This window comes from Artemia sp. Qi Xiang Cuo, chromosome 17 (genome assembly GCF_049724085.1).
Source record: "Artemia sp. Qi Xiang Cuo chromosome 17, ASM4972408v1, whole genome shotgun sequence".
NCBI classification, from domain to species: Eukaryota; Metazoa; Arthropoda; class Branchiopoda; order Anostraca; family Artemiidae; genus Artemia; species Artemia sp. Qi Xiang Cuo.
This window is the reverse complement of record NC_142810.1, coordinates 57,033,557-57,105,645: the sequence shown is the minus strand read 5'-3', so window position 1 is coordinate 57,105,645 and position 72,089 is coordinate 57,033,557. Positions and strand designations below refer to the sequence as shown.

General features: G+C 34.7%; 1 protein-coding gene across 1 annotated transcript; it reads left to right on the top strand.

The window, feature by feature from the left end:
* Nucleotides 1-38,786: 38,786 nt before the first annotated feature.
* Nucleotides 38,787-39,137, top strand: LOC148942396 (E3 ubiquitin-protein ligase Itchy-like). Its single transcript, XM_089103309.1, has one exon. It carries the CDS (start codon nt 38,787-38,789, stop codon nt 39,135-39,137), a length of 351 nt encoding a protein of 116 aa, XP_088959435.1.
* The last annotated feature ends 32,952 nt before the right edge of the window (nt 39,138-72,089 follow it).

The window sequence follows — 72,089 nt, the reverse complement described above, 5'->3', positions numbered from 1 at the left end:
TATTGATCACGACACGGCCAAATGATATTGTGGATATGCTTTTAAATATTAGTTTAGAAATTTAGGACTTTTTTCATAAGAAAGATGGTGCTCAAGGATGATTTACTCTCTCTCTCTCTCTATCCCAGACAATTTTTTGTTGTTGCTAGCTCAGTTTCATTGTGGCAGTGAGAGTGTCAACACATGAAAAAATGTTCCATACATGTCCGTTATGTATGTACACACTGGGCAGCTGGTCATCATGTGAGAATTGCACAATGATTGATGAGTATGATGAAAAGTGTAGATTATGCAACCTGTGTAAATTGCATAGAGGATATGCTGTACAAATTAAAGGTTGTAATTCCTGTCTTGAAGAGATGTGTGACTCTCACCCTAGAAGACACCTATGCTCCAATTGTCACTATGATAAATGTAATCAGTGGGAGAATACATATCCCGGTATGATTGGAAAGAACCCTAAACGTGATTATAGTTTATTGCTACGAGATTGGTATCGTCGTGGTTTTAGATTGTTCTGGGAGGAGGAACCGGGTCAGCAATTTAACTGTTGGAACAAAAAAAGAATACGGTTTCTACGTTATCATTGTGATGACAATGGATGTTATGATTATTAGCCTACTGATTTCTATTTGGCTGTGACGGAGTGTGATTTTACACTTGACGCCACTGTTTGTGAAGTTGCTTTAAATAAGCAAATTGGGACATATGAATTCTATAGAATGAATGAGAATAGTATCATTGACTATACAAAGAGATATGAAAAGAGTGAAGTTACACTCTACTGTAGAAAATATGACCCTGACATTGCAGTAAATCAGGATCAGTACACTTTGAATTCAGATAATCTACCTGCACTAGTTGTTGTCGACAAATACCTAGTAGAAGATGAAATCTAAAGAGTAGAAAAGTCGTTTTATCATGTATATAAATTTTTTTTTTTATTAATAAACAATTTCACATACATTTTTAGAAAATTTTATTCGTAGGGCACTAAAATCAATATTAAATACAATTGTAAGTATATTCTCCACTAGAAAGTCGTTCAATCGAGGTAAGTCAACTTAGATGTTGAGAAACTGCTTGTAGGTGTAACCACAACACCTGAACATGAAAAAGAGTAGTGCATGAAAGCTACATGTCTTAGTCGTTAAATCCTGTACTCTTCGTTGATTTTGAAGAATAGTTTTCCCACTGCTTTCAATGAAGTTTCTTATGTATGGAGTGTAGAATTTATACGATTGGCCAATAGGATCAAAAAATTCAATGTTCTTCGCTGTTTGAAAGATGCATAGCCAATGGCCAGTTTTAAAGTCGATGGACTGCTATTAACAATGATTAGGGTATTGTTAACACTTGGAATTTTTTCAATGAAGTCCGAAGGTATGCAATAGGACTTGTACTGGGACATGTATGGATCCAGACTAAATACATTGATTATTTGGTTTGTGTTCATGGTGCAAGGTCTAGTAGAACACTGCCGTCGGGTGCAATTTCCCAATAGGTTTTAAATTGACTAAGTGATATTAGCGTGATACTATCAGTCAGAGCATCGGCAAATGTACACTCTAAACGTTCATTCCCTGTTCGTACAATGCTCAGATTATGATTCCCTAAAAAGTCTAAAACTAATGCCCTATGATTTCTTGAAAATATTGAATCAACAATTCCCATTTAAAATAATTAAGAGTAATGATCTAGGGATTGCACGATCGATTTATACTAACTTGAATAAGATTTTTGTCAAACGACAGAGTGTACAGTGGACTACCATTCACTTTGCAAGCAAGGCTAGGTAGACCGAAAAAATTAAAATCATGGGAGGATTTAGTCCAGGATCCAACGGCACTGCCACTCTTCACAAAGGCCAAAGCAAATTTTGATGGGATTTCTCCATTGATGAATAATAAATCGCTATAGCTACGAGAGCCGGTGGCAATGTGACATTGATTGGTGATCGTATGGGGGACAAGAAGTTTAATTTTGTTACCATTGGCTCTTAGCTTTTCCACTGCCAATGCAACAGAGCTCATTACCTGTTGTTTTCGGACGTAGAGAATTGCCGATGTGATAATAACATTTGCATCGGGTGCTGCAGGAAGTGTTTTTCTCAAAATGAAATTCGATGGGGCCATCTGTAACTTTATGTCAATCTCGACATTGGGGGGTAGCCATTGGGATATATTGAATATCTCATGATTTAATATTCCAAATAGATGATATTCTTGGGCCACCGCAGTAGTCAACTCACCATCAGTATAAACACCTGACCATTATTCATAGCCCAATGATTGTCCTTTCAATTCCTTGTATGCCTTTGGCGTCATCATCGTAAATTGTATGTAGCTTGCATAGTTTGCTAGATTATTGCTATTGCTCACCAATGTTCCATTAATAAATACATTAATTTGTTTGAATAGATTGTGTAGAATACAGTTTTCATAGGAGAGACCATCGCCAGCATTTGGAGTTGTATTTTCTGACTTTTTCTTCACCATAACATTTAAATCAATTAATGTCGATGACAAATCAATGAAATAGTCTTCATTAGAAAATATTTGAAAGTGTATATTGTCCGAGAGGGGTTGTTGGGGGTGAAATTGTTCAGAGTAGCCATACTTGACACTGACATCAACATTTTCAGCATTACATAGATTCAGTGAGGAACTGACTCCTTGATTGATATGAGTCCTTGTGGGGGAGATCAGTCATCTTAAGAGAACAAATACTTCTTTGATATAACACTATATTTCTTTTTCTTCTTTGGCCTATTGGCCTTCATTGTTTTATACATTAAAGTCCTTGTTGATGTCCTTTGCTTCCTGCCTGGGTGAAGACTGATGAGTGAATGACGCGAACGCATCCTTTTCAATCCCTCCCCATTTGGTCGAGATTTTAGTTGCTCACCAACGGCTCTTGCTGAAGATCTAATATTTTCCTTAACACTCTCCTCGAAATTCTTGCCCGACCCCCAGTCCTGTAGTGTGGAGGCAGCAAAATTTGATGCAGCAGGTACAAGATATTTTCTGGCAAGGGGTAGTGCAGAACGAAATAACCTAGCAAACCAGCTACCAAGACCATAGCCAAACATTGTAGTACGGCCCTTGTAGTGGTCGAATTCATTGCCAAACAGATTTAGACTCGAGCCACAAGATTAAAGATCGCTATTGGGGTAAACAATTGGAATTCTCCTATTGCTCATTCTAGGTTATCGTGCTGTCGTTGACAATGGGTCGAAAATGACATGTAATCACTGCTAAAGCTTTGGCTATTGCTAGAGGATCGATCAAGTCACGTCTTACTATTAACTGACAAAGTTCTAAATACGAAGTGTTTACAGGAACATACTGAAAATGCCTTATATTATAGTGATGAACATGTTCATGGGATGTTTTTAGTTCAATAACACGTAGGAGGGGGACATTTTATTTACTGACTCTCGACGTTTACACAAAGGATGCATATAGAAATATGCAAGATTCCGAGGCGAAACCAGGTGGATAATCAGCAAAAATTACTTGATCCATCCCATAAACGGAGCCAGCATTTTTCCCATTGATCATATTCTGTTTAAAGCCAAGAACGTCTCTCAGACTATCACTGAGAATAATTATTTCAGTGTCATCAGGTGAACTAATGTAAATCCTATCATGTTCCAATGAATAAATAAATGGAATGTACCATTCCTACGATATGAGATTTTTCTATGGATTGTACGACACAAATCTCCCATATTATCATATTCAATATATTTCAATTTGGTCTGTGGGTATTAGCTACCTTTAAGTGTTTTAATCCATTCATAGTTGACAGAGTGTCCAATTAAATGGTATAACTTTTATATCACACACAAGATCCTTTCTCAGGATGTCGTAAGTATTTTTGAGAACACAGTCGACAAGGACCACTTCATACGCTCCGTTAAATTAGATAGCGGGGGATCATTTTGTCCAAAAATCACTTATCGTATTCAATTCGTTGTAGCGAGGATAGGAAACGCTTGACATTTAAGTTACATAAAAATCACGGGGAATTGTCAATATCTTCAACACTGATTAAAGAATCAAACTTAGAGTTGAATCCTAGCCACCGAACAAGTAACTGTTTCCTACCCTTGCGAGTACGAGTCTTTAATATCTTTTCAATTTGATAGATTTCACTATTATTTTTAACGTTTTGTAGTTCATAGTCATAAAAGCCGCCGAGAATCTCTTCATCTTTGGTATCACGCAGGCGATAAGTTATGGGTTCAGTGTCTAGGATTTTTGCCACTTTAAAAAGTTCGGTGGACCACAAGTAATTCCCCTTTTCAAAAACATTAGTTGTTCTATTAATTCTAACAGTATCACCAACATTGAATATATTTTTCTTCTTCTTGACAGTTGATTCATTGGAATATTGTTTAAGAAAAATTTCAATTGTATCATGATAAGAATGATGAACGTCCGTTGACGTAGAGTTGGACAATGATCGATGAGGTCGTTGATTATAAATCAACATGATTTTATCTAGATCATGAATAAAAGCCGATGTATTTTTCAATGTACAATATTTTGAAATTAAAAGGCGAATAGTTCTTATCAATCGTTCGGCCAATGCGGCCTTTATAGGACTGTAACTACGATAGCGCAGTGTACTATATTTCACTAATAATCTTGCAATATTGTGGTTAACAAATGCACTTTTACATTCCGTATGAATTTTTTTACATGACTCCAATTCGCGAATACATCCTATGGCATGAGCAGCTTCGACACCTATTTGCGTGCGCCCTAAAACGCTTTGGGCATGACGTCTATAAACACTATGTGATAAACGAAAGCACTTTAATGGAACATTGTAACAATTTTGAACCCCATTTAGAGTCAAAAGGTCTGCTTGCATTGTATGCAACGGGTAAAAGGCTTTAGTTTTTCGATACTGATTGGCACGAAGTCTATGATTTCTATGCAGAGTGTAACTTGATTCATTTTGTAGATAGTCTTGTACACTTTTAGTGTGAACACCAGTGACTTTGGAAAGAGTGGTGGGTGAACTTAAACTCCCCGCCTCCCCAATATCTTCATAAACACCTTTCAGAACTTCAACCATTTTGAATGTAAACATGTTGTGTAACGCCCGATACCCTTTTGTATGCTCGATGGTGATGGTGACATGATACGTTTTCGCTTTTTCCTCGTCACCATTTTCAATTTTTGTCCACTAGGTGTACTAGTATTTTCCAAGATTGATTTAAAATCGTCTTCTCCTTCTTCTTCTTCTTTTTCATGTTCATATTTTAATTGCGTCGTTGTTGTTGATGATGATGATGATGATGCATGTTCATTTATTTTTTTTAGAATTTGTGTATTGCTAATAAGACTTTTGGAGAAGTGTAATGTATTTAGAAAGTTGTATAGAAGAGCGTCAAATGATAATATTCCTTTACGATTTGTAACCCTATCATAGATTAAATCAAGTAGATTATAACTCTTGCCTTGAATTATAATCCCTTTCCCATTGCTCTCAACTTGAATATGATCTTGACCGCTTTCCATCAGATAAGGTAGGAGTCGTTTACTTTGTTCCCGATATGAGTGGGTTATTAGATTTACAATTTTCAATACAATTTAATCCTATTCCTCCTTCTTTAAATGTGTTCCAGCAGCAACAGCAGCAGCAGCAGCAGACTCTTGAGAAGATGATTCTTTTTTGGGATCAATACCAGCAGCAGTGGGCTTCGATCGATAGGACTTATGTTTGTCCGCTCGACGAAGTGCATCTTGAAGTAAAAACAGTTTTTTTATCATCCCCAATATTTTCATTGTCAAGGAATTTACTCAGATTGTTCTCAAAGTGTTCCACGGGTGAGAGAGCGAGTTCTATTGGAGTCAATTTACAGGGTTTTGCCATCTAGAGAAACTGTTTACAAGTCCTGCAATTATTGGCAGTAAAAGGGTGAAAAGGCTACCGCCCGCCTTAAGAAGTCGTTTTCTTTTAAAATTATTTCCTTTCTTTTTACAGGCCAATGTACGTACAATTGAGCGATGTTGCTTTGACTGTTGCTTAACTACTTATGGCGATTGAAAATTACCCTCGGTCAAATTTAAAAAAAGTTCAGATATTAGATTAATGAAATCGTTGTCAATACCATGTTTGAATATGGCTTTCCTAAGCGGATGTTTTGAAGTGCCTAGAACTGAAACCAGATATCTATTTTCATTTAGTTTCTTCAGTGCCATCATAGTAACTAATAGGTCTTTTGTTTGTTCTCAGTGATATATACTTTAACTTCACTGTCAAAAATATCATTGATTAAACGTAGATCCTCGGATGCATTTTGATTAAGATAAAACAGGATATAGCCTTAGGGTTCATTAGTTGCCTGATTGTATGCTGAGAGCATAAATTTAGGGGCACCTGGATATATTTGTTTAGTGAGAGTTATTAGTAAGCTTGAATGACGAACAACTCTGTAGATGATAAAGTAGGCGCAGTTCAAAGCAAGTGTTCATATACATTTGCTCTGATGAAATAGATTGTGTAGAACCAGAGCAATGGAAATCTGTTCATGATGAGAGCGAACAATGAACAATTGCAGCATTTCCTGGGACCATTGTTCAATAGATTCAGCCAGATCGTCAATGATCAGCCAAGAGTTTGGTTCAAAAATGCTGAAAACATCAAGTCCCGGTATGAATTGTATCTGCACCGAACCTGTGGTGGCAGCAATTGCTTTTATTTTGTCGTATGACTCCTGCCAAATACTGTAACAATAGTAGATTTTTTTCGGCTTTTCCACATTTTTAATTATTTTAGTTAAGAGTGTTGTTTTGCCCGACATTGACGGTCCACATAGAAACGATCTGAATGATGTTTTAAATTGATACATGTTCCCTTCAATAGTTCACCTGGACAACTAAGTGTAGACCATAGTTGTCTAATGACTAAATAATTTCCCTACTCTGTTGAAGAGCAATAAGAATAAGATGAAGACGAATAAAGAATCATATTTTCTTTTATTATATGCATAAAAAGTAACAATACTTAAAAAATACTACATTGAAAAAAAAGCACATTAAACATGAAAAAAAATATACTTTTTTTTTAATTTATTTATAATAAAAAAAAATACAACATTTACATAGGCACAGAGAGAGAGAAAAACACTTAAATAAATAAACTTTTTTGTTTATTTATAGAAAAAATACAACATTAGAATAAAGCACTTGAAATAATATCGCTTATTTACAAAAAAAAATCTGCTCTAAGTCAAAAAAGATAACTTTGATAGTGGCGGTGCGCCCCCCGCTGGCGGCTGGCCCCCCCGGGCCACGACCCCTCCCCCCCCCCCAAAGGCCGCGAGCCCCCCCCCCCCCCAAAGGTTTTAGGAAAAAATTTACTGGACTTTATTCAAACCGAGACTTTCCCTATGGATAACACATTCGGCCCGGTCTGAAGTTAAATAGTGACCAAAGAGGGAGGGTAGTCACACCGTCTTGACAAACATAGACCTTATCGGAAATGGTACTCATGGCAATTTCTCTACATTTACAGTAAAGTTCCTGTAGTTGAGGGAACGAATTGCCAGCAATTTAGCTCGTGGAATTGTGTTTTGAACAATACAATTCCTATAAATGTCCATGTTGAAATTCTCATCCATATAGCGCGTGGGTACTCCTTTGCAACGTTTCTTGATTTCCTCGTTGTGTGTCTGTATGAAGTACACCTTCGGACTTACAAACACACCACTGGAAATCATGTCGCTTCCCGTTTCTGATTTAAAAAATAAAAGCTGATTTGGTACCCGACGTTTCACTAGCTCTAGGTATAGCCCACTCCAGTTGGTGTAGTCAATCCGTGAGCTGATAATTTCAACGTGCGCCAAATCATCAATTAGATTTGGAGCTTTTACTTTTAAGAGTAGAGATTCCGTGTCCCCATCGTAGATCCCTACGTGCCCCTTCTCTACACATTGTATCCTAGCCACATTGTAGTAGAACTCTAACTAGAGCTTCCTAAAGACCCAGATGATCTCAATACCTGAGGAAATATTTTAATTCAGTTCTGTACGTCTTTTTTTCCTATTTAATAGCACACTGTCTGGGCCAACTATCGTGAAGGAAGTGTAGTTCGAATCGGCAATAATTCGAGCGCATTTCTCGGGGTCGGTCACGCCGTCACAACGATTCCTCTTGCGAACACCCTCACACATTTTACCGAAAGCCGAAATCAAAATGAGTTTATAAATTTCTTTTTCGGCTTTCGTTTGTGCTTCACAAAGTTTGTTGACTAAAGTGTCAACAAACGTTTTCATATATGGCTTTTGGCTAAACTGGAGCGCTCTGTGAACCTTTGTGACGTTGAAACCGTTGTTGCACATCCATTTTAAAGTCACATGATGTACAGCAATATTTTTTTGCGGCAGAAGGTCAGCAATAAGTTTTTGTTTTGAAGGTGACCAATGCATTCCGTCCTCCTCGACTAAACGCCTATTGCGAGGGCTTAAAGAGTCCTTAGTCACAGGCCTATTGATGCACGGGAAAACAAATCCTTTACTGAATCGTGAAGCTCGACTGGTATCTCCCCATCAATTTAAAAAAATCATCCAACCGGCCCATTCTCCTCAACACTGTCAATGTTGGGGAAACGAAGAGCTTGAGGGTCATTGAGCCATTTATAGTCACCACAAGGTAGCGCATAATGGGACAAGGCCGATGGGTAGAGAGAATTCATATAAAGGAGAACTGCATCTAATATTGTCCCCGTCATCTTCTCCAGTTGGATCAATTTCAAAGATAGGATCCCCGTGAAAATGAAAACTACCCCTCAGACCTATTGATGAACTGATGTTGATCATTGTCTGTGATTATCCCAATTTTTTCCACACTAATTCTTAGGAAAAAGTCCATCACTAGATGAGGAGATGAAAAATAATAGCCCAAATCAAGATTAAATTCACCATAGATTGTGTCCGTATTTTTACACATAATGTCTAACAGAGTTAACACATCACTCGACAAATACAGCTCGCAGTAGTCAAACCCATTTTTACACCCTCCCTCTGCCCACACTTTTTTAGCAAAACTGTATTCATTGGGGGTGCACCTACGATCATGTAGACTGTCGTAAAACGATTCAATCGGAGGAATAGTTTCCTCGGCGAATCTCGACATGGAAAAATAATAATCATAAGGATATATATCCTTGACCGTCAAAAAATCATATAGATCATTTGTAAATTGTTGCTTGAGAAGGGGTAAAGCATTGCAGCCGTTATCGTTTTTATGCATTTGAATTAATCCCCTCAATAATTTAGGAGAAATCTGTAAGAATCTCAAAAGCGAATTTTATGCGTGTACTCAATGTCGTCTTCAACAAATTTCCACATAAATTCCAAAACAAGCAACTTTTCCAATGATTTAGGAATAATATTGTAGGAAAAGCTGTCTATCACCCATGCATCATCCACTGTTCCATTTCTTTGAAGATGTGCCATTGCTGGTAGCACATACTTCAGATCGTAGTTAGAGTTATGTATAAAAACCGGAAGAAAGAGTTGCTGTTTAATTTTTAAATTACATGAATTGTGAGCCCACCCCTTTTTCCCGTTGAATTGGGGTCAATAAGGTGATTATGATCCTGGACAACGTCTTTTGGGGCAAGAACACCCCTACAGACCCAAAAAATCATCCCTTTTTCTAGTGCCAGTTACTCCTTATCTGACTATGTCATTGGGTAGTTGGTGTGACGCAATCTTAAAATGGCACTGTTTGTCGTTTTTATTAAGAATATCAATAACTTTTTCATACTACTCTTCTCACCCATAGCCAAAAAAACTCTTCCAACTGCATTTTATTATTGGAATTACGACGGGCATGCGCATAGGAACACGCAACTAGTTTGTGTTCCTTGACTATATTTGGCATTGATGGGTCTGACACCTCAACCAGTCTTGATTCACAGTCTAAAGATATTTTATTAGCTTGTAGCAGGGAATTTTGGAGATTTTTAAATTGTAAAGTATGTTTGCCTTCCGCTGGCATTTCAGTTCGTTGATTCCCATGAATTTTGCAATGCCCCATGTGATCCGAGAATGTTCGCTCAGATCCAAATGAGGAAAGGCACATGGGGCAATAGAGATATTCTCCTTTGTTCTTGCTTTGGGATAGGAGTCGACTTATTGCTGTAAGGGGGAAAAGATGACCATAGGAATTTACATCTTTGGGAGGCTCATAAATAACCCAGACCCAATTTTTAATATTTTCTCCCATCAATGTCGTAACTGCACACAAGACACCTTTTTTATTCGATTTCTTTTCCCCCTGTACGAATTCTTTGTCATACTTGAGCCCCCAACGGAAGATTTTCATTTGGTTTCTCGAATATGGTTATTTCTTTCAAGGACACCGGATACTTCCCCTCTAAACAGTCAAAATTTACTTTAGGGAAATTTTTTCCACCGTTACGTGCTCGTCCGTCGAGATTTTTCATTGATGAATCATTATTTAATGTCTTATGGGCTGCTGCTAAAAGCGCATATTTAAAACACTGCAATCCTATTTCAAATCTGAAGCCCTGAACTCCTCTCGTAGCCGAGAAATCTGGGTGGTAATTTATTTTTTTGCCCCTCCCACCCCATAAAATAAAGTTTTTTTTTAATCTCCTGAGATTCAGATCCATGTGTTCAATGTATAAAATTGTGGACCCACTTCCCCTCTCATTAAACGTGTCCAAAGTCAATATTAATTTATTTACCCAGTTAAAACAGCTATTCTCAAATTCATTTAGACCAGGGTAAAAAGTCTGGTTGCCAGTTGAAAAACGAAAATAAAAAATATCCCCAGATGTCCCCTTTTGTAAATAAACTCTTTGATTTACTGATGCTTTAGCCCCCCCTTAACCCCCCCAATTCTGAATCTGAATCTCAATTTGTGCTCGAATTCTGTCGATGTAGCTATGGAGAACATTCACGGGGTCTGTTAAAATAATGTCCCCGTCAATCGCGTTTTCCTCGGGAGGGTTAAAATCTACCCTATATGTTTGTAAGTGACTTAGAGCAGACTCTAACAAATAAAATTCACGTAATTCCTGGGACATGACACTATTTTCATGTCCTGCACCTATTTGCACAGGACTCAATTCACTAATTATAAAACTATCGTCAAAAATATCCCCGGAAAAATTAGATCCAACAATTTGCATTGTTGTATTACTACTACTACTACTATTACTAGCACTAGGTATATCATTAAGGGGAATGGTGGGGGATGACATAGAATTGTCAATAACACCATCCCCCGTCTGTTCAATTGCAATGGTTGGAGATGGCATAAAGTCCCCTAGGCTAGTTAGCATGTCTTCCAGTGTGTTTGGGACAATTGATCGAGCCAGACTGTTTTGTCCTGTGACGTAGTTTCTATATGAGGATCTGGTTCAGTTGCACTACTAACATCACCTAAATGCTCACGTATGAATATATCTACCCATTCTGGATCCTCTATCATATCAAATTCACAAGTTAAATCATCTACGCTAGCCATATCCCCAAAAACATCATTAAGAAAACCTCTATGCCATTCCATATTGTCTAGAACTAATGCTGATGGTTCGTCTCTAAACTCCATTGGTGGTGCTAGAATTGGTTCAGTAAATGCTGATGTTTCATCACCCAATGGCGGTGCTATTTCATTAATCTATGAAAAAAGGCCTTATTTTTTTTATGTGAAATAACCATTATTTTTATAAAGTTACTATGTCAATTTTTCATAGTCATTGTCCCACCACCTGAACAATTAAAAGAAAAAAGTTACTTTGGCATATGTCTTTCATAATGACAACTGAACATGTTAAAAATATATTTGGTTTAGTCAGGAAAATGAAGTCTTATTCTTAGAGGATAAGTTAGAACAAGAGAATGATATATAAAACTAATGGTTTTATTCGAAAAAAAATATTATTTTCAGAATGAAAATGTAAAATAGGGATCCGACTCTAGTGCCTGTCCCTCTTCATTGTAATTCTCAATAAAACTCGACCATCGTTCAACCGAGGCAGTATGTTCTATGAAGCATTGCTCTTCAGCCTTGGTTAATGGGCATGCATCCCATACATTGGTTGCTGGTGTGGGTGTAACTATCTCCCTTTTCTCAACAATCTGAATTTTCCTATGTCGCTTGGCGACGGATTTGATTGAAGGGCTGGACGCAGTAAACCTGGACTAAATAAATCATTGTAAGAGAAGAACTTTTTTTCTCCTTCCATATCAACAACTAAAGTGCTCCCCCCCTCCCCCCCCCAAAGCCCCCCCTGGAATTAAAGTGTCTTTGCGTAACGCCTCCATTTCGATTTTTCCCTGCACGAACAAGAAAGTAATAAATTTTGATTTTGCTCGTGATTACGCATAATACTGCCGTAAAATTTACCATGAGAACTCCGATGGCAACTCTTGCAACCACTATGATTATTAACTGAATAAGATAATGAAGAAACTAATTAGTGCAATTTGTGCTTCATTGATCATAACATTTGTTTTACTAAATTCATTGAGATTGAATTTTTACTAAATTCATGGAGATTGAATTTCTGGTTGTTAACGCATAATTACTGACAGAAATTTTGATTAATGAATATCAGCTTGCTTTTGATAGTAACCAATGTTTTTTGTTTCTTCGTTATTGAAAACTATTGAGAGTGGTTTTACTATTTCCACAGGAAACATTTTTTCTTTTAAAAGTAAAAGCTTTTCAAATTGTAAAAACAAATTAATACTTAAAGCTTTGTTAAATATCCCCCCCCTCCCGATGAAGAATCTTGACACGGCTTTTATTATTAAAGTAGCCTTCATTGTTATCCAAGTTTTTATTGTTTCAAACAATATTCAGTCCTTCAATCATTACCCAGAACCTGTCTGTTAAAAGAAACACAATCTAAAAATACACTGTGCACGATCTGACAGAAAAACTGATTTCCCTTTGTGGGATTCGGTTATGATTTGCTTGTTCTGAGTGAGAAAAACTACGATGCATGCATATATTAATTGTCTATCGGATATATAGAGATTGTTAGGGGGGTTAGGTATTTAATTTAATTTGTTCTACATGGCCTGCTTTCCATTTTTTTTTCTATAAAATTATCATTATGTTCTGGTATGTTTTATTAGGATTAATATAAATTCATTTCTTGGAATGTGTTTCGTTTAACAGACAAGTAACCACTATTCCATTTTGTCAGTGGTGCCGCGTTGAACTTTAGAAATAGGAGCTAATTAGTTAACACAAAAATTTAAACATTAAAAATCGGTTGAATGTCAAAGACAAATATTCAAAAAAAAGTTACTTATAGTTCTAATTGAACCATCCTTGTGTTTCAGACGTCGTTCATAAAGAATTAATTAAAAACACTTTTTCTACAAAATAAGTTTTTCAAAGAAAACTCAAACATTGATGAAGCTGACAGGCCTATAAAATTGTAACACCCAGAAGGTTCCTGTATCTCATTATCCAAATATATGCATGCTAATTCAGTTATATTGTGCAGCAAATTTTTACACGTCAATCGCAAAATAGCATTATTTACCGCAAGAATATAAGGAGTCGATTTACTACATTATTAAAATATTTTCAGAATATCTATTTAAACTTACGTCGAAAATCACAGCTAGCTCGCCAGAGTCCTCCTTCCCTTCGGAATGTGATGCGACGCGAATTACAGTTGGTCTGATTGCATTAAGTGATCTGATTAATCCTGTTTCGGCGTTATCCTAGGTTTCATGAAATTTTGTACGCTTTTGCTGCGATGGCTGATCAGCAGCATTCTAAAATAAAAATCATTTTCAGTCTTCAAACTATTTAGCTTATGAAACACAAAAAGTTGACAATTATAGATCTTTTTTTTATGCATAGCTTTTAAAACTTTATATACCTAAATTGCTAAAAATACTTAAAATCAAAGAAAAAAGGAAGAAAGAAGACTTCTAGTCATAACCTAAACCAAAAAAATATTAAGTATATGAAGGGGTTCGCCCTCTAGCCAATACATCGCCCCTTTACGGTAAAGTTTTTTTTTAGCCCTTTCAAAAGAGGTGTCTATTCTAACTAACCGACATTTATGATTCAAAAAAATGCGCTTCGAACAAAATTTGGACTTTAATGTATCAAGTGAGGCATTGACTAGGGGGAAATTCCTGAATGTATGTGATAAAAACATATAAATATATAAGTTTCGTTATATAAGTTAATTCGTAAGTTAATTCGTAACTCAATTTTGAGAAAAGCCATTTAGCCAACAAATTTGTAAACATGCTCTTAATCAAATAGTGAGAAAACATCCCTTTTCAGGTAGAAGAACGTAAAGGGATTTGATTATTTTACTGGTGAAACTACCCGCCCTATTTGAATATTAACCCCCTTTTCAAGTGGAAAGATGAAAAGCGATTTGATTATTTTATAGCGAAACTGACTGGCCCTGTTTTGAATATTTACTGAAATTTGAAGAAAAAAACAGGGACTTTTTAATTAGAATAGGAAGCTTTTTTGAAAGTGCTAACAGCTTTAGCGTAATGAGCATGATATTGAGGAGGGGGTGACCCTTCATATCCGGATTAAATCTGCCGAAACTAATATGCAAATTCTATTTTAATTTTTCATATACAATGAGCCAAAATCGAAGTGAACCTGCCTCTTTTTTGAATATTTACTAAAATTGAAACACTTGGACTGTTTAATTAACATAGGATGCTTTTTAAAAGAGCTAACAGTACGGTGAAAAAAAAGCGTAAGTAAGGAAGGTAAAGGAAATTCTTCCTTATCTTAATGGCGAGACAAAAATGGATTTCTTTTTTTATTATAATATGATAAAATTTTACTCACCAGAAGTCGCTTAGAAGATTCCATATCTCTATCAATGTAAATGATCGTAACATATAGATATCGATAGAACGAATGAAGTATTCAAACTGTATAAAATTATAATTTGAAACTTGAATTTATACAAAAAAAAATAGCTGAATATATTAACACCTAAACAAGACACACTGGTTTTCTGACACGGATTTACCCTAAAAGGCATGTATACTATATATATCATAAAGTAGAAATCTAGTCTACATAAATTATGTCAGAAACTTGTCCTTCATAACATATTACGCAATTCCCAACTAGCACAAGATGGACCAGAAGTATAATACCATGTGAGGGAGTTCTGAATCTCTTTGAAAAGGTGTATACGTCCCGGCAAATAACATAGAGATTGCTATATGTCCCGGCAAATTCAATAGATACTTACTACTGAAAAATCTATATTTTTTAATTGAAGTTAAAGAAAAACTCTTGTGTTTGATCTGTCAAAAGAGTATTTCCGTAGTAAAGGAAAATAACTTGAAGTGACATTATGATATTGGGCACAAAACTAAATTTGACTGTATTGGAGGCGAATATAAAAAAATCATTAACTTGAAATTGTCACTCAAAAATTAGCGGAAAATCTTTAATGTTGTGAAAGACAAAAGTAGGTAGGTAGGTACGTAAAAGCCTAAAACCTGCTGCGTTATTGGCGCTTTACTGAAAACTATATGCGTCTTGAACAGTATTGGGAAGTATAAACAACATCAAACTGAATATTTAATAAATAATGATATTAATTGGTGAAAGATCCATCAGTTCATGAATTTATTTCACTGTAATTGTATTTTATTTTCAATACTGTAAGAACTGGAAAAGAAAATATTTGTAATATTATCCGTTTTCAGTTAAGCGCCAATGACGCAGTAGGCTTTTGGTTTTTATTTACAGTTAGGAAAGGAGGCAGCATCCAAACACTTCTCTGTAGGGAAACTATATTCGTCTTTAACAACTTTAAAAAGAGCTAATAAATTAAACTGAATATGTTATGTATAATGATATTAATTTCTGAAAACTCATCAGTTCAAAATTTTACTATAATTTTAATGTTTATTTTCAATATTAAGTACAAAAGAAAAAATTAATTTGGTAATAAAATTGGTTTTCAGTAAAGCGCCAATGACGCAGTAGGTTTTAGAATTTTACAGTGAGAGAAAGAGGTCATACCCAAACTCTTGTTTGTGGTGATTTTTGTTCGTTTCAAGCTTGATTTGCATATTCAATTTACGTTTCACTCGTTTTGAGATTTATTCATTAATTTACATTAATTTTTATAGTATGGTTGTTTGCATTGATTGTTTATTTAATTTATGATCATTTTAAGTTTCATTTATACTTCAATAGGAAAAATATTTTTTTTTATTTTAAGCTTGATATTCATATTCAATCTAAGCATTACTCGCTTGAAGATCTATTTATTCATTTATATTGTTACTTGTTGCATGTTTTTGCTATGATTCCTTATTTAATTTCTGTTCGTTTTGGGTTTCATTTTTTCCTTAATAGTAATTTCTGGTCTTTTTTAGTTTGAATTTTAAAGGTATTTGTATCTGCTGAGCTTAAGTTTAAAATGGCCTTTACTTTTCTTTGAAAAACTTATTTTTAGGAATTTTTTTTGATTCATTTTTGTTCGTTTTTGATTGCAAAAAATTTCAAGTTTCTAAAAATTCCTTATTTCAAAATCAAACTTAAAAAAAATAATCAAATATTCATCAAAGTATCAAAACTGATATCAAAGTAACAATATCATAGTGAAAAAATGGGTTTGTGTCAACCTCGGAGTTTTTATTATGTGATGTTTGAACTATTTTTAACAAAATTGCTATCTCAAAATTTTTATCGGATGGGTTTGGGGAAAAAGGGCGTGGGGGAACTAGATTAAGCTTTGGTCTCTTTTGACTCTTTAAAAGTGAACTAGAACTTTCTATTTTCAATCAAATGAGCCATCTATGAAGTTTATACGAGTATCCCTTCTATAAGAACCATACATTACCTCAGAGTATAATTTACAACGCCTATCCCTGGGCCCTGGGGCGTTGTGTCGACCTTGGAGTTTTAATATTTGATGGTTGACCTACTTTTAACAAAATGATCACCTGAAATTTTTATCGAATGGGTTTATCCATCCGGTACGCCCAAAGAAGTTGAGGACGGGAGGGGCTAGTTGCCCTATGATCTTTTTCACTCTGAAAAAATGAACAACAACTTTTAATTTCCATTCAAATGAACCCTCTCTTAAGGTTTTACGAGCATACCTTCCATAAGAACCATATTTGCTCCCATATTTGCAGAGCAATACTTATAACGCCTTCCCCGGCCCTGGGGAGGGGGGGGGTTGACACAGGAATTTTTCTTATCTGATCTTTGAACTATTTTTAACGAAATAACCATAGGTAAAGGTGTTTTTATTATATGATCTTTCAACTATTTTTAACAAAATGGCTACCTCAAATTTTTTATCATATGTATTTGGGGAAAAACGGCTTGGGGGCCAGTTGCCCTCTGATCACTTTTGACTCTTAAAAAGGGCTCTAGTACTCTCGATTTCCAATCGAATGAGCCCCTTTGAAGTTTTTACGACGACCCCTTCTATACGAAGTGCCTCTGGGAAAAAAATAAATGGAGTGTGGGAGGAGGCTAGCTGCCCTCCAATCACTTTTGACTCTTAAAAAGTGAATTAGAATTTTTAATTTCCAATCAAATGAGTCCTCTATGAATTTTATACCATAAATCTCATAAAATACGAGCGTCTGGTAAAGCCATTTTGCTTTGTGGTGATTTTAGCACTGACTTTACTATTTCTAGTTTACCGTGGTCCCAGATCTTATTATCATCACTGCCGAAAGATCTAACTGTGGCAACGAATAGCGGAAATTATACTTATGTTCATAATTCAGGTAGCGTGGCAAATTTGGACTTTATAATTTCAGATCCTGAATCGTTAAAAAAGTCTCTTGTCAAGCTATCGGATGCAATTTTGATTAGTGATCATTCTTACCTTGAAGTGTCTGTTGTTTTAAACATTTTTTGTCATGTGCGTTGTAGTCCGAAATAGTTTCAGATACAGCTATGGGATAGGATAGACGTAAACATATACCAATGTGTATTAGATGATATTCTCAGTAGAATTAGAATTCCTTTTCACCTCCTATCACAGTCTCAAAAATTTCATTTGTTGGAATTAAATACCTAATATGCTGAAATAGTTCATGCTATGAAAGTTGCGGCTTCCTTTGCAGTTCCTGTTATTAGAGTCCGTAAAAATACAGAAAAAAAGGAAAGATCTGTTATACCTGGGTTCGGAAACTCATATCCCAGGGGTAGGAAGCATGAAATTAGGTGATATAGAATTTGTTTACTCAGGCAGAAAGGATGGGGTACATAGACAGGGAATAGGTCACGCTTTTTTAGGTCACGCTTGATCAGTCATAGGAAAAAGTCACAGGGTGATATTCAGGAAAAAGTCTTTGGCCTAGTCCTACCTGGGACTAAGTAAAGAACCAATTGTAATTTCTGACGCCAACTTTTCAAGAACAAAGAAAGTTATCCGGAATCCCTTTCAGTTTTCCTTACAGTTCTTACTTTATATCAATGTATAAGCACATGTCCAATTTTGGGGTCCTTCGGTACACATGTTAGTGACTCTACTGATGATGATGACAAACTGTGTCATCGAAATATTTAGAGTCTTTGTTTTATATTTTCATTTCACTGTCTAATAAAAGGACCTATCCCTATTTGGAATTCTTATTGATTTCGTCAAAGTAATTGCCATTTATGGAGCCTTCTATGAGGTTCCAAGTGGTGAAGAAGAGTTAAAAATTAAAAAAGGGCACATCATTGCTACCCATGCGAAAAAAATGATTTCACTTATTTTTAAAGCCAGGGGTTTGTCAGTTTCCTCTATAGGGTATCTGACTGTGACCATTCTTATTTCGTACTGTTTTGATTTGACGGCATTTAAGGAGTTTCAGGTTAATTTTTGAGATTATCATTAATCGGGTTTTAAAAGAAAATATGTTATTTGTAACACTAATTACCATTCCTCAATTAGCTGAAAATGGAAAATTTTCTCACTACCCAGTTTTTTCAACACGTGTTTTTTGTATACTACGGGGCAAAGTTTGATTTTCACTAGGGTGTAGCTTTGACTGCCGCCATGATCAAAGGTATTACCATTTCTCAATCAGCTTCAAATGGTTACTTTTTCCCTTTTAAGTGTTTCCATAACTATCAATATATCATTCATATGAAGGAGCTAGTAAGAAAAAAACCTATCTTTTGTACTATTTTTTCGTTTTAAGGAACAAACCATGGTGTCATCAATTTTATCCAACCTGAATAATAATATTAGTAGAGATGGGGGTCCGACTCCCACGAGAACTCCTTATATGGGCATAGCCTCCCTAGGGAGAAAGATTACGTAATGGGGTCAATGACCTCTTTTTCCAAGGTCGATTTATTTGATGTTTTTATGTGTAATAACTCCGGAACGAAGGTTGCACATGCGCATTGAATTCTAACGGGAACAATGTTATTGATCTAGGACTCGAGGGGGAAGTGAATTTCCGAGAACTTGATTGCGTAATCGATCGTGACCTAAATTTCCAAGTCAACAACAACAACAACGACCTTGACATTCGCTGAGAGCGTGCACTTACAACAACAACAACATCGACCTTGGAACACCTGTGCGGTCGACCTCAATTCACCTATCGTGAATCAATAATTCCCCTTAGAAACAACAAATTAATTCTCCTTTCTTGACAGATCAATCAATCAATGACATCATCTGTCAGACTTTAAAAATTTTTGCATAGAAACGATTCTCCAGGAATAGATCCAAGTCATTAATGTCTTGGCCTCGGAAACAACTCCTTTGGTCGAACTCCAAAAGATATTAATAACCAAAGGCCATGGAAACAATTCCCAAGAAACATCTTAGCGATGAATTGTTTTAGCGCGCGAAAAGGTTTCTTATTAATTTGAAATGTATTAGCGAAGAGATGCCAAAAACAAAAGGAACACGCTGAATTACGTTTAGGGATTATTTGGGCGAAACCGTTTTAGACAGGTTATGGAACTATTTCGGCGAAACAGATAGAGACATTTTAAAAGATGATTTTTGAAGAGATTTTAGAAGAGAATTTGAGTGTGGTCGTTATAATACACAAGTTTCATTTGAACAGTGTTGCGAGGTCCTCTAACCCAACCCCTAAGGGTTCCAATCCTCCTACCCCAACCCCGAAGGAAGCCCCCGGTCCTCAAAGGCCCCCCAAGCTCCCAAAGGGCCACCGGCGCCCCCAAAGGCCCACCCAGACCCCCAAAGGCCATCCCCGGGCCCCCCAAAGGCCCATCGAGCTCCCAAAGGACCACCGGGGTTCCAAAGGCCCTCCACCGGTCCCCAACTGCCCCTCCGGACCCCCAAAGGCCCTCCCTGTGCCCCAAAGGCCCTCCCTGTGCCCAAAAGGCCCTCCCCCGGCCCCCAAAGGTCCCCCAGACCAGAGAAGCGCCGCCGGGATGCGCCGTGGGCCAGGAAAGCGCCGCAGGATGTGCCGCAGGGATGCACCGTGGGTCAGGAAAGCGCCGCGGGGGATGCGCCGCAGGGAGGCACCGCCGGAAAGCGCCACAGGATGCGCTGCAGGGATGCACCGCAAAAAAAAGTAAACTAAAAAGTAAAAATTTCGAAATGTTATCCCCCAAACGCCCTCTTCAGACCCCCAAAGGTCCTCCCCTGGTCCTCAAAGGTCCCCCGGGCACCCAAAGGACCACCCGGCCCTCAAGGGCCCCCGGATCCCCAAAGGTCCTCCCCCGGGCCCCAAAGAGTCCCCTCTCCATTTTTTTAATACTTTTTTATGACTTTATTATATCTTTTCAGAACAAGTTCCAGAACCTATTTTCCAGATCCACTTTTCAGAACAACTTCAGAGCAAGTTACTTTCTTAATGTCCCTCCTAAACCCATTTTCTAACTTGAAGTACTTATCTTTTTTCACCCACAACTATACTTTACAGATTTGGATACCTCAACACCAAGAAATATTTTTCAAAAGTCATTTCAGAGCAAGTTACTTTCTTAATGAGCATCCTAAACCCATTTTCCAACTTGAAGTACTTATCTTTTTCGATCACAACTATACCTTAGAGCTTTTTAGTTACATCAAAAACAAGAAATACTTTTCAAAGACCATTTCAGAGCAAGTTACTTTCTTAATTTCACTCCTAAACCAATTTTCCAAGTTGAAGTACTTATCTTTTTCACTCAAAACTATACTTTAAAGCTTTTGGGATACCTCAACACCAAGAAATACTTTTCAAAGACCATTTCAGAGCAAGTTACTTTCTTAATGTCCATCCTAAACCTATTTTCCAACTTGAAGTACTTTACTTTTTCACCCACAACTATAATTTACAGCTTTTTGGATACCTCAGCACCAAGAAATAATTTTCAAGGACCATTTCAGAGCAAGTTGCTTTCTTAATGTCCCTTCTAAACCCATTTTCTAACTTGAAGTACTTATCTTTGTCACCCGCAACTATACTTTACAGCTTTTAGGTTACCTCAACACCAAGAAATACTTTTCAAAGACCATTTCAGAGCAAGTTACTTTCTTAATGTCCCTCCTAAACCCATTTTCCAACTTGAAGTACTTATCTTTTTCAACCGCAACTATACTTTACAGCTTTTTGGTTACCTCAAAACCAAGAAATACTTTTCAAAGACCATTTCAGAGCAAGTTGCTTTCTTAATGTCCCTCCTAAACCCATTTTCCGACTTGAAGTACTTATTTTTTTCAACCGCAACTGTAGTTTACAGCTTTTTTGGATACCTCAACACCAAGAAATACTTTTCAAAGACCATTTCAGAGCAAGTTACTTTCTTAATGTCCCTCCTAAACCCATTTTCCAACTTGTAGTACTTATCTTTTTCATAACAACTATACCTTACAGCTTTTTGGATACCTCAAAACCAAGAAATACATTTCAAGGACCATTTCAGAGCAAGTTACTTTCTTAATGTCCCTCCTAAACCCATTTTCCAACTTGAAGTACTTATCTTTTTCATCACAACTATACTTTACAGCTTTTTGGATACCTCAACACCAAGAAATACTTTTCAAAGACCATTTCAGAGAAAGTTACTTTCTTAATTTCCCTCCTAAACCAATTTTCCAACTTGAAATACTTATGTTTCACCCACAACTATACTTTACAGCTTTTTGGATACCTCAAAACCAAGAAATACTTTTCAACGACCATTTCAGAGCAAGTTACTTTCTTAATGTCCCTCCTAAATCCATTTTCCAACTTGAAGTACTTATCTTTTTCACCCACAACTATACTTTACAGCTTTTTGGATGCCTCAACACCAAGAAATACTTTTCAAAGACCATTTCAGAGCAAGTTACTTTCTTAATTTCACTCCTAAACCCATTTTCCAACTTGAAGTACTTATCTTTTTGATCACAACTATATCCTACAGCTTTTTGGTTACCTCAACACCAAGAAATACTTTTCAAAGACCATTTCAGAGTAAGTTACTTTCTTAATGTCTCTCCTAAACACATTTTCAAACTTTAAGTAATTATTTATGTCATCTTCAACTGTAGTTTACAACTTTTTTAATTCCTCAACAATAACAAATAATTTCCAAAGAAATATTCAGAGCAACTTACTTTCTTAATGTCCATTCCACTCCCATTTTGCAACTTAAAGCAATTATTGTTTTCTCTCACTTTCTAAGTGAAAAAGAAATTAGTTTTTAATCGATTCTTTTTTTCCAAATAATATAAAAATTTTCCCCTTCGGTTCAGATTTTTCTCAAGGGGATGAAAAAATTTAAAATAATGTTCCAAATTTTCTCAACAAAGTGAAGAAAAGTTTTTGATCTCTTCTGAATTTTACCATAGAACACGCTCCAATTCTAATTTCTCCAGAGAAAACAAAAATCTTCCAATTCAGTTCCTTATTTCACAAAGACATAAAGAAATTTAAAGTTCAATTCTAATTTTTCGATGGAAAATAGAAAAAGTAATACCAAACTTGTGAATATTTTCATGGAAGATGAAAAGTTCTTGTCCAATTTTAAATTTTCTCAACGATGTGAAGAAAAGTTCAAGTTCTCTTCTGAACTTTACCAAAGAACACACTTCAATGCTAATCTCTCCAGAGAAAACAAAAATCTTCCACTTAATTTCCTAATTTCACAAAGACATAAAGAAATTTAAAGTTCAATTATAAATTTTTCGGTGGAAGATTGAAAAAGTAATACCATAAATGTGAATATTTTCACGTAAGATAAAAAGTTCTAGTTCAATATTAAATTTACTCGACATAGTGAAGAAAAGTTCAAGTTCTCTACTGAATTTTACTAAAGAACACAATACAATTCTAATTTCACCAGAGAAAATAAAAATCTTCCACTTCAGTTCTTTATTTCACAATGACATAAAGAAATTTAAAGTTCAATTCTAAATTTTTCGGTGGAAGATAGAAAAAGTAATAGCATACTTGTGAATATTTTCCCGGAAGATAAAAAGCTCTAGTTCAATTTAAAATTTTCTCAACGAAGTGAAGAAAAGTTCAAGTTATCTTCTGTATTTTACCAAAGAACACACTTCAATTCTAATTTCTCCAGAGAAAATAAAAATCTTCCACGTCAGTTCTTGATTTCACCAAGACATAAAGAAATTTAAAGTTCAATTCCAAATTTTTCGGTGGAAGATAGAAAAAGTAATACCATACTTGTGAATATTTTCACGGAAGATAAAAAGTTCTAGTTCAATTTAAAATTTTATCAATGAAGTTAAGAAAAGTTCAAGTTCTCTTCTGAAGTTTACCAAAGAACACACTTCAATTCTAATTTCTCCAGAGAAAACAAAAATCTTCCACTTCAGTTCTTTATTTTACAAAGACATAAAGAAATTTAAAGTTCATTTCTAATTTTTCGGTGGAAGATAGAAAAAGTAATATCATACTTGTGAATATTTTCACGGAAGATAAAAAGTTCTAGTTCAATTTAAAATTTTGTCAACGAAGTCAAGGAAAGTTCAAGTTCTCTTCTGAACTTTACCAAAGAACACACTTCAATTCTAATTTCTCCAGAGAAAACAAAAATCTTCCACTTCAATTCTTTATTTCACAAAGACATAAAGAAATTTAAAGTTCAATTCTAAATTTTTCGGTGGGAGATAGAAAAATTAATACCATACTTGTGATTATTTTCTTGGAAGATAAAAAGTTCTAGTTCAATTTAAAATTTTCTCAATGAAGTCAAGGTAAGTTCAAGTTCTCTTCTGAACTTTGCCAAAGAACACAATTCAATTCTAATTTCTCCAGAGAAAACAAAAATCTTCCACTTCAATTCTTTATTTCACAAAGCCATAAAGAAATTTAAAGTTCAATTCTAAATTTTTCGGTGGGAGATAGAAAAATTAATACCATACTTGTGATTATTTTCATGGAAGATAAAAAGTTCTAGTTCAATTTAAAATTTTCTCAATGAAGTGAAGAAGAATTCATGTTCTCTTCTGAATTTTACCAATGAACACAATTCAATTCTAATTTCACCAGAGAAAATAAAAATCTTCCACTTCAATTCTTTATTTCACAAAAGACATAAAGGAATTTAAAGTTCAAATCTAAATTTTTCGGTGGAAGATAGAAAAAGTAATACCATACTTGTGAATATTTTCATGGAAGATAAAAAGTTCTAGTTTAATTTAAAATTTTCTCAACGAAGTGAAGAAAATTTCAAGTTCTCTTCTGAACTTTGCCAAAGAACACACTTCAATTCTAATTTCTCCAGAGAAAATAAAAATCTTCCACTTCAGTTTTAAGTTCCCCAAAGAAATAAAAGAAATTTAAACTTCTATTCTAAATTTTTAGATGGAAGATAGAAAAAGTAATACTATGACTGCGATTGTTTTCCATGAAGGTCAAAGTTTCATTATATTTATAATTTTTCTTAAATTCAGTTCTGATTTTTCTCAAAGAGATGAAAAATTTAAAGTTCTGTTCCAAATTTTTCTCAAGAAGATAGAATAAGTTATACATTGATTGTGAATATTCGACATGGAGATAAGGAGCATCACTTTAATTCTGAGTTTTCTCGAGGAAGTGCAAAATGTTCAAGTTCTCTTCTGAATTTTCTTAAAGAAGTGAAAAAAAAAGTTAGCTCAGTTCTAAATTTTTCATAGAAGACAGGAAAAGTTATACTTTGATCGTGAATATTCGAGTTCTATTCTGAATTTTACCAAAGAACACACTTCAATTCTAATTTCTCCAGAGAAAATAAAAATCTTCCACTTCAGTTTTAAGTTCCCCAAAGAAATAAAAGAAATTTAAACTTCTATTCTAAATTTTTAGATGGAAGATAGAAAAAGTAATACTATGACTGCGATTGTTTTCCATGAAGGTCAAAGTTTCACTTTATTTATAATTTTTCTTAAATTCAGTTCTGATTTTTCTCAAAGAGATGAAAAATTTAAAGTTCTGTTCCAAATTTTTCTCAAGAAGATAGAAAAAGTTATACATTGATTGTGAATATTCCACATGAAGATAAGGAGCATCACTTTAATTCTGAGTTTTCTCGAGGAAGTGCAAAATGTTCAAGTTCTCTTCTGAATTTTCTTAAAGAAGTGAAAAAGTTAGCTCAGTTCTAAATTTTTCATAGAAGACAGGAAAAGTTATACTTTGATCGTGAATATTCGAGTTCTATTCTGAATTTTACCAAAGAACACAATTCAATTCTAATTTCCCCAATAAAAAATTTAAAGTTCATTTCTAAATTTTTCGGAGGAAGATAGAAAGAGTATGGTTAGGTTTGGTTAGACTAGATTAAGTTAGGTTAGGTTAGGTTAGCCTACGTACGCTTCACTTAGGTTAGCTTAGGTTAGGTGAAAGACATGCAAAAAGTTAGGTGTATGATTAGGTCAGGTTAGGTTAGATTAAGCTAGGTTAGATTAGGTTAGGTTAGCCTACGTACGCTTCACTTAGGTTAGCTTAGGTTAGGTGAGAGACATGCAAAAAGTTAGGTGTATGATTAGGTTAGGTTAGGTTAGATTAAGTTAGGTTAGGTTAAGTTAGGTTAGGCTAGGTTAGCCTACGTACGCGCGCGTACGTAGGCTAACCTAGCCAAAACTAACTTAACCTAACCAAACTTAATCTAACCTAACCTAACCTAATCATACACCTAACTTTTTGCCTGTCTCTCACCTAACCTATGCTAACCTAAGTGAAGCGTACGTAGGCTAACCTAACCTATCCTAACCTATCATAATCTAACATAACATGACCTAATCATACACCTAAAATTTTGCATGTCTCTCACCTAACCTAAGCTAACCTAAGTGAAGCGTACGTAGGCTAACCTAACCTAACCTAACCTAATCTAGTCTAACCTAGCCTAACCATACTCTTTCTATCTTCCTCCTAAAAATTTAGAATTGAACTTTAATTTTTTTATTGTGGGAATTAGAATTGAAATGTGTTCTTTGGTAAAATTTAGAATAGAACTCGAATATTCACGAACAAAGTATAACTTTTCATGTCTTCTATGAAAAATTTAGAACTGAGCTAACTTTTTTCACTTATTTAAGAAAATTCAGAAGAGAACTTGAACATTTTGCACTTCTTCGAGAAAACTCAGAATTAAAGTGATGCTCCTTATCTTCATGTCGAATATTCACAATCAATATATAACTTTTTCTATCTTCTAGAGAAAAATTTGGAACAGAACTTTAAATTTTTCATCTCTTTGAGAAAAATCAGAACTGAATTTAAGAAAAATTATAAATAAAGTGAAACTTTGACCTTCATGGAAAACAATCGCAGTCATAGTATTACTTTTTCTATCTTCCATCTAAAAATTTAGAATAGAAATTTAAATTTCTTTTATTTCTTTGGGGAACTTAAAACTGAAGTGGAAGATTTTTGTTTTCTCTGGAGAAATTAGAATTGAAGTGTGTTCTTTGGTAAAATTCAGAATAGAACTCGAATATTCACGATCAAAGTATAACTTTTCAGGTCTTCTATGAAAAATTTAGAACTGAGCTAACTTTTTTCACTTCTTTAAGAAAATTCAGAAGAGAACTTGAACATTTTGCACTTCCTCGAGAAAACTCAGAATTAAAGTGATGCTCCTTATCTTCATATCGAATATTCACAATCAATGTATAACTTTTTCTATCTTCTAGAGAAAAATTTGGAACAGAACTTTAAATTTTTCATCTCTTTGAGAAAAATCAGAACTGAATTTAAGAAAAATTATAAATAAAGTGAAACTTTGACCTTCATGGAAAACAATCACAGTCATAGTATTACTTTTTCTATCTTCCATCTAAAAATTTAGAATAGAAGTTTAAATTTCTTTTATTTCTTTGGGGAACTTAAAACTGAAGTGGAAGATTGTTATTTTCTATGGAGAAATTAGAATTGAAGTGTGTTCTTTGGCAAATTTCAGAAGAGAACTTGAACTTTTCTTCACTTCGTTGAAAAAATTTTTATTTGAACTAGAACTTTTATCTTCCATGAAAATATTCACAAGTATGGTATTACTTTTTCTATCTTCCAACGAAAAATTTAGAATTGAACTTTAAATTTCTTTATGTCTTTTGTGAAATAAAGAACTGAAGTGGAATATTTTTATTTTCTCTGGTGAAATTAGAATTGAATTGTGTTCATTGGTAAAATTCAGAAGAGAACTTGAATTCTTCTTCACTTCATTGAGAAAATTTTAAATTGAACTAGAACTTTTTATCTTCCATGAAAATAATCACAAGTATGGTATTAATTTTTCTATCTCCCACCGAAAAATTTAGAATTGAACTTTAAATTTCTTTATGTCTTTGTGAAATAAAGAATTGAAGTTTAAGATTTTTGTTTTCTCTGGAGAAATTAGAATTGAATTGTGTTCTTTGGCAAAGTTCAGAAGAGAACTTGAACTTTCCTTGACTTCATTGAGAAAATTTGAAATTGAACTAGAACTTTTTATCTTCCAAGAAAATAATCACAAGTATGGTATTAATTTTTCTATCTCCAACCGAAAAATTTAGAATTGAACTTTAAATTTCTTTATGTCTTTGTGAAATAAAGAATTGAAGTGGAAGATTTATGTTTTCTCTGGAGAAATTAGAATTGAAGTGTGTTCTTTGGTAAAGTTCAGAAGAGAACTTGAACTTTCCTTGACTTCGATGACAAAATTTTAAATTGAACTAGAACTTTTTATCTTCCGTGAAAATATTCACAAGTATGATATTACTTTTTCTATCTTCCACCGAAAAATTAGAATTGAACTTTAAATTTCTTTATGTCTTTGTGAAATAAAGAACTGAAGTGGAAGATTTTTGTTTTCTCTGGAGAAATTAGAATTGAAGTGTGTTCTTTGGTAAACTTCAGAAGAGAACTTGAACTTTTCTTAACTTCATTGATAAAATTTTAAATTGAACTAGAACTTTTTATCTTCCGTGAAAATATTCACAAGTATGGTATTACTTTTTCTATCTTCCACCGAAAAATTTGGAATTGAACTTTAAATTTCTTTATGTCTTTGTGAAATAAAGAACTGAAGTGGAAGATTTTTGTTTTCTCTGGAGAAATTAGAATTGAAGTGTGTTCTTTGGTAAAGTTCATAAGAGAACTTGAACTTTTCTTCACTTCGTTGAGAAAATTTTAAATTGAACTAGAACTTTTTATCTTCCATGAAAATATTCACAAGTATGGTATTACTTTTTGTATCTTCCACCGAAAAATTTAGAATAGAACTTTAAATTTCTTTATGTCATTGTGAAATAAAGAACTGAAGTGGAATATTTTTATTTTCTCTGGTGAAATTAGAATTGAATTGTGTTCATTGGTAAAATTCAGAAGAGAACATGAATTCTTCTTCACTTCATTGAGAAAATTTTAAATTGAACTATAACTTTTTATCTTCCATGAAAATAATCACAAGTATGGTATTAATTTTTCTATCTCCCACCGAAAAATTTAGAATTGAACTTTAAATTTCTTTATGTCTTTGTGAAATAAAGAATTGAAGTGGAAGATTTTTGTTTTCTCTGGAGAAATTAGAATTGAATTGTGTTCTTTGGCAAAGTTCAGAAGAGAACTTGAACTTTCCTTGACTTCATTGAGAAAATTTGAAATTGAACTAGAACTTTTTATCTTCCAAGAAAATAATCACAAGTATGGTATTAATTTTTCTATCTCCCACCGAAAAATTTAGAATTGAACTTTAAATTTCTTTATGTCTTTGTGAAATAAAGAATTGAAGTGGAAGATTTTTATTTTCTCTGGATAAATTAGAATTGAAGTGTGTTCTTTGGTAAAATTCAGAAGAGAACTTGAACTTTTCTTGACTTCGTTTAGAAAATTTTAAATTGAACTAGAACTTTTTATCTTCCGTGAAAATATTCACAAGTATGATATCACTTTTTCTATCTTCTATCGAAAAATTAGAAATGAACTTTAGATTTCCTTATGTCTTTGTGAAATAAAGAACTGAAGTGGAAGATTTTTGTTTTCTCTGGAGAAATTAGAATTGAAGTGTGTTCTTTGGTAAACTTCAGAAGAGAACTTGAACTTTTCTTAACTTCATTGATAAAATTTTAAATTGAACTAGAACTTTTTATCTTCCGAGAAAATATTCACAAGTATGGTATTACTTTTTCTATCTTCCACCGAAAAATTTGGAATTGAACTTTAAATTTCTTTATGTCTTTGGGAAATAAAGAACTGAAGTGGAAGATTTTTGTTGTCTCTGGAGAAATTAGAATTGAAGTGTGTTCTTTGGTAAAGTTCAGAAGAGAACTTGAACTTTTCTTCACTTCGTTGAGAAAATTTTAAATTGAACTAGAACTTATTATCTTCCAGGAAAATATTCACAAGAATGGTATTACTTTTTCTATCTTCCACCGAAAAATTTAGAATTGAACTTTAAATTTCTTTATGTCATTGTGAAATAAAAAACTGAAGTGGAAGATTTTTGTTTTCTCTGGTGAAATTAGAATTGAATTGTGTTCTTTAGTAAAATTCAGTAGAGAACTTGAACTTTTCTTCACTATGTCGAGGAAATTGTAAATTGAACTAGAACTTTTTATCTTCCGTGAAAATATTCACAAGTATGGTATTACTTTTTCCATCTTCCACCGAAAAATTTAGAATTGAACTTTAAATTTCTTTATGTCTTTGTGAAATTAAGAACTTAAGTGGAAGATTTTTGTTTTCTCTGGAGAAATTAGCATTGAAGTGTGTTCTTTGGTAGAGTTCAGAAGAGAACTTGAACTTTTCTTCACTTCGTTGAGAAAATTTGAAATTGGACAAGAACTTTTCATCTTCCATGAAAATATTTACAAGTTTGGTATTACTTTTTCCATCTTCCATCGAAAAATTAGAATTGAACTTTAAATTTCTTTATGTCTTTGTGAAATATGGAACTGACTTGGAAGATTTTTGTTTTCTCTGGAGAAATTAGAATTGGAGCGTGTTCTATGGTAAAATTCAGAAGAGATCAAAAACTTTTCTTCACTTTGGTGAGAAAATTTGGAACATTATTTTAAATTTTTTCATTCCCTTGAGAAAAATCTGAACCGAAGTGGAAAATTTTTATATTATTTGGAAAAAAGAATTGATTAAAAACTAATTTCTTTTTAATTGAGAAAGTGGGTGAAAAAGATAATTACTTCAAGTTGCAAAATGGGTGTAGGAGGGACATTAAGAGAGTAACTTGCTCTGAAATGGTCTTTGAAAAGTATTTCTTAGTGTTGAGGTAACCAAAATGTTGTAAACTACAGTTGCGGATGAAAAAAATAAGTACTTCAAGTAGGAAAATGGGTTTAGGAGGGACATTAAGAAAGTAACTTGCTCTGAAATGATCTTTGAAAAGTATTTCTTGGTGTTGAGGTAACCAAAAAGCTGTAGGGTATAGTTGTGATGAAAAAGATAAGTACTTCAAGTTGGAAAATGTGTTTAGGAGTGACATTAAGAAAGTAACTTGCTCTGAAATGGTCTTTGAAAAGTATTTCTTGGTGTTGAGGCATCCAAAAAGCTGTAAAGTATAGTTGTGATGAAAAAGATAAGTACTTCAAGTTGGAAACTTGGTTTAGGAGGGTAATTAAGAAAGTAACTTGCTCTGAAATGGTCCTTGAAAAGTATTTCTTGGTGTTGAGGTATCCAAAAAGCTGTAAGGTATAGTTGTGATGAAAAAAGATAAGTACTTCAAGTTGGAAAATGGGTTTAGGAGGGACATTAAGAAAGTAACTTGCTCTGAAATGGTCTTTGAAAAGTATTTCTTAGTGTTGAGGTATCCAAAAAAGCTGTAAACTACAGTTGCGGTTGAAAAAAATAAGTACTTCAAGTCGGAAAATGGGTTTAGGAGGGACATTAAGAAAGCAACTTGCTCTGAAATGGTCATTGAAAAGTATTTCTTGGTGTTGAGGTATCCAAAAAGCTGTAAAGTATAGTTGCGGTTGAAAAAGATAAGTACTTCAAGTTGGAAAATGGGTTTAGGAGGGACATTAAGAAAGTAACTTGCTCTGAAATGGTCTTTGAAAAGTATTTCTTGGTGTTGAGGTATACAAAAAGCTGTAAAGTATAGTTGTGTGTGAAAAATATAAGTACTTCAAGTTGGAAAATGGGTTTAGGAGGGACATTAAGAAAGCAACTTGCTCTGAAATGGTCTTTGAAAAGTATTTCTTGGTGTTGAGGTAACCAAAAAGCTGTACGGTATAGTTGTGGGAGAAAAATAAAATTAAGTAATGTTTGTAAAAGGGCTTAGGAGTTTCGTTTATATTGTAATTTTCTCTTAAATTGTCTTTGAAAAGTATTTCTTGGCGTTGATGCGAACAAATGTCTTACCAGTCGAGCATAGGTCAAAATAGATGAGTAGCTAAAGTCGAAAAATCGGCTTAGGAGAGATATTAAGAAAGTAAAATGCTTTCAAATATTATTTTAAAATTATTTCTTGGTTTTGAGGTATCCAAAAAGCTGTAAAGTATAGTTGTGATCGAAAAAGATAAGTACTTCAAGTTGGAAAATGGGTTTAGGATGCTCATTAAGAAAGTAACTTGCTCTGAAATGACTTTTGAAAAATATTTCTTGGTGTTGAGGTATCCAAATCTGTAAAGTATAGTTGTGGGTGAAAAAAGATAAGTACTTCAAGTTAGAAAATGGGTTTAGGAGGGACATTAAGAAAGTAACTTGCTCTGAAGTTGTTCTGAAAAGTGGATCTGGAAAATAGGTTCTGGAACTTGTTCTGAAAAGATATAATAAAGTCATAAAAAAGTATTAAAAAAATGGAGAGGGGACTCATTGGGGCCCGGGGGAGGACCTCTGGGGATCCGGGGGCCCTTGAGGGCCGGGTGGTCCTTTGGGTGCCCGGGGGACCTGTGAGGACCAGGGGAGGACCTGTGGGGGTCTGAGGAGGGCATTTGGGGGATAACATTTCGAAATTTTTACTTTTTAGTTTACTTTTTTTTGCGGCGCATCCCTGCGGTGCATCCTGCGGCGCTTTCCTGCGGCGCATCCCCTGCGGCGCTTTCCTGACCCGGGGCTTTCCTGACCGGGGGCTTCCTTCGGGGTTGGGGTAGGAGGATTGGAACCCTTTGGGGTTGGGTTAGAGGACCTCGCAACACTGTTCAAATGAAACTTGTGTATTATAACGACCACATTCAAATTCTCTTCTAAAATCTCTTCAAAAATCATCTTTTAAAACGTCTCTATCTGTTTCGCCGAAATAGTTCCATAACCTGTCTAAAACAGTTTCGCCCAAATAATCCCTAAACGTAATTCAGCGTGTTCCTTTTGTTTTTGGCATCTCTTCGCTAATGCATTTCAAATTAATAAGAAACCTTTTCGCGCGCTAAAACAATTCATCGCTAAGATGTTTCTTGGGAATTGTTTCCATGGCCTTTGGTTATTAATATCTTTTGGAGTTCGACCAAAGGAGTTGTTTCCGAGGCCAAGACATTAATGACTTGGATCTATTCCTGGAGAATCGTTTCTATGCGAAAATTTTTAAAGTCTGACAGATGATGTCATTGATTGATTGATCTGTCAAGAAAGGAGAATTAATTTGTTGTTTCTAAGGGGAATTATTGATTCACGATAGGTGAATTGAGGTCGACCGCACAGGTGTTCCAAGGTCGATGTTGTTGTTGTTGTTGTAAGTGCACGCTCTCAGCGAATGTCAAGGTCGTTGTTGTTGTTGTTGACTTGGAAATTTAGGTCACGATCGATTACGCAATCAAGTTCTCGGAAATTCACTTCCCCCTTGAGTCCTAGATCAATAACATTGTTCCCGTTAGAATTCAATGCGCATGTGCAACCTTCGTTCCGGAGTTATTACACATAAAAACATCAAATAAATCGACCTTGGAAAAAGAGGTCATTGACCCCATTACGTAATCTTTCTCCCTAGGGAGGCTATGCCCATATAAGGAGTTCTCGTGGGAGTCGGACCCCCATCTCTACTAATATTGAATAATAAAAATAGATAATTTAAACAGTATTTTAATACAAAAGATATCTCAAGAGCTAAAAAAATATTACTTGAAAAGTCAGTTTCCCTTCTGCTTACCTTTCTTGTTTTCTCCTCCTTGCAAAAGCATCAATTCTTTCGTAGAATCTTCTATGGTTATCATTAAGTCATTTCTGGCTGTAACTTACCATACATTAAGTAATTCGTACGATATATCCTCTTGTAAAAATAGTTTTCAGAATTGGAAAAATTTAATTATTAATAAGGTTAGAAATAAGATATATAAGAGGACAAATAAGCATGATAATGATGTTGTTTTTATAATTCTAAGATAAAACAAGCAATTGATAATATAAAGAGGGATTTTGTAATTGTACCCATTGATAAAGCGAATAATAATTTTGCAATAATTTGTCAGAAGCTTTATTGTGATGTTTTAACAAAGGAGCTTAGTACAACAAATACATATAAAAAGGTTCAAGATGTTAATAATAGTCTATTGATTGGAATAGAGGATATATTTTTAAAAAAATTTAATATTAAGGTTAATGATAATGATAAAAATTTTCCGTTTTTATATTGGACGGCAAAATTTCATAAAAATCCCCCGAAACCACGCTTAATTGCGGGGGCAGCAAGGTGCCCGACCAGAGTTGCGGCTACTGACTTGTCGTGTATTTTAGGAGAAATCTAAAATAAGTTTGAGGCATATTGTTCGGGAATTAAAAAAATTTCTAAGTTTAATCCAGACTGGATTGTTAATAGTTCGCTGCAATTAGTAGACTCTCTTGCTTCATTTTCAGCCAAAAGAGTGGACTTGTTTGATTTCACGACATTATATACAAATTTACACATTAATTTATAATTTGTAAATTTACAAAAGATTATTAAGAAAGCTTTTCTTTTGTCTAATTTGCCGTTTTTAAAAATTGATGCGTATAATAAGAAGGCGAGATGGACTAATTATTTTAATAGTACAACGAGCTCAAGATGTTCTAGCCTAGATATGGTTTTTGATCTAATAGAATTTGTTCTATTTAATACTTATATAAAATTTAATGGCAATCTATATTATCAATGTAATGAAATTCCTATGGGGGGTAATACCAGTCCAGTTATAGTGGACCTATTTCTAAATTATTTATAAAATGATTGTATGACGGATAAAATGAATCCAAGTAATATAAAGTACTTTCTCTCAGATAATAAAATATATTTAGATGACCTTATGGTGATAAATTGTTCAAATTTTTTAGAGATTGCAATTAAAACATATCCACCAGACTTAAAGCTGGAATCCAGTAATGAAAATGGCAAATATGACCATTTTCTAGATTTAGAGATTAATTTGGTACCTAATAATACAATAAATTTTGAAATATATAATAAAACAGACGATTTTAATTTTGAAATAGTTAATTTTCTATTTCCAAAAAGTAATATTCATTCAAATATAACATATTCATCGTATTTTTCCCAACTATTTAGATATGCAAGAATTTGTACTAATTACATCGATTTTAGAAATAGATGTATGTTACTTAGCAAGAAGCTAATCATAAGAGGTTTTTCCGCCAATAAACTTGCTTGGCATTTTAAAAAGCTTTGTTTTAAGTATTATCAGCTTTTACATAAGTATAATAAAAGTTATCAAGATATCTTGAATGATATTTTACTGTAACTTGTTGACGGAATTGGTTTATCTTCCCGGTTGTTGAGGGTTGGATTGCGACGCTTGTGGTAAAGATTATGGTGGAATACTCGGAATTTAATTCTTAGAATTTGAGTGAAAGTGAAATTGTTCCGGGGGACTATTGTAATTTATTTTTTTGTATTTAAATTGGTTGAAGTTCGGCTGTCAGTGTTATTTGAATGTTGGTTAAGAACGTTTTAAAAAAAAATTCTGGGGTATATATTTCTATTTTTTGGATGTTTTCGATTTTGTTTATGTTTAGTTCATTGGTGGTATTGTATAGGGGTATGCCAGATTATTGCATGGCGCGCTCAAATTGCCTGGGTAACGAAATTTAAGCGCAAAAACCCAAACAGGCAATGCGTTTTCTTCTGACGAGCCCCGATATATGGTGATCACCTTGGGAATATAATGTTTTTTTATATTTAAGGTGCTATAGCTTGGTGTTGGAACATTGACGTATGCTTATTGATGCTGATTTTGCTCTATTTTGGACTTGAGTTTCGGACTGTCGGATTGGTTACACTGTTTTGTCCTGGGGAACTGGATGGATGAGTAGGGTCTAGACCTTGTTCAAGTGCTCATTTATTTCAGTTACTAAAGTAGGAAGACAGTTTTTTTTTTTTTTTTTTTTTTTTTTTTTTTTTTTTTTTTTTTTTGCCAGGTGATTACCGTAATATAAATATATAGTTTATATTTATATAGTATATATATTACCGTAATATAAATTTTATAGTATTTATTATTTATAGTATAATTATTTATTTGTACTTATTTATTTTTAGTATAATGCTTTTTTGTTAACAAAAAGCACGTAGTCATAGCAATATCCTTTGAAATAAACCCCAAATCATTTTTGAGTTATCAAGGATTGAAGTTATCAAGTATTTTGCAGTAGGTTGCATAGGTTGCATCAAGACATGGCTAATTGTAGACAGAGAAAAGCCAAGACAGATAGTCAAAGTAATTGAGAGGCAAATGTTTAAATGACTGGGGCACGGGTAAATGGCAGGAGTATGCATGACTCTCTTATTGGACAAATACTTGTTTGTTAGTTTTGCCTGCCTAGAGTCTCAGGCATGCTGACCAAGAATTTTCAATGTAAAAAACGTGTGAAATCATCATTGTATCTCATGTGAAAAAAATGATTGTCCTTGTTGCTCAAGATGCAGGACTGAGCCCATTTTTGTGGGGCTTCAAACCTTTTTGGGTATTCCCATAAGTTTATTTTCGCGGCAAATTTTTATCATTAAGATTAATTAAATAACAGTTACTGTTCCTATATTAGGTTCAAATGGCCATTCTGTTTCCTTTGAAATTTGCTTTCTTGAAACGTTGTTTCAAATATTCGGTTACAATTATCTAGGGTTCGTTCTTTATCAGGTTGTGTCTAAGAAGGTAGCCATGAAAAGGGCACTAGAACTGTCAATTTTCAATTAAATGAGCTCTCACTTATTCCAAGTGAAAATTTTAGTTTGAATGGGGTTGAAGTTCTGTTGCGACTCCTTCTATACGCAGTGTTCATGAGAAAAAAAGAAATCAGTACATAGAGTCTTTACTAAAATGCCCTCTGGTGGGAGCATTTCGACACTTTGGGCTACTGAACCTGTGAAACGGGGGCCCTTTAACATGGTTGTGCAAGTATCTAAAAGATAAATTCAACCAGATAATCATTTCCACTGGCCTTGGTACTTCAAACAAAGACATCTAATTCATGCACTAGCACTACATCATTTGTCACCAAAACATCATTTGTCATCATTTGTCATCTTTTTTGCTTATATGCGAACATTTTTGGTAATATGCTATCTAATTAAGTCTTTAAACTTCCTGTCGATTTGAAAAAAGCTAGCAATTGGGAAAAATAAAGCCTTATAATATGTTTTGTTATTATAATTTGTTTATAATATGTTTTGTTATTATATGTTTATATTATGTTTTGTTATTTACAAAAGAAACAAGACTTAGTAATTTACTTTAAAATTAAACTTATTTGTTATAGAAAGGCAGTGTGGTCTGGGAAAAGGATAGTTAGTTCAAGGTATTGCATAAAAAATGTGTCGTATAGATGGAGATGGAGATGAGAGCAATCAAGTAAACAACTATAAATTCAACATTTCTTTTGCAATTAGAGGACAGAGAAGGCTTTAACACCTTGATTGGAAATTTATTTTACACTTATGAAAATAAGAGTAGAAATTTAACATATCAAGACTTCGAATGTTTATTGATGTCTCGCAGAAAAAAACTCTAGTGAATGACCTGGAACTTAACTATTTTGTTTTGTACAAATTAGTTAGTTTTATTTTTAATACTTTAGAATTTCTATTGATGACGATTGCTGTATATGTCATCGACATATCTTGACTTTTGTACCTGTTTTCATTGTCTAAATAAATGGACTTATCCCCATTTGAACATTTGTTTTTTCGGCATACAGTAAAGAAACTGGCATGAAATCCAAACGCCATTTTAAAACGCTGCCAATAAGTAATATTAAATGTGCACAAAATATAAACCTTATTAAATTCTTCATAAAAAGTCCGGAGCGTATTCCGTTTATATTTAAAGATCCTAAATTGGATAATATATTTTTCTAATGTAAATTATTGTTGATTGAAATGTTAACACCTTCAAAGGGTAAGAAAAAGAGTTAAAAACTGTCCAAGGAACATAAAAGAACTACTCTGCAATATTTTAGGCATTATTTTATCCTGGTAAGTTTGTCAAAGTTACAAGTTAGCTTCCCCCGGCTGGACAAATAGCGCATCCAGTCAACATCTTATATCCATTTTTTATTTTTCAAAAAGAATATATGCTTCGTGACTATTTCAGTAAACTTAAATTGCAAAAATATTTCTCTTCATTCTGGTTAAAGTATTCTCAAAAACAAAAAAAAAATTATTTGCATTACAATTTTCTGCCAAGTTTTTCTCTTAATGAAGAATTTAGGCGTACAACCGGAGAAGTTATTTGTTTCTATTTGTTATATTAGTAATAATAATATGTCTCAAAGTAATAGAAGTGATGCAATTGTAGAATTGTATAGCTCGTTCTCGTATGAGGGCAGCTTTAAACCCGACAAGTCATCCCAGCAAAACGACCCAACTAACAAGAATACAGAAGTTGAGGAACAAGTGCTCTGAAGCTCATTTTTTAGGTCTATTTAAAATAAAAGTGTCAAGAAAAATTCTTTATCTCCAATCTCGACAAGAACTTTTGACTAACACAAATTATGAATTTAATAAGAAACTACATATTCAATTTTTAGGAGAGCACGCTTTTGACAGCGGTGGCCCATTGAATGAATGGTTTTTGGAATTTTCTAAATAGTTTTTTGACCCATCCAAATTGTGTTTTCGTTAGCCAACCTAGGATTAATTGAAATATATCCAACATTAGTTCTAGATCCAAAATTAAATCTAGATCCAAACGTCGGAAGATATTTCATCTGCGCAGGACGACTTTTAGCCCTTGCAATTTTCAATTCTCACTTTTTTTTACCCTAGATTCTCTGTTGCGTTTTACAAATTGCTCCTTGAACAAGGTGCTGAGGAAGTTTGTCTCGATGAGCTTAAAAACATGGATCCGGATTTCATTAAGTCGTTGATGTCTATGGATGTGGAAGAACTGGAGGAGCTTCATAATCGGGATCTAGATACCGTTAAGCCGATTACGACTAAAGAAGTCTTGTGTTGGATCACGGCCAGTAGTACCTTTATGGCCGCTATAGAAAACAAATGAAACTAATAAAACAAGGCTTTGAAGACGTGTTTCCGATTTCTTGGCTGAAAGGTCTTTCTGTTGAAGAATTAGAAGAGCTTATTTCAGGGATTTATGTTTTTGAGATTAGTAAGCTGAGAGCGAAAGCACGTTATGAAGGTTATGACAGAACATCTAAGCACATTAAATGGTTTTGGGGGTATATGTCACAGCTAAAAACTGAAGACCTTGAGAAACTGATGCAGTTTATATTTAGAACTTCAAAGTTTGGGTCTTGTTACCCTACTTTAGAGATACACAAAGTTAACTTACCTGACTGTCTGCCTTCAGCACATACATGCTTTAATATATTAAATCTTCATAATTAAAACAGCTTTAATCAGTTGAAAAGTACGATTGATTTCGCTATTAAGGAAACGGAGGGGTTTGGTTTTAGATAGGACAATAAAATGAAAAAAACCTTATAACTAGGGTTCTTAAAATATCCCCTGAAATTAAAATTTTAAAAACGAAATTGAAATTTTGATAACTTAAGAATTACTATCGAACTTCTTACTTTACTGTCTAGCGAAGACAAAAACATAAAACAGTATTCTTCTTGAAATTATACGTGAAACTACAAAAAAAAAGATGACAAAAAAAACAATCAAACTCCTTTCTTGTTAGTTTAAAGAGAAATAATAATTTAGAGAAAATTCACTTATTCATCCTTACATTGCGTACAGTTGTACTGTGTGGGCTAGTAATTTTGTTGTAAATTTTAAACGGATACAAATTGGGCAGAATAAAGCGCTGTGCCTGCTCGGTGAGTTTGAAAATGGTGAACGTACAATGAATTGTTATCGCCATTTTAATATTTTAAATGTTGGGCAGTTGATAGATTATCAGACCGGTATTTTCGTGTATCAGTGTTGAAATAAATTAGCACCTAGTTATTTTTGTGATGTTTTATCATCGAATTCTGCGTACAATTCTTACGATGCAAAGAATTCCGCGGACCTAGTACATGAGAGACGACACACTGCTAGGTCTAGTTTTATATTTAGGCATTTGGGTGTTTCGTTATGGAACAGTCTTCCGGAAAGCACTAGGATGGCTGAGAGTGTGTCCTCTTTTAAAAATAGGACACACCTCTTTTGAATTAAGAAAAGAATGTCTTAATGAATAAAGATGAGTGAGGGGGGAGGGGGGGTATTCTGTCTTCTATCTTGTGTAAGTAGTTTTTCACGGTTCCCATGATGTTTATTTCTTATTTATTAATAGGATTGCATTTTTCTTTCTTTTTTCTTGTTTTTTTTTCTTTGAATATATACGTAGTAAGTGAGTAAAATATTGAGTCCTGCACAAACAAATCTGTACAGATTTTCACGTGGTAGGTCTGTTTAATATGATTTTTTTGTGAATATTGGTCTTCAGTAAAAATGAATTTCTCTCTCAAATAAATACACTGACAGTCTAAGCCCCATAGAAATGAATTATGCATTACAAAAGTATGCACATCATCCCTACCAATTGGCTGCTTAGCACAATCAACAGGAAAAGAGGAGGACTAAGTAAAACTCTAGATCCTTAGAGAAAAGAAACTTTAGAACTTTGGAAAACTATATAACTGTAGATAAAAGAAAACATTTGGTTTCTTAAAATATCCTTGAAATTCAAATTTTAATTGAAAATTGGAAATTTTAATAGAAAAATTACTACTACTACTACTGCTAACAACTCACCGCAGCACCAAGCCACCTGAGTCCAACACAGTTACGCACGTTTCTTCTTTATCCCAATCTATTCAAAGCCTCCCTTTTTACACCCTCCCACGAAGTTCCCGTTTCTTTTATATCTTTCTTTATGACGTCCTCCCACCCCAGACAAAGACGACCTGCTTTCTCTTTAGCCTTAGACGGTTGGCCAAAAAGAATAAACTTCGGCAATATGCCATCCTTCATCCACACTACGTGCCCTAGCAACCTCAACCTTTCTTTCATTTTAGCCCTAGAGAGTGGTATTGAACCACATTTTTCGTACAGCCTATTGTTTGAAATACGGTCAGTTATCCGGGATGCTTAAAGAACAATCCTTAAGCATCCTTAAAGAAAATCCTCAAGGAAAATTGACAACTTAAAAACTATTATCAAACATCTTACCTCCGATCAGTGGAGAAAGATGCTTGCTGACAGCTGAAAAAAAACCCTACAACTGTATGCCTTTTAGAATTGTATGTGAAATACCAAGATGAAAATAAGTTATCTCATCAAACCCTTCTCGCTCATCCGTTATCTCATCCTTCTCGCTGATTTGAAGAGAAAAAAGTTTGCTGATTGCCTAAACCCCTTAGAAATGAGGTTTGCATTACTGGGAACATGTTCAAAGATTCCTAAGGTTTTAATTGTAAAAATCCAAAAACAAATCTCCTAATTAGAACATGCTCATTGACATTCTTATTTTTCTGGACGAAAGAGAGACAAGCTTGACGGTGGCTTAAAACACTTGAAAACTAAGTATATATTTCTGGTCAAATATTTTACCTGTAAATGAAACTGAGAATCTGAAATTTCAATATCCTCATAAAACCCTTTCTTTTCCTACTAGAAGAGAAAGGAGACACCCAAAACATGGCCGTAATTTCTTTGATACATAAGAAACAAATCCACGAGATAACGAGATTCTTTTTATATTTTGAAAATGGAATTTGGAGAACAAAATACTTTATAATTTGGAGAATTGAAGAAATTCCTAAGAATTAGACAAAAAGCACTCTCGTCAAAATTTTCAAAAAAGGCGACGCTGCAAAGTGCGAACAACGGAAAGGTATCAGCCTTGTCTCAATACCTAGTAAACTGTATTCGACTATGCTCCTCAACAGAATCCAGCCTACGTTGAACGAACATCTCCGGGAGGAGCAGCACGGACTCTGACCCAAACGATCATGCGCAGATCTTGCATTTACTCTCAGAATACTGCTAGAAGAACCGAATGAATGGCACAATAAGCTGTACTTGGTCTTTAATGACTTCGAAAAATCTTTTGACTTGGTAGATCTACAATTCCTTTTGGACATCCTCCGATACTACGGCTTCCTGATAAGCTCGTTCGAATCATCGAAGCTTTCTTCATAGACACAGAATTTTGTGTGAAGACAAGCGACGGAAGTATCAGTTACTTTCGCATCATGACAGGGGTGAAGCGAGGTTGTGTGTTATCATCACTGTTATTTATCCTCGTCATTGATTATTTTCCCCGGACCTCTGACAGCCGTGGAATTGGATATGTTGGTGATGATGATGTTGATTTTGCTGACGATATCAGCCTCCTAGAGTTCTGTAAACATACGCTCCAGAAATACCTTAGCCTAATCAGAGACTCTGCCCAACCTTTTGGCGTTAAGATAAATGCCAACAAACAAAAAATTATAGTTAATGCTGGATCTACACTCGACATATGATGCGATAACCTAACAATACAGCAAATCGTGGAGCTCAAGTACTTAGGAAGTTCCATCTCAAATTCAGGATCATGCTAGCGAGAAGGCAAGCTAAGAATCGGCCAGGATAATACATCCTTCAGGAACTGTCTTAAATTTGGCGCAGCCAGAAGTAGTCCTCCCCGACTCAAGTTTAGGATGTTCAACAACAACGTCCTCTCGACACTTTGCTATGGTTCTGAAACTTTGCACCTAGAAAAACAATTTCAAAAGATACGCTTTGCGTTTGAAAACATGTATTTAAGACGCATTCTAAATATCCACTGGTCCTACTGTACATCAGAGGACGTCTCAGCCACTGATAACAGAAGTGATCAAATATAGGAAGTCAAGATGTCTCTGACATGTGATCTGCGTGCCCGAAACTCAATTAATAAAGGTCGCCCTTCAGTGGCAGCCACGTGGTAATAGAAGAAAAGGACGCCCCAAAAACACCCTACGACGCAGCTACCAGGCTGACCCGAAAAATCTTAATGCTTCAATCCAACCCGAACGCGAGGATTTCTGGGTGGCCGCAGTGATGAGGGATGACTGATGACTCTTCCAGGATGTTCTAAGCACCTCTGGAGGCACAGGAGAATCTAAGGGCCGTGCCCCTTTTTATCAGAGAAATATTCTTTTTCTCTAATACATAGATTCACCTATAACATAATTTTATCTCACAGTTAAATTCTTGTAGAGGCTAATCTGTTAAAACTTCCCAACGTAAAAACTTCACGAGAAGGAAAAGATTGGTTTTGTATTGAAGTTCTATTTCACCTTTCCACGGGATAGCTAAATCCTGCTATTGAAAAATGTGAAATAGGTGAGATCACATTTTTTCTTGCCTGCTCTGCATGGTATTAAACTTATTTAAAACGTTAAATCCAAACCAATGTCGGTCCCAATGTCAGAATAATTAGCTAGATCCATCCTATATTCCTGTTCTCTGTGCCTAAAGATGTATTGTTTTGTAAACTATGGATGATAAGCTTTTCGGTGTAAACTTTACGTTTTGCAGGAATACTCAGCTAGTTCTATATAAATATGGTTCATATTCTGATGATACAAGGGCATTAACAGAATAAGAAGACTCTTGTCATTATTTATTGATTTTCTATTACAATGTATCTTTGAACATACAGTACATTTACAACATCCATGATTACATTTTAAATTTTTGTAAAATATTTAAACTTTTAAATTTAAATAAAAATAAAAAAGTAAAACTTTTGGGAATTTGTCTAATTTATCATCTTTTGTGTGTAATTTGTGAACTAATCAATCTAACCTCTTTTTCATCATAAATGCCACATCCCTGCCACTCCTTGCGTTGAATCTGATTTTGAATTTCAGATACCAGGCGAGGCGGAAAACCATTGTTTCATATTTAGCTACAAGTGAGGAGGAGTAAAGTCGAAAGTTTGATGATTAAATATTCAAAGGATAAGCTGTAGTTTGTGAACGAATCAATCTAAACTCTCTTTCAATATAACATAAGGTGACGCTTGCGTTCATATGGATTCTGTCATAACATAAGGCCACGTTGCAACGCCTTGCGTTCAACCTAACTTTAACCCTCTATTGGCAGGTTCAGGAGTATGGATTGCACTTGCCTGGGAATGTTATGGATAAACAAACTCCCATATAACATCTGAATTTCAGATGCTAGGCGAGGCGGGAAAACGTTTGTTTCAGCTGCATATACAAGTTCAGGGTAGTCATTTCAAAAGTTTGTAGAGTAAACATACAAAGTTGAATCTATCAATAATGAACGATAATTTCATTTCTTTTAATTACTTTAATTATTTCATAAGACTTTGTTATATGCTGATTATGACACAATAGACTGATTATGTTATATAATGATCAACTTTTTTTTGAATGAATGAAAATTGATTTTTTGGGATTATTAACGATCACAGGAATATTCTAGAAGAAAACTCTGATCAATGGTAGCTGAAAATCTGTATATACAAGGGTGATATCCATTATTTTTAGCGAAAAAATCCACTCAGTCAATGAAAACAAACAGAAAATTGTAGTATTTTTCAGACTGAAAACGGTTGTATCTTCTGTGAGCAAGGGTGTATTTTAAGCTAGTCATTTTATCCAGGTTTTTATTTTATTTTTAAATTTAGTCTTGATGTATTTCGTCGACGCGATAAAACAGAATTTTCTTAAATACGAGAGACATTGCCGTCCCCCTCAAACACTTTCTAGGCTAAAATTTTAAATTTTTATAACTGCTTCGATAAAAAAAAAAAAATAATAAACTACTGTTTGTCGTTAAAAATTGCCATTTTTGTAATACGAGATTATCTTCAGTCATCACACTCCATGCCACATTATTAATATAGGCTGACTTCTAATGCCATAGAAGTAAGCCATACTGACTTCTAAAGTCAGTATGGGTAGTTCCATGTTTTAGGTCCTCGAGCCTTCCGAAAGTTAGACAACTAGACTTTGATAATTTCTTCCAGTTTTCAAACTGAAAACTAGAGCATAATAATCGCGCTCGTTTAGTAAGTAATTGCACTTAATTGCAAGTGCCAGGAGCCTGGGCTTTTCTCGGGCCCCGGCACTTGGCACGTGACTGCCTTGTATGTATTATTATTATTATTATTATTTATTGGAAAACCCGCCATACAAAAAAGGGAAAAGACGGAGCAATGAACGGAAAAAAGAAGAATAAATACACATAAACTTAGCAGTTATACATGTGGTTTCTTAATGAAGAACACTGGAGCTAAGATCTAAATCAGCTCTTAGAACAAATTACAAAACGAGAAAGAATTACTAACAAACATAAGCATTATTGCATCAAGCCGCAATGGTAAAAAAAAATTAGACCAAATAATCATTAGTGAATTAAAAATATACAGTAGATAATCATATCAACTAGTGTAAATATGACAAGAAATTGGAGTCGTGCGAAAATCAGTTCACCAGTCAATTTAAAATTGCAACAATGACACTAAGCCCGAAAATAAACACATAAAAAAAAAACACAAAATAAATACATCTTAACTACTGGGCCAGTACTGACGGTCAAGGATGGTTCAACTTCGTTAAACGGGAATTATAAGCAATAATTTGCTTTTCCATAGCTACAATGGGGTCAGCAATGCTGAATTTTCTAATTAGATAAGAATTGCGGGTCCAAGAGGGAAAACGTAAAAGATATTTTGCGAGCCAGAAGAAAACTGAACGAATTTTTCACTTGTCAGTATTTGTGAGCATATTCCAAAACGGCGATACGTACAGATAATTTGGTAGAGCGACAGAGTTAAAAAGTTTCAAAAGAAGATGGCGGTTGAAGTGTAACTTATTAGTTACAAAAGAAGCATATGATAACCCAACTCTACGTTCAATGTGAGCAATTAATAGTTGTCGCGTGTGCATTATTGGCAAACCAATGGGAAGACCAAGGTAAGGGGTATGATCTACTGGCTTAATCCTACTATTTCCGAGAGGAATATCCCTAGGTGACGCTTGCTTCCAGTTGAGGGATACAACTTCAGACTTACTGAAGACCTAGTTTTGCAAACTCAGATTGTAGCGTTGCAAAAATCTCGCTAATGCGCTGGATAGTGCGGCTGAAATTCAGAATGTCATCTGCATAACATACGAGAGATAAATCAAGACCGGCAAAGATGAATGATGTGGGAACAGCTGACTGTGCATCAAGAACTCCTTTATTGAAGAGTGAAGGAGAAGAAACAGCACCTTGTCAGGTACCTGTTTTGACATTGACAAAAAAATTAGGGGTGGATGCGTAGAGTTGAGAGCCGTCAACTTTAGCTAATGGGTGAAGTATTAGGCAAACTTTAAGACGATAATACATGTTTCGAAGGGCTCTGACATATGAAGGGCTCACTCCATGTTTTGCTGCATGGAGTAGCATAGTGGCGTGAATGAGAGAGTCGAACGCCTTACGAACATCATGCCCAGCCAACACGAGAGTTTTGCCTGATGCATCAGCATCGATCAGTGCGTTCGTGAAATCCGACAAAGCGTGGGCACAACCGAGACGTGGCTTGAATCCAAATTGGTAAGGTGGAACATAGCATTTTGCGTTCAGATGGTCAATGAACAGAAGTTCAAAAAGCTTACAGAAGGTAGTAGCCACTGTTATAGGGCGGAAGGACGAGCACTGGGTAGCGAGTTCACCTTTCTTTGGAATTGGAGTGAGATCTCCGATTGAGACAGAAGAAGGTACAACACCTTGGGTAACAATCATCTGCATCAAAAGAGCAATCTGGTTTACCAGCAGCTCACTTCCATGCAGAATATGAAGAGCGCTCATTTTATCGGTGCCAGAAGATTTCTTACGCTTTAGGCGTTGGATTGTTACTGATTGTTACATAGTTACTGAGCCTTTCAGCTATGCTGAAGAACATGGCTATCTCAAAATTTTTATTCTGTATATTTGGGGAAATGATGGGCGGGGGGCTAGTTGCCCTCCAATCACTTTTTACTCTGAGAAAGGGCACTAGAAATTTCAAATTCCTATTGAATTAGCTCCATTCAAAATTTTCAAAAAAACTTCTTCTATACAAAGTGCCTTGGTGAAAAAAATACATTGGGCTTAACCGCATGCTTCTTCTTCTTCTTATAACGTTTCTTGAAATTAAGTACTTTTTTCAAATAATACAAACGCTTCAGTTATATTTCTTTCTTCCTAGAATTGTTGTAAATTTTCCTAACAAATAGGAATATTGATGAAGAATTGAAGCGTAATGTTAAAAAAATAAAAGCCTGTGGCTTGGTGAAAAAAATACATTGGGCTTAACCGCACGCTTCTTCTTCTTCTTATAACGCTTCTTGAAATTAAGTACTTTTTTCAAATAATACAAACACTTTAGTTATATTTCTTTCTTCCTAGAATTGTTGTAAATTTTCCTAACAAATAGGAACATTGATGAAGAATTGAAGCGTAATATTCAAAAAATAAAAGCATGTGCAATAAAGCAGGATAACTAGTTTCTATCCTAAAAACTTTATATATATATATATATATATATATATATATATATATATATATATATATATATATATATATATATATATATATATATATATATATATATATATATATATATATATATATATATATATATATATATATATATATATATATATATATATATATATATATATATATATATATATATATATATATATATATATATATATATATATATATATATATATATATATATATATATATATATATATATATATATATATATATATATATATATATATATATATATATATATATATATATATATATATATATATATATATATATATATATATATATATATATATATATATATATATATATATATATAGATAGATAGATAGATAGATAGATAGATAGATATATATATAGATAGATAGATAGATAGATAGATAGATAGATAGATAGATAGATAGATAGATAGATAGATAGATAGATAGATAGATAGATAGATAGATAGATAGATAGATAGATAGATAGATAGATAGATAGATAGATAGATAGATAGATAGATAGATAGATAGATAGATAGATAGATAGAAATAAAGAAATAAAGAAATAAAGAAAAAAAAAAAAAAAAAAATATATATATATATATATATATATATATATATATATATATATATATATATATATATATATATATATATATATATATATATATATATATATATATATATATGCAGGTCGCAGGGGGCGACCTGCTTTCCGTTTAGCCATAGATGGTTGGCCGAAAAGAACAATCTTCGGTAATCTGTCATCCCTCATCCGCACAACGTGCCCTAACCACCTCAACCTTTCTTTCATTATAGACCTAGAGAGCGGTATTGAACCAAATTTTTCATATTGCCTATTGTTTGAAATACGGTCAGTCATCCGGGTACCCAGAACAATCCTTAAGCAATTTCTCTGGAAAACATCTAGCAAATCTTCATCTGCTTTTCGGAGTGTTCATGCTTCAGAGCCATATTTGACCACTGTCATCACTGTAGCTTCTAATATTCTAATCTTGGTTTGCAGAGTTATCTTCGTATTCTTCCAGACTTTTTTTAACTGTGAAAAAAACGCCCTGAGCCTTGACTATTCTACTTTTAACATCTTCACTGCTCCCACCATCTTTACTAATAATACTACTAAGGTAAGTGAAAGCTGCCCACCTGATCAATCTATTCATTACCCAACGTCACCTTTTCATCTTCACTTATTCCTAGCCTTAGTGACTTAGTCTTCTTAAGATTAATTTTCAAACCTATACTAGCACCCTGAACTCGCAAAATCCTCTAAAACTTCATTCATTTTAATCACACTTTCATCTAGGATGCTTAAATCATTAGCATAATCCAAGTCAAGGAGATTATTTCCTCCCCATTTGATTCCGTTGTCTCCCATTGCCTTTCCTATGCTCCTTAAGACAAAGTCAATGAGAATGATCCATATAAAGAGGGAAAGGATAGAAACCAGCGTAAATCTAGATTTAAAACAAAACCAACTGCTAATCTCATTTCCTACCATAACCGCAGCATTGTTATTCTCATACATAGCACTAATCATTTTAATGTATTTGTCTGGTACACCATAGAAGGATAAAACCTTTACTAAAGCTCCTCTATCAACAGAATCGAACGCTTGCTCATAATCTATAAAAGTGAGGACCAAAGGTGTTTGACAACCCAGGCACTTCTCAATTATTAACCTATGAGTAAAAATTGGTCGACACATCCTCTACCTTTTCTAAAACCGCACTGCTCTTCTCTTAAAACTTTGTTTATGGTATCTCTCAGTCTAAGAATTATCATAATACTAAGCAAGTTGCTACTTACAGAGACCAGACTAATGCCTTGATAATTACCACACTCACTTTTATCACCTTTCTTATAAAGTGGCTTAATTAAGGTTTTCCTAAAATCGTTAGGTACTTCCCCTTTTTCAAAAATCATGTTCATAATCTCAATAGCTTATTTCTAACCTCAGTAGTACCATATTTAAGAAACTCATTTACCACCCTATCAGCACCTGGAGCCTTATTATTTTTTAATACTTTTATTACTGTTGCTAATTCCTCCTCACAAAACAAATCTTCCTTCACATCCAAAGTACCACGTACTTTTTCATTTTCCTCTATATTTTTTCATGCAACTCGATCTTGGTTAAGCAAGTTCTCAAAATGTTCGGCCCATCTCGCTTTAGCTTTTTCCTTATCGCTAATTGCCACTCCATTCCTATCTTTAACTGGGACAAGTCCAGATTGACTACTACCTCTCAATTTGTTAACGTGCCAGTACAATATTTTACTATTATGCCGTCTGGCTGTATCTTCCAGATCCTCGGCAATTTTATCCATGGCCTCCACTTCACACCTCCTTAATCCATATTTCAATGCTTTCTCCACTTTCTTTACATTTCTTTTGTTTTCATGCGATCTATCACTCAGACAATTCTTGTACAAGTCCTTTCTCCTTTCTACTAAACATAAAGCTTTTTCACTAATATTCTTAGCAGTAGTCCTAACTTTCTTTCCTAAGACACCTTCAGGAACTTCACAAATTGTTTTTCTAAAATTATTCCAACCATCTTCCACATTGTCAAATTTTAAACTTTCAAGTTTAGTATTCAACTGTTCCTGGAAAGTTTCTCTCAAATTCTCATCCTGGAGTCTACCAGCATCATAACGTCCCGGGAGGTAATTACCCTCCCGAAATTTCAGCTTTAAATTAACCCTTGACACTACTAGATGGTGATCTTTACTTTTAACATCAATAACAGCACTCCTATATACCCTAGTATCTTGTGTTGATCCTGCCAGTCTTCAGTTTACTATAACATAATCAATAAGGTTTGCTGTCTTACCATCACGTGAATACCATGTATCCATTATTGTTTTCTTTTCCTACACCAAATTTACCTAAGCTGGGATACTATCTATCCCTATTTCTACCAACCTGGGCGTTAAAATCTCCCAGTAATAACATCATATTTCTACCTGGGACCTTGTCTATTTGCTCCTGTAACTGTAAGTAAAATTCATCTGAGTCACTAGTATCTCCGTCAGTCGGTTCTACAGTGGCGTATACTTCTATAACTGATACCGTGAACTTTCTAGTCATAAAATGAGCAATTAGTATTCTATTATTAATACCTTCCCAGCCTAAACAAAACTTAGCAGCTTCCTTATTCATCAAGAGCTCTACTCCCTGTCTATGTACCCCATCCTTCCTGCCTGAGTAAACAAATTCTATATCACCTAATTTCATGCTTCTTACCCCTCGGATATGAGTTTCTTGAAACTCCTAATAAGTCCAGTTCGAAACGTCTGAATTCGTCAGTCAAAATTTTGATACGATAGTCATTTTTTAACGTTGTAACATTCCAAGTTCCAATTTTCATGTTCTTTAAATCATTGAAATTATTTTGGCCTCAGGAAAAGCAATGATCCCGGATACCATTGCAGGACGGGGATCACATATCTTCTCAAGTCTACACCGAAGTGCTTAAGCCGGCTTAGAACCGGACATATATATATATATATATATATATATATATATATATATATATATATATATATATATATATATATATATATATATATATATATATATATATATATATATATATATATATATATATATATATATATATATATATATATATATATGTGTGTGTGTGTGTGTGTATGTGTGTATATATATATATATATATATATATATATATACGTATATATATATTTCAAATACAGAGAAAATCATTTGGCTTATAAAAAACACAAAAAAAACTACCAATTAGGTGTGGAAACAAAATCTTACAATATATTACTTTTTTTTCCTTTTATCTAAAATTTTGATTCATTCTTCTTTTTAACTTATATTTGTTTTCATCTTTGGGCATAACTTCTACTGGTTCCAAGTCACACTAATTGTATACATGCATATCAATGGCGATTTAGGCCTCTAGTGCCAAGGGTAAATTCTTGATTAGCAACCCCCCCCCCCTTCCCGGTCTCCCAAAAGTTTTATGGCCAAATGTTGAAAAAAATTGCATTTGTTAACAAGATTTTGCCAACTGCGGCCTCTACTTTATTTTAGTAAAAATAAAATTTCAAATGTTACAAAATGATTATAACCTTTAGTAGTGACAGACGCAGGGGAGGGGTGAGGGGGGTGCGCGCCCCCTAACATAGTCTAAATTATTGTAATATACTTAATAAACGCAAGTTTGCCTTAATTAAACTTGTTCCTAACGCAATTTTATGGGATATACCTATTTTGCGCCCCCCCCCCCTAAAAAAAATCCTGGATCCGCCACTGACCTTTAGATAGTTTATTTGAAATTTTGCGTCCCTTAACATTTCTGTGTCTTGGTAAGTGCCCCTCTGTCTCTCCCTTGAAACTGCCTCCGACTAATTTATGATAGTTTCAAGACTTATATTCATTCTTTAGACTTCAGGGTAAAATGACATTTTTTCGATTTTCTTAGAATTTCTTAGAATTTCTTAGAATAAAATTTTCTTAGATTTTCTTAGAATATGTCTGCGCATAATTAATCCATATTCCATTTAATCCAGTGATCTTCTAAAACGATGCATTCTGTACAGAAATGTAAATTAAATAACTCTGTTGAAAAACTAAACATATATTATCTGTACTAGCCTGCAGGGGTGTCGTTTGGGAGGGGCAAGGGGGGCAGTTGCCCCTCCAATAAAGTGACGAAAAACATCATTATATAGCCCATGCTACTTGAATATTAGGATATGGACCCCTCTTGCCCCCCCCCCCCCCCAATGAAAATACTGTAGATTCGCCCCTTCTAGCCTGTATATACTAGCATATATTGTATTATATTTTCACATCTAATAATACATCTTTTGAAGAATACTACCTCCCTACTAATAATACTTTAAACCTGTTATTCCCAAGGTGGGGTGCAGGCCCCAGCGTCGGGACATGGCATTATTTTGGTGGGTCGGGAATTTATTTTAGTGGGCCATCGGCCGGACGTGCACACTTTGATTTACTGTACCTCATAGTCTAAAGTTTGAAAAAAAACATTTTCCATGTGAATAATATAGTATAATATAATCACATATGTGAATAATATAATCACATTCGTATGCATTTAAAGAGCCAAAAAGATATATGATAATATTGTTATTATTTATTTTGATATTATTGTTTTTTATTATTTATGATATTTATTATGATATATTTATTATGATATATTTATTGATATATATATATATATATATTTATTATGATATATTTATTATGTTATTATTTATTATGATAATAGTGTTATTATTTATTTTGATATTATTGTTTATTATTATTTATGATATTTATTATGATATATTTATTGATATATATATATTTATTATGATATATTTATTATGATATATTTATTGATATATATATATATATATTTGTTATGATATATTTATTATGTTTTAAATTTATTATGATATATTTATTATGTTATTATTTATTATGATAATATTGTTATTTGTTATTTTGTTAGGTTGTTATTATGTGTCAAACATGTTTTTAAGAGTTTGGTTAATTAATTTTACAACATAATTAATGTTTTGATTTTTGTTCTTGAGTTTGAGATATTCATTGAGAAATATTTTAACTCTTTGTAATGTGTACCTTTCCACTAAGTATATGGTCAGCTGAAAAGGAAAAATTTAATGCAATCTATAAATAAAATAATGAAATAAAACATTGTATAGCTGAACTATAAGTGAAAAAAGCTTAAACTCGTAAAACAAAACCATGCCTATTTCAAGCGGAAATATAAGAACAGTCATGGGCGTAGGTAGGATTAGGCAGCATATTGTCTAGGGGGGGGGGGGCAGTCGCTAGTGTGATGGAGTTTTATCAACTGCTTTTTCCATAACATCTGCTTTTTCAGCCATATTTGATGTAAATTTGAAGGTCTAGGGGGGGGGCAGCTGGCCCCCTTCCCTACGCCCATGAGAATAGTTATTATTAGATGTATTAATTCATACTTAACTAGAATGTCCCTGATACTCACAAGACAATAAAGTTTGTGCATTTTGGTTTTGAATTGATTTAAAAAGTAAAGGTTAGAAACCAGAGTGATTTCCATAAATATTCCCTTGACTTCTTTCGTTAGACTGGCAAACAAATGAAAATGACCGTTCAAGTCAAGAGGACACATTATTCAAAAGTCTCAAAGAGTTGATGTCACGCCAAATTTGGAGAATAGAAATCCAATGAAAATGTCATATTCAGCTTACTCTGTAGAACGGAAAATTGATATCTTCATCCCATAATGTATTCTACTAATGATAGGAAATATCAAAGGGCTAACTTTTCCAAGCTTCTTGTGTCGAACTTAAGGGGATAAAATGAAAAAATATAGAGTATTTCTAGGGGTGGTCTTGTTTGACTAAAAAGATGGGTTCTCACGAAAATTGTACCGTTGGTATGTGGATCAATGCCCCTAGGGATCTAAGCTTAGAATAACAGTTTTTAAATTTTTTTAGAGCCCAACGTTAAAACTAAAGTCGGTGCTTCGGTACTTGGGAAATATGCCTAAAGTACATTTTAAGTACGGCCCATGCCTAGTACGGCCTTAAAGTACGGCCCATACGACCCATAGGGCCGTATCTGAAGTACGGCCCAAATGTACCTAGAGTCGGGACAGCAACTTGTTATTTTCGGTGCGCACGAAATTTGGGGCTAGGTTTATCCCCCCTCCTGCAGAAAATCCCTTCACAAGTGAAATTGAGTAGTCAATGAGAAAGCGTGACAAATAAAAACTTTAAAGGAAAGAAGGAATTTTGGAATATGCCACATATATTCCTCCAATAATATTAATTTTTGCGCTTTTATTTATTTCAATTGTTTTTTCTTGTTGTGGGTGGCTAAGTTATCATAGCGTGGTAATAACAGGTAAAAAAAAATGAAACTATGAAATTGGTGGCAATTGTAGAAGAATTGCCTTATGATGGAATTGCGCAGCGATGTCACGTGACTAAGAAATGCGAGCAATCACTTCCCTTGGACTCCGTCACGTACCGACAAGAAGCATTACAAGCCAAAATTTTTTAGGGGGAGCAATGGATTTTACCAACTGGCTGGTGATTTTTACACAATAATTTGGGTGATATTACCATTACTTAATTTTTTTCTTTACCGACTGAGAGTGATCTTCTTTCATTGAATTTATGTCATGTATTTTCATCAGCCCCTTTGTCCTAATAAAAAATTTTGATCAAGCAAAATAGTGGCAATTCGCGAATATAGTGGCGCAAAGTAGTTCGCGCCACTATTTTACTTACTCATGCTTTTCAATCTGGTAGGAAACATTGTGGAATGAGCTTCCTTCCTCCCCCATACTTAACGCCTTTGCCGACAACAATAGTGCGTTATATTAGTACATCCTTTGCGATAGAGAACGCGTCTAATAGGTATATATCAGAATGTTTTCTCGTCTGAAGTACTTCAAGTGCCTTTTTTTCAATTAAGTATCTTGTTGACTTGATGATTTTTAAAACCTTGATGACTTTTTGAAAGTTTTCTAAAACTCATCAAGATCCATCAACCAAAAAAAGTATTGTTTTGGTAGATAAAGATCTTGATTCATTTTAATCTGCCGTTAATGCAGTCCAATCTAGTCTGTCAGACGTAGGTCTTTCCTTAGAGGCTTCTAAAACGGAATTTATGGTATTTCATCCAAATTCTAGAGTAGGTGAGTCTCATTTAGTCGGGTTATCCTCAATTGCATTTTTGGATGCGTTAAATTATCTGGGACTACCTTTTGCTGCATCTATGAAGAATACGTGAACTCTTATTATTCAAGCTATTAAGGTAAAATTTCGAAAGACGTATGGTATGCTTGCCGAAATAAAAGGGCAGTTTGACAAGATTTGCCTAGGAAGGCTCTATTATGCATTGTTTACGCCCCATATATTTTTATCACGCCGGTTCGGAAATTTTTTAATAAAACTGGAATCTTGGGGGATCTTGTGTTTATGGAAAAACGTTTGATTCTAGATGATGATTTTCTAGAGCTGTCTATTCAAAGGAAGATATTTTCTCAGGGAATGCTTGTCGATACAATGAAAACTGATTCTCGGTCATTAGACTATTGCATGAAGCTTTTACGTCGTGGACCAACATCACTTACACAATTTATTGACAGATTAATCACGTCACAGCAAAATGATATTTTGGATATGCTTTTAAACACTAGCTTAGAAATTTAGGACTTTTCTCTCATGAGAAAGATGGAGTTCAAGGATGATTTACTCCTCTCTCTCTTTCTCTCTATCCCACTCAATTTGTTGATAGTAGCTAAGTTTCATTTTAGCGGTGAGAGTGCCAAAACATGAAAAAAATGTTCCATACATGTTCGTTATGCATATACACACTGGGCAGCTGGTCATCATGTGAGAATTGTACAATGATTGATGAGTAAGATGAAAAGTGCAGATTATGCAACCCGTGTAAATTGTTTAGAGGATATGCTGTACAAATTAAAGGTTGTAATTTCTGTCTTGAAGAGGTGTGTGACTCTCATTCTAGAGGACACCTATTATCTAATTGCCACTATGATAAATGTAATCAGTGGGAGAATACATATCCTAGTAATGATTGGAAAGAATCCTAAGCGTGATTTTAGTTTATTGCTAAGAGATTGGTATCGTCGTGGTTTTAGATTGTTCTGTGAGGAGGAGCCGGGTCAGCGTTTCAACTGTTGGAACAACAAAAGAATTTGGTTTCTACGTCATCGTTGTGACGACAATGGCTACTATGATTATAAGCCCACTTATTTTTATTTGGCTGTGACAGAATGTGATTCGCCACTTGAGGACACTGTATATGACATTGCTACAAATAAGCAAATTGAAACATGTGAATTCTACAAAATGCAAGAAAATAGTATCATTCACTATACAAAGAGATATTAAAGAGTTAGGTTACATTCTACTATAGAAAACGTGACCCTGACATTGGAGCACATCAGGATCAGTATACCGTGAATCCAGATAATCTACCTGCATTAGTTGTTATCGACAAGTACCTATACGCAGTAAAGATGAAATCTAAAGAGTAGAAAAGTCGTGTTTATCATGTATATACATTTTTCATTTATTAATAAATAATTTCACATGCATTTTTAGAACATTTTATTCGTAGGGCACTAAAATGAATATTAAACACGCTTGTAAGTATATTTTCCACTAGAAAGTCGTTCAATCGAGGAAAATCAACGTACATGTCGAAAAACTGCTTGTAGGTACAGCCGCGACATCTGAACATGAAAAAGAGTAGAGCATGAAAGTCACATGTCTTAGTCGTTAAATCCTGTACTCTCCTTTGATTTTGAATAATAGTTTTCCCACTGCTCTCAATAAAGTTGCCGATGTATGGTGTGTAGAATTTATACGATAGGCCAAGAGGATCAAAAAATTTAATATTCTTCGCTGTTTGAAAGAGGCATAGCCAATGGCCTGTCTTCAAAGTCGATTGACTGCTATTAACAATGATTAGGGTATTGTTAACACTTGGAATTTTGTCAATGAAGTCCGATGGTATGCAATACGACTTGTACTGGGACATATATGGATCCATACTAAATACGTTGATTATTTGATTTGTGTTCATGGTGCTAGGGTCTATTAGAACACTGCCGTTGGGTGTGATTTCCCAATAGGTTTCAAATTGACTCAATGATATTAGCGGGATACTCTCAGTCAAAGCATCGGCAAATGTACACTCAAAACGTACATTCCCTCTTCGCACTATGCTCATATCCTGGGTCCCGACAAGTCCAAATAAATTACGCCATGATTTTTTGAAAACATTGAATCGGTTATTCCATTTTCAAATAGTTGAGAGTCATGATCTAAGGATTGCATGGTCAACTCGTAAAGAGTTCTATAGGATTTTTGTCAAATGATAGAGTGTACAGTGGAATACCATTCACTTTACACACAAGGCTAGATAGACCGAAAAAAATAAAATCATGGGGGGATTCAGTCCAGGATCCAATGGCACTACCACTCTTCACAAAGGCCAAAGCAAGTTTTGATGCGATTTCCCCATTGATAAATGATGAATCGGTATAGCTACAAGACCCGGTGGCAATGTGACGTTGATTGGTGATTGTATGGGGGACAAGAAGTTTAATGTTGTTGTCATTGGCTCTTAGCTTTTCCACTGCAAATGCAACAGAGCTCATAACCTGTTGTTTTGGGACATGAAGAATTGCCGACGTGATAATTACATTTGCATCGTGTCCCGCAGGAAGTGTTTTTCTCAAAATGAAATTTGACGGGGCTAGTTGCAACTTTATGTCAATCTTAACATTGGGGGGTAGCCATTGGGATATATTGAATATCTCATGATTTAATTTTCCAACTAGATTATTTTCCTGGGTCACTGCAGTAGTCAACTCACCGTCAGTATCAACACCTGATCGATATTCATAGCCCACTCCTTATATGCCTTTGGTGTCATCATCATAAATTGTATGTAGCTTGCATAGTTGGATAAGTTATTGCTGGTGCTCACCAATGTTCCATTAATAAATACATTAATTTGTTTGATCAGGTTGTGTAGAATACAGTTTTCGTAGGATAGACCATCAGCAGCAGTTGGAGTTGTGTTATCTGACTTTTTCTTCAACGCAACATTTAGATCAATAAATGTTGATGACAAATCAATGAAATACTCTTCATTGGAAAATATTTGAAAGTGTATATTTTCCGAGAGGGGTTGCTGGGGATGAAATTGTTCATAGTAGCCAAAGTTGACACTGACATAAACATTTTCTTCATTGAACAGATTCAATGAGGAACTGATTGATGGATGCGATTCCTTGTGGGGGAGATAAGTCATCTTAAGAGAAGAAATCCTTCTTTGATCTAACAATATTTGTCTTTTTCTGCTTATTGGTCTTCGTTGTTTTATTCCGCAAAGCCCTTGTTGATGTCCTTCGCTTCCCGCCTGGGTTGAGACTGATGAGTGAATGACGCGCACGCATCCTTTTCAATCCCTTCTCATTTTGATGAGATTTTAATTTCTCACCAACGGCTCTTGCTGAAGATCTAATATTTTCCTTAACACCCTCCTTGAAATTCTTACCCGACCCCTGTCCTGTAGTGTTGAGGCAACAAAATTTGATGCAGCATGTACAAGATATTTTCTGGCAAGGGGTAGTGCAGAACAAAATAGCCTAGCAAACCAGCTACCAAGACCATAGCCATACATTATAGTACGCCCCTTGAAGTAGTCCAATCCATTGCCTATTTGACGTGGACTCAGAGCACCAACGAAGCAATTGATATCGGGACAGTTAAAAGGAATCCTTCTATTGTTCATTTTAGGTGCTGTCGCCGATGATGGGTCGAAAATGACATGTAATCACGGCTAAACCTTTTGTTATTGCTAGAGGGTCACCCAATTCACTTCTTAGGTGTTAACTGACAGAGCTTCAAATACGAAGTGTTTACAGGAACATACTGAGGATGCTTTATATTATATTGATGAACAAGTTCAGGAGTTGTTTTTCGTTCAAGAACACGTAGGAAGGGGAATTTTGAATTACCATCTCTCGACATTTCCAAAAAGGGTGTATAGAGATATATGCAAGAGTCAAAGGCGAAACCGGATAGATAATCAGCAAGAATAACTTGATCCATCCCGTAAACGGTGCCAGCGTTTTTCCCATTGATCATATTCACTTTTTTTACACCATTTTTAATTTGAATGCAACAACAACATGTATATTTACCAAAAAAAAATCTGTTCTAAGTAAAAAAAAAAGATACAGTTTGTGGCGGCGCCCCCCGTTTGCGGCCGGCCGGGTGCCCCCCTGGCCGCGAGCCCCCCCCCCCCCCCCGGGCCGCGAGTTCAAGTTGATAGCAATGGGAAAGGGATTATAATTCAGGGCAAGAGCTATAATCTACTTGATTTAATCTATGATATGGTTACAAAACGTAAAGGAATTTTATCATTCAACGCTCATCTATACAGCTTTCTAAAACATTAAACTTTTCCAAAATCTTTATTTGCAAAATACGAATTCTAAAAAAATTAAATGATCCTTCTCCCTCAACACCATTAAAGTATGAACATGAAGAAGAAGAAGATTTTAAATCAATCATGGAAAATATTAGCACACCTAGTGGAAACTTGACAATGGTGAGGAGGAGCAGCCGACCACTGATAGCTAGACAAAAGTGAAGAAGTATCAAGTCAAAGTCCCCACAACCAACGCCAAGCACTAATATACAAAAGGGTAGCGGACGTTAGACAACACGTTTACGTTCAAAATGGTAGAAGTTCTGAAACGTGTTAATAAAAATATTGGTGAAGTGGGAAATTTAAGTTCCCCCACCACTCTTTCCAAAGTCACTGGTGTTCACGCTAAAAGTGCAAAAGACTATCTACAAAATGAAACAAGTTACACTCTGCATATAAATCATAGGCTTCGTGATAATCATTATCGAAAAACTAAAGCCTTTTTCCCATTGCATATAATACAAGCAAATCTCTTAACTCTAGATGAGATTCAAAGACGTCACAATACACCGTAAAAGTACAATCTAATTGAAATCAATGTTTTTAGTCGCTATGCATATGCCATTCTATTGCGCTCGAAGAGAGGTGTTGAAGTTGCTCAGGCCGTTGAAAGTATTCTCGAACTGGCTTCGTATAAAAAAATTCAAACGGATCGCGGTTGTGAATTTGTTAATCCCCATTTTGCAAAAGTACTAGCGAAATATAATACACTGCTGTATCATAGTCATAGCCCTATAAAGGCTGCATTGGCCGAACGATTGATAAGAACTATTCGACGTTTCATTTTACGATATTGTACATTGAAAAATATATCTCTTTTTATTCATGATTTAGATAAAATCATGTTGATTTATAATCAACGACCTCAACGATCATTGTCCAATTCAACCCCAGCGGAAGTTCATCATTCTGATCATGATACAATTGACACCTTTCTTAAACAATATTCCAATGAAACGACTGTCAAGAAAAAAAAATTAATCTTTTTGATACTGTTCGAATTAATAGAACAACTTCTATTTTATCGTATGACTCCTGCCAAATACTGTAGCAATAGTAGATTTGTTTGGCTTTTCCACAAACATTTTATCGCAATTTTTAATTATTTTAGTTAAGAGTGTCGTTTTGCCTGACATTGATGGACTGCACAGAAACGATCTGGATTGTGTTTTAAATTGATACATGTTCCCTTCAACAGTTCACCTACAACTAACTGTAGACTATAGTTGTCTAATGATTAAATAATTTCCCTACTAGTCTGTTCAAGAATAATGAGAAGAAGAACAAAATCAATAAAGAATCATATTTCTTGTATTATTAACATAAAAAAACACTTTACAAATAATACTTTACAGAAAAAAAACAAGAAAAATTAACTTAAGATTTTTTTAAAATTTATTTATAATAAGAAAAACATAAACATTTATTTTAAAAAAAATGAACGAGAAAAAGCACTTTAATAAATATACTTTATTCATTTATAAAAAAAATACAACATTTGATGAAAAAATACACTTAGAATAATATCACTTTTTTACACCATTTTTAATTTTAATGCAACAACAACATGTATATTTACAAAAAAATATCTGCTCTAAGTAAAAAAAAGATACCGTTGGTGGCGGCGCCCCCGTTGGTGGCCGGCCGGGTGCCCCCCCGGGCCGTGAGCGCCCCCTCCCCCCCCCCCCAAGACGTGATCCCCCTCCCCCCCCCCCGGGCCTAGAGTTCAAGTGGGAAGTGGGAAGTTTAAGGTCCCCCACCAGTCTTTCCAAAGCCACTGGTGTTCCCACTAAAAGTCTACAAGACTATCTACAAAATAAAACAAATTACACTCTGCATAGAAATCACAGGCTTCGTGCTAATCATTATTGAAAAACTGAATCCTTTTTCCCACTCCATATAATGTAAGCAGATCTCTTAACTCTAGATGTGGTTCAAATATGTCACAATACACCGTACAAGTACATTCTACTTGCAATTAGTGTTTTTGTCGCTATGCATATGCCATTCCATTGCGCTCGAAGAGAGGTGTTGAAGTTGCTCAGGCCGTTGAAAGTATTCTCGAACAGGATTCGTATAAAATAATTCAAAGGGATCGCGGTAGTGAATTTGTTAATCCTCCGGTTGCAAAAGTACTAGTAAAATATAATACAATGCTCTATCAGAGTCGAAGCCCTATAAAATCTGCATTGGCTGAACAATTGATAAGAGATATTCGGATTTTAATTACAAGATGTTGTTCATTGAAAAATACATCCGCCTTTATTCATAATTAGGTAAAATCATGTTGATTTATAATCAACGACCTCCTCGATCATTGTCCAATTCAACCCCAACGGAAGTTCATCATTCTGATCATGATACAATTGACACCTTTCTTAAACAATATTCCAATGAAACGACTGTCATGAAAAAAAAATGTAATGTTGGTGATACTGTTCGAATTAATAGAACAACTAATGTTTTTGAAAAGGGTAATTACTTGTGGTCCACAGAACTTTTTAAAGTGGCAAAAATCCTAGACACTAAACCCATAACTTATCGTCTGCGAGATGCCAAAGATGAAAAGATTCGCGGTGGTTTTTATGACTATAATCTACAAAAAGTTAAAAATAATAGTGAAATCTATCATATTGAAAAGATATTAAAGACTCGTACTCACAGGGGTAAGAAATAGTTACTTGTTCGGTGGCTAGGATACAACTCTGATTTTGATTTTTTGGATCAGTGTTGAAGATATTGACAATGCCCAATGATTTCTATGTAACATTTATGTCCAACGTTTCCGATCCTCTCTAAAGGATCCTCTCTTGAATAAAACAAGGGATTTTTGGACGAAACTCTCCCCCGCCATCAAATTCGATAACGGAAAGTATGAAGTGGCTCTTGTCGATTGTATTCTCAAATATACCTATGACATCCTGAGAAAGGATTGTGTGTATGATATAAAAGTTATACCATTCGATTGGTCACTCTTTGTCGAGTATGAATAAGTTTGAAGCACTTAAATCTAGCGAATATCCACATGTTAAATTGAAATATATAGAATATGATGGTATGACAGATTTGTGTCGTACAATCAATAGAAAAATCTCATATCCTAGGAATGGTACATTCCATTTTAATTATCCAATGGAACACGAGAGGATTTACATTACCTCACCTGTTGACACTGAAATTATTATTCTCAATGATAATCTGAGAGACGTTCTTGGCTTTAACAGAATATGATCAATGGGAAAAACGCTGGCACTGTTTACGGGATGGATTAAGTTATTTTTGCTGATTATCCACCTGGTTTCGCTTTGGACTCTTGCATATTTCTCTATGCACCTTTTGTGGAAACGTCAAGAGTTGGAAATTCAAATGTCCCCCTCCTACGTGTTCTTGAACGAAAAACAACCCATGAACTTGTTCATCACTATAATATAAAGCATTTTCAGTATGTTCCTGTAAACACTTCGTATTTGGAACTCTGTCAGTTAACAGTAAGAAGTGAAATGGGCGATCCTTTAGTAATTACAAAAGGCTTAGCAGTGATTAAATGTTATTTTCAACCCATCGTCGGCGATAGCGCCTAAAATGAACTATTGAAGAATTCCATTTGTCTGTCCTGATATCGATTACTATGCTGGTGCTCTGAGTCCACATCAAATTGGCAATTAATTGGACTACTACAAGGGGCGTACTACAATGTCTGGCTATGGTCTTGGTAGCTGGTTTGCTAGGCTATTTCGTTCTACACTACCCCTTGCCAGAAAATATCTTGTACCTGCTGCATCAAATTTTGGTGCCTCAACACTACAGGACTGGGGGTCAGGCACAGTTTATATAATTATCCTGTAAGCTTATCGCAGATCATTTCTGGTCTTCGTTCTTGGTGTAAACAAAAAGCTCCTCCCACTTCTTTCTTCATTTATGGATCAGTGTGTTTGCGTCTATCAATGAGAAATTGTTACAACGTGCATTATTCGTAATAGTGGGTTTCCACTTGTTTCCGATTGTTTCGCGTCTGACTTGTCTACCCGTGAAAAGATCTGATGCCGCTTATGTTTCTATCTGCAAAAACGTTCTCCAGAGCACTCACACCCCGGTCTGGGTTTTTATAATGGGTGAGATAAGGAATGATCATACTGGATAATTATAGAAACTGTGGGGTCAGGTAAGAATTTCAAGGAGAGTGTTAAGGAAAATTTTAGATCTTCAGCAAGAGCCGTTGGTGAGCAATTAAAATCTCAGCAAAATGGGAAGGGATTGGGAAGGATGCATGCGCGTCATTCAATCATCAGTCTCCACCCAGGCGTGAAGCGAAGGACATCAACAAGGACTTTGAGGAATAAAACAACGAAGACCAATAAGCAGAAAAAGACAAATATTGTTAGATCAAAGAAGGATTTCTTCTCTTAAGATGACTTATCTCCCCCACAAGGAGTCGCATCCATCAGTCAGTTAATCATTGAATCTGTTCAATGCTGAAAATGTTGATGTCAGTGTCAAGTATGGCTACTATGAACAATTTCATCCCCAGCGACCCCTCTCGGAAAATATACACTTTCAAATATTTTCCAATGAAAACTATTTCATTGATTTGTCATCAACATTAATTGATTTAAATGTTCCGGTGAAGAAAAAGTCAGATAACACAACTCAACTGCTGCTGATGGTCTATCCTACGAAAACTGTATTCTACACAACCTGTTCAAACAAATTAATGTATTTATTAATGGTACATTGGTGAGCACTAGCAATAACTTATCCAACTATGCAAGCTACATACAATTTATGATGCTGACACCAAAGGCATATAAGGAGTGGGCTAAGAATTTCGATCGGGTGTTGATACTAACGGTGAGTTAACAGCTGCGGTGACCCAGGAGCATCATTTGCTTGGAAAATCCAATACTGAGATATTAAATATATCCTAATGATTACCCCCCACAGTCAAGATTAATATAACGTTATAATTGGCTCCATCGAATTTTCTATTGAGAAAAACCTCTGCAATATCACCCGATGCAAATATCATTATGACATCGGCAATTCTTCATGTCCGAAAATAACAGGTTATGAGCTCTGTTGCATTGGCAGTGGAAAAGCTAAGAGCCAATGGCAACAACATTAAACTTCTTGTCCGCCATACAATCACCAATCAACGTCAGATTACCACCGGGTCTCGTAGCTATACCGATTCATCATTTATCAATGAGGAAATCCCATCAAAACTTGCTTTGGCCTTTGTGAAGAGTGGCAGTGCCGTTGGATCCTGGACTGAATCCCCTCATGATTTTAATTTTTTTGGTCTATCTAGCCTTGTGTGCAGAGTGAACGGTATTCCACTGTACACTCTATCATTTGACAAAAAATCCTATAGAACTCTGTATGAGTTGACCATGCAATCCCTAGATCATGACTCCCAACTATTTGAAAATGGAATAACCGCTTTAGTGTTTTCAAAAAATCACGGCTTAATTGTTTTGGACTTGTCGGGGGCCCAGGATATGAACATAGTGCAAACAGGCAATGTACGTTTAGAGTGTACATTTGCCGATGCTTTGACTGAGAGTATCACGATAATATCATTGAGTCAATTTGAAACCTATTGGGAAATCACACCCGACGGCAGTGTTCTACGAGGCCTAGCACCTTGAACACAAATCAAATAATCAAAGTATTTAATACGGTTCCATACATGTCTTAGTACAAATTCTATAGCATACCATTGAACTTCATTGAAAAAATTCCAAGTGTTAACAATACCCTAATCATTGTTAATAGCAGTCCATCGACTTTGAAGACCGGCCATTGGCTAGGCATCTTTCAAAGAGCAATGGATATTGAATTTTTTGATCCTCTTGGCCTATCGTATAAATTCTACACTCCATACATCAGCAACTTTATTGAGAGCAGTGGGAAAACTATTATTCAAAATCAAAGGAGAGTACAGGATTTAACGACTAAGACATGTGGCTTTCATGCCCTACTCTTTTTCATGTTCAGATGTCATGGCTATACCTACAAGCAGTTTCTCGGCATCTACGTTGAATTTTCTCGATTGAACGACTTTCTAGTGAAAAATATACTTACAAGAGTGTTTAATATTGATTTTAGTTCCCTACGAATAAAATATTCTAAAAATGTATGTGAAATTATTTATTAATAAATGAAAAATGTATATACATGATAAAAACGACTTTTCTACTCTTTAGATTTCATCTTCTACTACGTATAGGTACTTGTCGTTAACAACTAATGCAGGTAGATTATCTGAATTCACGGTATATTGATCCTGATGTGCTGCAATGTCAGGGTCATATTTTCTACAGTACAGTGTAACTTCACTCTTGTCATATCTCTTTGTATAGTCAATGATACTGTTCTCATTCATTTTGTAGAATTCACATGTTTCAATTTGCTTATTTGAAGCTATGTTATAAACAGTGTCCTCAAGTGGCAAATCACATTCTGTCACAGCCAAATAAAAATCAGTGGGCTTCTAATCATACTAGCCATTGTCTTCACAACGATGACGTAGAAACCAAATTCTTTTGTTGTTCCAACAGTTGAATCGCTGACCCGGCTCCTCCTTAGATTGCAAGAGCAATCTAAAGCCACGACGATACCAATCTCTTAGCAATAAACTAAAATCACGCTTAGGATTCTTTCCAATCATACCAGGATATGTATTCTCCCACTGATTACATTTATCATAGTGGCAATTCGAGCATAGGTGACCTATAGGAAAAGAGTCACACACCTCTTCAAGACAGGAATTACAACCTTTAATTTGTACAGCATATCCTCTATGCAATTTACATGGGTTACATAACCTGCACTTTTCATCTTACTCATCAATCATTGTACAATTCTCACATGATGACGAGCTTCCTAGTGTGTACATGCATAGCGGACATGTATGGAACATTTTTTCATGTGTTGACACTCTCACCGCCAAAATGAAATTGAGCTACTATCAACAAATTCAGTGGGATAGAGAGAAACAGAGAGAGGAGTAAATCATCCTTGAACTCCTTCTTTCTCATAAGAAAAAAGTCCTAAATTTCTAAGCTAGTGTTTAAAAGCATATCCACAATATCATTTTGCTGTGTCTTGAATAATATGTCAATAAATTGTCTAAATGCTGTTGGTCCACGACGTAAAGGCTTCATAAAATAGTCTAATGATGGAGAATCGGTTTTCATTATATCGACAAGCATTTTCTGAGAAAATATCTTCCTTTAAATAGATAGCTCCAGAAAATCATCACCTAGAATCAAACATTTTTCCATAAACCCTAAATTCCCCATGATTCTCTCTTTCTCAAACCAATCCATTTTTTAGAGTCATAACACTCTCACAACCAACTTCAGACTAACCAGATTTTTTTCTACTCTAAAAAATACACGCTAACCGACTATAGCAAGAAAAATATCTTTCGCAGCAAAACCTAATTGCTCCTCCATTTTAAATTTTCTCAACGATATCACATATCTAGCATACACATCATCCCATTTGAGGCCTAGTCTACAGCCTCGTGTTATCTCGACAGCCACGTTTGGTACTCGTATATCTTTGCTGCTGCTGCTACCGGCTTCACCATCAACCTCCAATAGTGTAAATGCTCCACTCATTTTCTCTACTAATATTGTCTCAAATAAACTATTCTCTCTGATTTCAATTCTCTTACTAATATGAATTGCAATGGAAATCACTCCTTTTATTCGAATCTAATTACTAATCAAGTCATCGTATATGGAGTAACCTCCGCTCTGTCTGATTGGCCCTAAGAAATGGATGTTGCCTCAAAAACCAGTCTGCTTGCATTATACAACCTCAATTACAGTTTCAAAACGTGTTTGATCACTTTGCTTGGAAAGGTACCAAGGAACATAATCTACCCAAAGAATATGGCCATGTGAGGGGGTACTCACTCTCTTTGAAAAGGTGTAGAGGTCCCAGCAAATAGCATGGCCAGGAACATAATCTACCCAAATAGCACAGGAAGGAACTTAATCTACCCAAATCCATACGATGCATACTACTAACTTGGAAGCTCAATATGTAGCTTTTTTCAATTTTTTAAATCTCAAGGGTAGAAAATATGAAACTAAGGGATATAGAATTTATTTACTCAGGGAGGAAGGAGGGGGGCATAGGCATGAAGTAGGGTTCACGATGAATAAGAAAGCGTCTAAGTCTTGTTTAGGTTGAGAAATTATTAATATGCCCCCCTTATTAAATTATTAATATGAAGTGTTAATTTGTGTGGTAATTTTGATTGAAGGCCTATGCGTATTTGTTGTTATATAGTTTAAAATAATTTTATGGCATGTTGATTAGCGGATATTATTTTTATTTATTTTTTTTTTACTCTTCGTATTCGGAGGAAATAAAAAGTTTGAATTGAATTGAATAGTAGAATACTAATCATTCATTTTATGACTAAAAAGTGTAGGGTATCAGTAATAGCCGTAAATGCCCCTTCAGAACTGACTGATGGAGATAATAGTGACTCAGATGAATGTTAATTACAGCTACAGGAAAAAATAGCAAGGGTCCCAGGTTGTTGTTTGTTTGTTTGATGCACTCCTGGACAGGCTGCCCATTGTGCACGTCTCCACGATTTCATCATATACTTTAGGGATGACAGATATTCCACGTCAAAATTCAGCTTTCTAGCTGTTGTTCTGTCATGGCCGAGGGTCAAATAATTTAAAAAGCCATCTGACTTTTGTCACTGTGGCTAGGTGGGGGTTTTGAAGAATCTCAAGGCAAAAACCATTAAATCAATGTCCAGCCACAATTAACTCTGTCAAATGGTGTCACATTTGAGCCTCTATATTTACGATTCAAACACAACTGGCTGATATGGCAGTTGTAACTGATGAGCTTGGCTTGCAATATATACACATACTCATACATATAAATATTACTAATTTACATGTACAATATTAAAATAATGTGAAATAATATTAATATATACAATTATTAATACAAATTACAGCACTAAGTGTAGCTTAGTATCTACAATAAAACGGCCTAATACTTCCACAGATTTTTTCCTAGCCCATGGTGGTGCCTCTGCATGGCCCAGGATACTTCTGAGCGTGAATGCACCAAATACTTTAGGCAAGCTTTTTTCAGTGGCAATCTTTGTGTCTCATAATTTTTACAATACATTAAAATATGCCTAACATCCTCTTCTACATTGCAGACCTCACATAATGGAGAATCTACCGACTTCCATTTAAATAATACACTCCTAATTCGAGCATGTATTTTTATTAGGGAATTTAAACTCTCAGGTCAATAGAAACAAGGATAGATGGCTTCATAGCCTAAGTAAATTTGGGGTATGAAAATATAATACTAATGGTTATAGACTGATGCAATTTTTGTAGATATAACAATCTAATTACAAGCAATACAAGATTTGATCATATAATGACCCATCAAACAAAATAGTATTCACACGATGATAAGACAGCTAACCCTAACGATTATGTTATTGTGAACCGAAGACTGGCAGGATTGACACAAAATACTTGGGTACACAAGAGTGCTGTTATTGATTTTAAAAGTAAAGATCCCCACGTAGTTCTGTCTAGGGTTAATTCAAAGGGAAAATTTAACAACTATAACTGACTTCTGGGAATCTATGACGTTGTTAGACTCCAGGAAGAAAATTTAAGAGAAAATCTCCAGGAATAGTCGAATACTAAACAAGAGAGTTTAAAATAAGATAATGTAGCAGATAGGGAAAATAATCTTAGGAAAATAATTTTAAAGTTACTGATGGTGTCGTAGGGAAGAAAGTTAGGAATGTAGCTAGCAATATTAGTGAAAATGCTTTATGTTTAACAGAGAGAAAAAGGACTTTCTACAAGAAGAGTTGGAGGGACGAATCATATGAGAATAATAGGAACATAAAAAGTGTAGATAACATTAAAATATGAATTAAAGAGACGTAAAATGGAGGCCATGTATAAAATTGCTTAAAATCTAGGAAAAACAGCCAGGTGGCATAATCGTAAAATATTGTAATGATATGATAAAAAATTCAGAGTAAATAGTCAATCTGAACCTGTCCCACTATATAACGGCATTTCAATCAGAAATACGGAGAGAGTTAAAGAGAGATGGGCAGACAAATTTGGGAATATACTAAGCCGTGATAGAGTTACAGTAAGTCATATAGAAAAGAATGAGAAAAGTTGTGACACTTTGGATGTAGAGGAAAATTTATTTTGTGAGGAAGAATTAGTCGCAACACTAAAAGGATTAGAAAATAATAAAGCCCAAGGTGCTGATAGTTTGGTAATTGAGTTTTTTTTTCTTAAATATGGTTGTTATGAGGTTAGAGATAAGTTGCTGGAAATTATAAATGTGATTTTTGAAAAAGGGGAAGGGTCTAACTATTCTAAGAAAACTCAAATTATACTCCTTTATAAGAAAGGTGATAAGAGTGAGTATAGTAATTATAGAGGCCTTAGCTTGTTTTCTGTAGGATGTAAATTACTTAATATGATGACACTTTTTAGACTTAGAGATTCTGTAGATAAAGTTTTACGAAAAGAACAGCTTGTTTTTAGGAATGGTACAGTATTCGTGGACCAAATTTTCACTCTTAGATTTTATAATTATTGATTTAGTTATTGATTTTATTTATTTATTGATTGATAAATTGATTGACTTATTGATTGATTATCAATTGATGACTAATTGATTGATTTAAAATTAGATTAAAAGATTAAATTGAATAATGAGGAGTCATCAAATGCCTTTTGTCTTCAGTTTTATAGATTATGCGCAAGCATTCGATTCTGTTGATAAAAGAGCTTTAGCGAAGATCTTAGCCTTGTATGTTATACCAGACAAATACATTAAAGTGATTACTGCAGGAGTTAAGCAAGGTTGTGTTCTATACCCATTTATATGAATCATTTTGATGAACTTTGTCCTAAGGAGCACAGAAAAGGAAATGGGAGACTCTGGAATCAAATGGGGAAATAAAACTCTCCTGTACTTAGATTATGCTGATAAGTCAAGTATCCCAGCTGAAAATGTTAGCAAAATGAACGAAATTTTTTGAGGTTTTGCGAGTTCAGGGTGAAAGAATAGGTTTGAAAGTTAATGTTAAGAAGAATAAATTGCTAATGCTAAGAACAAGTAAAGATGAAAAGGTGATGTTGGGTAAAGAAAAGGTTGATCAAGTCGACAGCTTCACATTCTTATGTAGTATTATTAGTAAAGATGGTGGGCGTGATGAAGATGATAAAAGTAGAATAGCCAAGGCTACAGGTGTTCATTTCACACTTGAAAAAAGTTTGGAAGAACAGGAAGAAAAGTCTGCCAACTAACATTTTAATATTGGAAGCTTTAGTGATGGCGGTGAAACGTGGGCGCTCCAAAAAACGGGGGAGAATTTGCTAGATTGGGAGTTTTCCAGTGAAATTATTTATGGATTGTTTTGAGTACCCCACTGACTGACCGTATACGGTCACCTGTAACCTGTACGGTTACGTATACGTACAGGTTACGTACAGGTTACGTATACGTCAAGGTCAAGCATTCATGAAGTTAACATCTCTTATTTTCTGAGAGGATTATCTCTTGAAAAAAATGGTTTTTGGCTATATTGTCTGTCAGGCTGTGTGATTGAACTATTTGTACTATTTCATTTGTATTGAATTATTTCATTTGGATACTTAGACGGTGTTTATGGGAAAGTGGGGGGGGGACTCAAAAAAGCCCCCCTTGCAGGTAAGTCATTGTTTTGTGACTTTGCATTGAGATTTAATTAAGCTTGGGCCAACGATGGCTGAAAGTGAAAAAAATATTTTGAATCCGTTACTGAATTTTGTTACGAGAGCACTTACAGATGGAATAAAATTGGAGTGTATCGTAAAAGCGTGTGTTGCTTTCTATACACATGAAGATGTTATAAAGGCAAAGCGAATCCTTCATACTGAGTTGAATATTACGAATCATCCTGTGACCTACTCTAAAGATGAAGACAATATCATTGAAATGTGCAAAATTCTAGTTTCAGCTGCGAAAAATAATGTGAGCATGCCAAAATTTGTCACCTTTAACCCCTGCTCGGTTCCGGTCATCGGAGATGCGGTGAATGCAACAGTTACTGCCAAAGTAACTGAACTCTCTCGGAAGCTTGATAATTTTTTAGCTACCCAGTCCGCTCCAGCCACCAGTATTTTCACAAGCAGTTGTAGTGCACCTGAAACGTTCAAGCCCAGAAACTCTACCTATTCTGTTGTCTTGAAAAATCCCCCCAAGGAGCTCAATGGCCCAAATGACCTGAAAGCTTTCATAGACAGTTTCTGTGAAAATGCAAATGACATTAGCGAACTTCGGAAATCTACAAACGAATGAAAGCTTGTGGTCAGGTCGAAAGCTGCAGCAGTGAAAATCGTTGAGAAGGAGGAATCTTCTAAGCCCCATCTCAAAATTACTGTTCGAGAACCCCTGCACATAGCTGTTCTTCGAAATGTCCCTGAGGATATAAACTGTGAAGGACTAAAAAATCTAATCCCGAATAGTACGAAGACTGAACAGTGTGGAAAATCCCATTCTTTCAAAGTATATTTTGACACTTTCAGTGAGCTCCAACAATTTCTGAGTTTTTCGGTGATTATCGGCTACAAGCGTCTATCTGCTGATCCGTTTAAGTTCTTGCCAAGACGATGCTATAACTGTCACAAAATCGGTCACCTCGCTTCCCAGTGTACAGCTGAACCCTTATGCTCTAGATGTGCCTCAAGTGAAC

Excerpts from the sequence above, each read along its gene's own strand:
- LOC148942396 (XM_089103309.1), top strand. The coding sequence starts at position 38,787 with ATGAAACTAATAAAACAAGGCTTTGAAGACGTGTTTCCGATTTCTTGG.